General features: G+C 53.3%; 1 protein-coding gene across 2 annotated transcripts; it reads right to left on the bottom strand.

Annotated features, from left to right (window-relative positions):
• Window positions 1-24,807: 24,807 nt before the first annotated feature.
• Window positions 24,808-58,566, bottom strand: si:rp71-17i16.5 (phosphatidylinositol 4,5-bisphosphate 3-kinase catalytic subunit gamma isoform). 2 transcript variants are annotated; one of them, XM_060835310.1, is made up of 11 exons: window positions 58,390-58,566; window positions 55,156-57,117; window positions 50,474-50,539; window positions 48,903-49,128; window positions 45,838-45,932; window positions 44,379-44,525; window positions 37,377-37,467; window positions 36,549-36,679; window positions 29,047-29,158; window positions 27,823-27,980; window positions 24,808-24,971 (listed from the first exon to the last, which is right to left on the bottom strand). In XM_060835310.1, exons 2-11 carry the CDS (start codon window positions 57,094-57,096, stop codon window positions 24,912-24,914), a joined length of 3,027 nt encoding a protein of 1,008 aa, XP_060691293.1. In that variant the 5' UTR covers window positions 57,097-57,117; window positions 58,390-58,566; the 3' UTR covers window positions 24,808-24,911. The 2 variants fall into 2 exon arrangements, with proteins under 2 accessions (XP_060691293.1, XP_060691292.1); XM_060835309.1 differs by lacking the exon at window positions 24,808-24,971 and adding an exon at window positions 25,936-26,448.
• Window positions 58,567-72,089: the final 13,523 nt, after the last annotated feature.

Below are 72,089 nucleotides of genomic sequence, written 5' to 3'. Positions count from 1 at the left end.
TCTACACTGTTCCCCATCAATCACTCCCAGGACAGGGGCTTAGATACAGAGTAAAACTCCCTCTACACCATCCCCATCAATCACTCCCAGGACAGGGGCTTAGAGCCAGAGTAAAACTCCCTCTACACCATCCCCATCAATCATTCCCAGGACAGGGGCTTAGCTACAGAGTAAAACTCCCTCTACGCTGTCTCCCATCAATCACTCCCAGGACAGGGGCTTAGCTACAGAGTAAAACTCCCTCTACACCATCCCCATCAATCACTCCCAGGACAGGGGCTTAGATCCAGAGTAAAACTCCCTCTACACCATCCCCATCAATCACTCCCAGGACAGGGGCTTAGATCCAGAGTAAAACTCCCTCTACACCATCCCCATCAATCACTCCCAGGACAGGGGCTTAGATACAGAGTAAAACACACTCTACACTGTTCCCCATCAATCACTCCCAGGACAGGGGCTTAGGTACAGAGTAAAACTCCCTCTACATTATTCCCTGTCAATCACTCTCAAGATAGGGACAGCAGGAGGTTAGAGGCAGAGTAAAGCTCTCTTTATACTGTCCCCCAATCAAATCCTGTCAGCGTTCGGGGTTAGATACAGAGTAAAGCTCCTTCCATACTGTCTCCCATCAATCACTCCATGGATAGGAGGTTAGATACAGAGTAAAGCTCCCTCTACACTGTTCCCCCATCAAACTCTCCCAGGGCAGGGACAGCAGGGGATTAGATACAGAGTAAAGCTCCCTCTACTCTACCCCCCATCACACATTCCCAGGGCAGGGACAGCATGGGGTTAGAGACAGAGTAAAGCTTCCTCTACACTCCCAAATCAAACACTCCCAGGACAGGCGTTTAGTAACAGAGTAAAGCTCCCTCTACACTGCCTCCGTCAAACACCCCCAAGACAGGGCCAGCTTTAATTTTGAAGTGTAAGTTGACGAACTGATTTTGATGTTATCCGAGTTTTTTGGGTTGGGAAAGTTTGTGAATCTGACCCCGAGGATCCTCTCCCAGTTTCTTACCGACATGGTTTCCCGTCCCATGTCATTCTGTGTGGAGCTGGTGTCGGCTGTTGCCGTGGTCCCTTTTCACATTCCTGTTCTCTGGTGAGTTCCTGTGGATGTGGGATAATGAGCTGAGAAATAAGGTCATAGGAACAGAAAGAGGCCATTCAGCCCCTCGAGCATGTCCCACCATTCGGTGAGATCATGCCCCTAACACAATACAACTGCCTTTGACCCATACCCGAATTTTAACAAAAAAACTGTATCTCAGATTTAAAATTTAACAACGGATGCAACATCCCCTGCTGTTTGAGAGAGAGAGATCCAAACCTCTCCCACCCTGTGTGTGTGAAACTGCCTCAAAGAGAAACATTAATAAATTCCCTCCTGGACAATGTCCCTTCAACACAAGGACATTTTCAGAAGCTCTTGAAATATATTCTGTCAAGCAAAAAAATGCGATTTCCCCGTTCACTCCCACAACATTTCAACATTACAATGGTCTTTCAGGTTCAGCAGACAAATGAAACAGCCATTGAGCCCTCCCTCAGCACCGACCCTCCGACAGTGCGGCACTCCCTCAGCACCGACCCTCCGACAGTGCGGCGCTCCCTCAGCACTGACCCTCCGACAGTGCGGCGCTCCCTCAGCACTGACCCTCCGACAGTGCGGCGCTCCCTCAGCACCGACCCTCCGACAGTGCGGCACTCCCTCAGCACCGACCCTCCGACAGTGCGGCGCTCCCTCAGCACCGACCCTCCGACAGTGCGGCACTCCCTCAGCACCGACCCTCCGACAGTGCGGCACTCCCTCAGCACCGACCCTCCGACAGTGCGGCGCTCCCTCAGCACCGACCCTCCGACAGTGCGGCACTCCCTCAGCACCGACCCTCCGACAGTGCGGCACTCCCTCAGCACCGACCCTCCGACAGTGCGGCGCTCCCTCAGCACCGACCCTCCGACAGTGCGGCTCCCCCTCAGCACTGACCTTCCGACAGTGAGGCACTCCCTCAGCACTGACCCTCCGACAGTGTGGCACTCCCTCAGCACTGACCCTCCGACAGTGTGGCGCTCCCTCAGCACTGACCCTCCGACAGTGTAGCATTCCCTCAGCACTGACCCTCCGACAGTGTGGCACTCCCTCAGCACCGACCCTCTGACAGTGTGGCGCTCCCTCAGCACTGACCCTCCGACAGTGTAGCACTCCCTCAGCACTGACCCCCCGACAGTGCGGCACTACCTCAGTACTGACCCTCTGACACTGCAGCAGTCTCTCAGCACTGACCTTTCGACAGTGCGGCACTCCCTCAGCACTGACCCTCTGGATGGTGTCTCCCCTAGTGGTTGACCCCTCCCAGTGACCTCCCCAGTCGATAGCGTACCTTGGTTGCCATGGTGTGGGCCTCGGTCAGAGTGGGCATGAAACCTGATGGTAGGAACCTCCTGGGCCCCTCTCGGCCTGTCCTGTCATTCAAGTCGTCCAGTGGGTTGGCACTGAGCATGGCATTGGCTTGGCCTTGGTGCATCTCCACCACGGTGCGCAGTCTGCCCAGCCCCGACCATGCCCGCTGCCCAGCCTCAGCTGTTGCCTGTTTGGCCAAATCCTGAGATGTGAGCAAGGGGAGAGCGAGTCACCATTTTGTGCCTTTTGCTAGGCCTTCACTCCCATTGGCTCCTGGTGAAGGGCGGTGGGCGGCGTTCCTGATCGTAATCAAACGCTGCCTTCCCGTCCCTCCATCGTGGAGGTACCCGGTGTTGGACTGAGGTGGACAATGTCCAAAGTCACGTGACACTAGGTTATAGTCCAACAGGTTCATTTGGAGCACGAGCTTTGGGAGCACTGTCCCTCCGTCAGATGGAGTTCACTTTGGAAGGTTGTGGTTTCAGATAAACCTGTTGGACAATAGCCCAGTGTCACGTCACCTCTGCCTTTCCTGTCTCAGTGGTGGTAACTTGGTGTTGGCTGCTTTGTCACCAAACCACCCTCAGCGATCCTCACGGCAGCCTCAGACAAAGCAGCCATGTTGGTTTGGTCATGGAGTCACGTGTCTGCCCAGACCAGGTGACTGACAATCCATCCGGAGCTAAACCAATCAACAGCTTGTCTTTTTTGACAATCCAAGAAGTGGGTGCTGCCTCCTCAGTGGTGGAAGAGGGTTGGGGTGTGAGTGGGGAGGGGTCTGTATGGGGGAGGGTCACAGAGCTGACTCCCAACAATTGCCCATGTCTCCAGGAGGAGGCAGGATTGGTCCGAGTTGGGGAGGTTCCCTGACGATGTGGATCGCGACGGGTTAGGAGTAGGATGAACAGCGGTAGAATGAATGGCCTCACCCCATATTCACTCTTGCAGTTCTTTTACCTGCAGGTGCTGTGAGCAGGCCAGGGACCACTGCCTTCTGGAACCTTCCCTGATGGTTTGCCACAGATTGTCAGCAGTCACGTGACCTGGGAGGGACAAATGAGGCGACAGGTGAAGCTGACCCGTTGAGGATCTCGGAGTAACCAACCAATAACAATCTGTGCCAGCAGCAATAAGTCTCCAATCAACACACCCCCTCTGCTCACCCAACCTCTGTTACCATGGAAACAAAAGGCCATTCTGACCATCGTACCCACGATGGCTCCTTGAAAGAGCATTTCCAAGATTCCTAACATTCCCATAATGGCCTCCACCACCTGCCCTCACTCTTGAGACACTCCATTTATCGATCCAATTCCCTTTGGAATGTTAGGATTGAGTCTGCTTCCCAGGCAGTGTGTCCCAGGTCACGATGACTCACTGTATACACTCTCCTGAGTGACCAGGTCCCACTGTTGCCTCCACCCTCACACTCCGTGTTCAGAGATGTGACCTTCCGGGGAAGCTTCTCCCTGGAAGATTGGGTTTGAACAGACTGGGTCAAGGCCCCTCACCTCATCCAGGACAATAAACCCCAGAGAACACGATCATTGAAAACTCACATCAACAGATGATACCATTGACCGGAAGATCAACTGGACTCACCGCAGAATCATAGCGGCTCCAAGAGCAGGTCAGAGGCTGGGAATCCTGCGGGGAGTAACTCCCCTCCTGACTCCCCAAAGCCTGTCCACCATCTACAAGGCACCAGTCAGGAGTGTGAGGGAATCCTCCCCACTTGCCCTGGATGGGGGCAGCTCCAACAACACTCAAGAAGCTCAACACCATCCAGGACAAAACAACCACTCGATTGGCACCACATCCACAAACACCCCCTCCCTCCCCCACCGACGCTCAGTAACAGCAGTGTGTACCATCTACAAGATGCACTGCAGAAACTCACCAAAGATCCTCAGACAGTACGTTCCAAACCCACAACCACTTCCATCTAGAAGAACAAGGGCAGCAGATCCATGGGAACACCACCCCCTGCAAGTTCCCCTCCAAGCCCCTCACCATCCTGATTTGGAAATATATCGCCGTTCCTTCAGTGTCACTGGGTCAGAGTCCTGGAATTCCCTCCCTCAGGGCATCGTGGGTGTACCCACAGCACATGGACTGCAACGGGTCAGGAAGGCAGCTCACCCCCACCTTCTCAAGGGGCAACTAGGGATGGGCAACAAATACTGGGCCCAGCCAGCAATGACCATACACTGAGAATCTATTTTCTTTTAACATGACCCATGTTGATAGGGGGGGTCAGTCCCTCAGGGGTGCAGTCACTCACCTCTCACACTTTCCTGGAGCAGTTGAATATTGGGGTTCGTCGTTGGCTTTGTGTGTAATGGCTGAAGGAAGGACTCAATCAGGCTGGGGCTGAAGAGGCTACGGAGACACAAGGAAAATGTCAGGCAGGCTCCATCCTGTGGAACTGGGATTGGGTTTATCAGGGAATACTGGCCTCTCCACTTGTACATTCGGGAGGCTGGGTGGAGAACTTTTCACACAACAGGAGACTTGGATTCATCTAGTCAGCTGGGATTGGAAAGAGTCTAGATCAGAGTGGTGCTGGAAAAGCACAGCAGGTCAGGCAGCATCCGAGGAGCAGGAAAATCAATGTTTCATCAGGAATGTCTTCTTCATGAAAGGCTTTTGCCTGAAATGTCGATTTTTCTGCTCCTCGGATGCTGCCTGACCTGCTGTGCTTTTCCAGCACCACTCTGATCTAGACTCTGATTTCCAGCATCTGCTGTACCCACTTCCGCCTAGGGATTGGAAAGAGAGAGGCTTACCTTTTGTGAATGGATTGAGCTCTCTGAACCTTACAAGATGGTCTGGTATTCTGTTTGAATCCTAGACCATGAAGTTTTGATGGGGGTAGACCTTGACAAGCTGTTACCACTCGCCTTCCCTACCCAGGGCTGGGGAGTGTAAAACAATGGGGCACTGACTCAGGGTAAGGAGCTAATCATTACGGACTGGGATGAGTCAAAATCTCTCCCCTCAGAGGGCTCTGAATACTTGGAATTGTTTCGTCCAGAAAGCTCAGAATCGCAGAATCCCTACAGCGTGAAAGCAGGCCATTCTGCCCATCGAATCCACACCGACCCTCCAGAGAACATCCCACCCAGACCTACCCCTGTCACCCTGCATTTCCCATGGCCTACCCGCCCTAACCTGCACATCTTTGGTAGGAAGTGGGAGCACACCCAGGCAGACACGGGGAGAATGTGCAAACCCCACACAGACCGTCACCTGAGGCTGGAATTGAACCTGGGTCCCTGGCGCCGTGAGGCTACAGTGGTAACCACTGAGCCACCATGCCACCCTAAAACTGTTGCTGCACCGTCCCTGAATTTATTTAAGCCTGGCACATCTGCTTGGAATTAGGAGATAGGGAAAGCAGGCAGGAGACCAGTGGTGATGCCAAACAAAGATGTGCGGGTCAGGTGAATTGGCCAAGCTAAATTGCCCGTAGTGTTAGGTAAGGGGTAAATGTAGGGGTATGGGTGGGTTGCGCTTCGGCGGGTCGGTGTGGACTTGTTGGGCCGAAGGGCCTGTTTCCACACTGTAAATCTAATCTAATCTAATCTAATCATATTGAATGGTGCAGCACACTCAATGGGCCAAATGGCCCTCTCCTGCTGTTAATCTTTCTTCTCTCAGAGGTAAGTCCAGGATAAACTCTCCTGAAAGCATACAGGATGGCATTGTAAACACTCGCTTTGTTTCAGGAGAGAGATGAGCATTATGTACAGACTTTGGGTTGGATTCTCCACTCGTTTGGTGGCTTCAGAACAGCTTTGTCACAATAGGTTATCAACGTTCAACCCTCACCACGAAACCAGAGACCCCTCCTGATTCCCCACTGCCCCGCGGGCTCCATGCTGGTTGTCTGGGAGGAAGATCAATCCAGCAGTGACCCAGCCTTTAAAGTGGTCATTGCAATCTTCAACAGGCCTGCAGAAGGAGCATTGGTGATGGGTGGTCAGCAAGGGGGGATTTGGTGAGGGGAGGGAGACAGTGGTGGGACTGGGGGAGATATCATCTTCCATTTCAAGCAGGTTGCTCAGAGAGGGAACAATGATTCAATTTGTATAGCGCCTTTCTCAACACCAGGACGTGTCAAAGGCCAGTGAGAGGCACACTGTGAAGAGAGTCACTGTTGACACACAGACAACGGCACAAACCAATATGGGCACAGCAAGATCCCAAACAAAAACACAGTGCGCGTGTTTTAACGACAAGCCAAGTCTGTTTTGGTGACCAGGAGAACTGTGGATGTTGTAAATCGAGACGCAAACAGGAATTACTGGAAAAGCCCGAGCTGAAACGTGAACTCTGATTTCTCTCCCACAGATGCTGCTAGACCTGCTGAGCTTTTCCAGCAATTTCTGTTCAGGGTCAGGCAGCATCTGTGGACAGAAATCAGAGTTCGCCTTTCAGCTCGGGCTTTTCCAGTAACTCCTGTCTGTGTCTCTGTTTTAGTGACACTGGTTAAGGGAATAAGTATTGACCCAGGGTTCCAGGGAGAAATCCTCATTGAAATATCTGGGCACAGGATTCTTTCCAACCCCCTGAGGAGGTAGATGGGACATCTCCAACCAATGGGGCAGTGGGTTGAGGAGTGGCAGATTGGTTTTAATTTGGATAAAGACCTCTTGAAGAGAGTAGAACCAAGGGTTATGGAGATAAGGCAGGAACAGGATACTGATTGAGGATGATCAGCCATGATCATAAAGAATGGTGGTGCTGGCTCGAAGGGCAGAATGGCCTACTCCTGTACCTATTGTCTATTGGTAAAGGCAAGGTGTTACATTTTGATAGAAGAAACGAGGGCTGGGCTGATACAATTAATGATAGGGCTCTGAGCAGTGTTGTACAACAGACACTGTTGTACAGGGTTCAGGTACAGCGTTTGTGTCACATGGCGAGAGGGTGGTTAAGAAAGCATTTCGCATACTTTTGCTTTCACCGCTCAGAGCTTTGAGTGTCTGAGTTGGGGTCTGTCTCCATTCTGTAAGACTCTATGACTCTCGTCTTACAGGACTAGAGGGGTGTTCTTTCGATAGGGAGAGATGGAAGTCCGTTTAGCTCAGTTGGCTGGATGGCTGATCTGTGATGCAGAGTGACACTAACAGCGTGGGTTCAATCCCTGCACTGGCTGAGGTTACCCTGAAGGACTGTCCTCTTGCCTGAGGTATGCTGCCCCGCAGATTAAACCACCTTCATTCACACTCTCTCTCTCTCTCTCTCTAATAACGGGTGGCTCGGTGGTTAGCACTGCTGCCTCACAGCACCAGGGATCCGGGTTCAATTCCAGTCCTTGACTGACTGTGTGGAGTTTGCACATTCTCCCCGTGTCTGCGTGGGTTTCCTCCGGGTGCTCCGGTTTCCTCCCACAGTCACAAAGATAGGCAGGTCAGGGTGGATTAGCCATGCTAAATTGTCCGTAGTGTATAGGCGCAACAGAGCAGCCCTATGATGTGGGAACACTTTGGTGAATTAAGCTTCATAACCAAACCAGATGGGGATGTTCGTCCCGCTGCCCCACCCCATGCCCCCACTTGCCTGTACAGCTGTTTCTTGTACTCAGGCTCATCGTCACTCTCAGAGTCCTCCGCCAAGGTCCAACCCTGGAGTTCAGGTTCCAATCTATCTGCCGGACTCTCTCTATCCCTCTGCGACATCTCCCTGCTCCTGAGGCAGGTTCTCAGTGTATCTGCCGAACAACAACAACACTTTATATTCATGTGGATAAAAACTTCACAAAACAAAAATACTTCACAGAAACTCTAACAATTAAAGTCTGTCACTGAGTTGAAAGAAGCTATGGGGCCATACAGCACGGAAACAGACCCTTCAGCCCAACCAGCCCATGTTCCCAAACTAAACCTGTCCCACCTGCCTGCTCCTGGCCTATATCCCTCTGAACGTTTCCCATTCATGTATTTATCCAAATGTCTTTTAAACATGATAAATGTATCTCTATTGACCACTTCCTCTGGGTGTTTGTTCCACACTGTGTGACACTGTGTGTCCCTCATGTCTTTTTAAGATCTGCTGTGGTTCTGTTCACCGAGCTGGGAGTGTTTGTTGCAAACGTTTCGTCCCCTGTCTAGGTGACATACTCAGTGCTTGGGAGCCTCCTGTGAAACGCTTCTGTCATGTTTCCTCCTGTCATGTTTTATAGTGGCTTGTCTCTGCCGCTTCCGGTTGTCAGTTGCTGTCCGCTGCAGTGGCCGATATATTGAGTCCAGGTCGATGTGTTTGTTGATAGAATCAGTGGATGAGTGCCATGCCTCTAGGAATTCCCTGGCTGTTCTCTGTTTGGCTTGTCCTATAATAGTGGTGCTGTCCCAATTGAATTCATGTTGTTTGTCGTCTGTGTATGTGGCTACTAGGGATAGCTGGTCTTGTCGTTTCGTGGCTAGTTGGTGTTCATGGATGCGGGTTGTTAGCTGTCTTCCGGTTTGTCCTATGTAGTGTTTTGTGCAGTCCTTGCATGGGATTTTGTACACTACGTTGGTTTTGCTCATGCTGGGTATCGGGTCCTTTGTCCTGGTGAGTTGTTGTCTGAGAGTGGCTGTTGGTTTGTGTGCTGTAATGTGTCCTAGTGGTCGCAGCAGTCTGGCTGTCAGTTCGGAAATGCTCCTGATGTATGGGAGTGTGGCCAGTCCTTTGGGTTGCGGCATGTCCTCGTTCCGTTGTCTTTCCCTTAGGCTCCCAAGCACTGAAGATGTCACCTAGAAAGGGGACGAAACGTTTGCAACAAAAACTCCCAGCTCGGCGAACAGAACCACAACAATGAGCACCCGAGCTACAAATCTTCTCACAAACGTTTTAAGATCTACAAGGTAAAAACAATGACTGCAGATGCTGGAAACCAGATTCTGGATCAGTGGTGCTGGAAGAGCACAGCAGTTCAGGCAGCATCCAATGAGCAGCAAAATCGACGTTTTGGGCAAAAGCCCTTCATCAGGAATGATCCATCTCCTCTCACCTTGAAAATGTGCCAACAAGTGTTCAAATCCCCCACCCTAGGGAAAAGACAACTCCCATTGACCCTCCTGATTTTATAAATCTCTATTAAAGACACCCCTGAATCTCCTACGTTCCAGTGAAAAACATTCTGGCCTCTCCCTATAACTCAAACCTTCCATTTCCAGCAACATCCTGGTAAATCTTTTCAATCCCTCTCCCACTTAATAATATCCTTCCCGTGACAGGATGGCCAGCACTGTACACAGTACTCCAGAGGAGGCTGCACTAATGCCTGAAGTTACTTCACCAAGGTTCGGTCCAAAGGCAGGTGAATGAAGCAGGAACAGGCAGCCATGTCTAGATAGCAATCTGCCAGCGTGACCATCAATAGAGGCTGAGTTAAAACTGTGTGAGAGAGGGCAGACCTAGCAGAGAGTACACGGGGTGGAGGGCTGAAGGAGGTTAAAGAGATGGGGAGTGGGTAGGACAAGGAGGGAGCTATCTCAGGGGAAACGAATGGACACCCTTCACTGTGCCAAAGAAATACTACATCAGGCAGAGCTGTGTTCCTACTAAACGGAGGCTGAGACTCTGTGAAAAACTCTCTGATAAAGTCATTGCTGTCTCCTTGGTGATTGATAGACATGCTTTACCCATGAGGATCCAACGTCAGAATAGCCATGCCTTCAACCACGGTACAGGGGGCCACTCAGCCCCTCAAACTGCTTGCACTGAATCCAGTGCAGGCCATTCTGCCCCTTTTGATCTCCTTACACATGAACAGGAGCAGCCCATTTAGCCTAAACACCCTCCGCTGTGAGCTGCTATATAGGGGCCGGAGGAGGTCATCCAGCCCCAGGGCTGGTCCATGGTCTCAGCCTTGCTCGATATCTCTTTAATTTCCTCACCCTACAGAGACCGACCCAGCTCAGATTTGAAATTTTCAGTTGAGCCTCCCCTTCTTCCACTGGAGTCATGGAAACTTCCGGATTTCCGCTGACCATTCAGATGCTCTGTGACATCAGCTCAGAACGGGCTCCCTCCAGGCTCAAGGAGTCAGCTCCCCCACCCTCACCCTCACCCCCACACGCCCCACCCCTCCTCTCCACCCCCACCCTCACCCCCACACTCCCCACCCCTCCTCTCCACCCCCACCCTCACCCCCACACTCCCCACCCCTCCTCTCCACCCCCACCCTCACCCCCACACTCCCCACCCCTCCTCTCCATCCCCACCCTCACTCCCACACTCCCCTCCCCTCCTCTCCACCCCCACCCTCACCCCCACACTCCCCACCCCTCCTCTCCACCCCCACCCTCACCCCTACACTCCCCACCCCTCCTCTCCACTCCTCCTCTCCACCCCCACCCTCACCCCCACACTCCCCACCCCTCCTCTCCACCCCCACCCTCACCCCCACACTCCCCTCCCCTCCTCTCCACCCCACCCTCACCCCTACACTCCCCACCCCTCCTCTCCACCCCCACCCTCACCCCCACACTCCCCACCCCTCCTCTCCACCCCCACCCTCACCCCTACACTCCCCAACCCTCCTCTCCACTCCTCCTCTCCACCCCCACCCTCACCCCCACACTCCCCACCCCTCCTCTCCACCCCCACCCTCACCCCCACACTCCCCACCCCTCCTCTCCACCCCCACCCTCACCCCCACACTCCCCACACTCCCCACCCCTCCTCTCCATTCCCACCCTCACCCCCACACTCCCCACCCCTCCTCTCCACCCCCACCCTCACCCCCACACTCCCCACCCCTCCTCTCCACCCCCACCCTCACCCCCACACTCCCCACCCCTCCTCTCCACCCCCACCCTCACCCCCACACTCCCCTCCCCCCCTACACCCCCACCCTCACCCCCACACTCCCCTCCCCTCCTCTCCACCCTCACACTCACCCCAACACTCACCCCCACACTCCCCACCCCTCCTCTCCACCCCCACCCTCACCCCACACTCCCCACCCCTCCTCTCCACCCCCACCCTCACCCCACACTCCCCACCCCTCCTCTCCACCCCCACCCTCATCCCCACACTCCCCTAGCCTTCATCCCCACCCTCACTCCCACACTCCCACACTCCCCTCCCCTCCATTCCCACCCTCACCCCTACACCCCCCTAACCTCCATCCCCACCCTCACTCCCACACTCCTCTCCCCTCCACCCCACCCTCATCCCCACACTCCCCTCCCCTCCACCCCACCCTCACCCCCACACTCCCACACTCCCCTCTCCTCCATCCCCACCCTCACTCCCACACTCCCCTCCCCTCCCCTCCATCTCCACCCTCACCCCCACACTCCCCTCCATCCCCACCCTCACTCCCACACTCCCACACTCCCCTCTCCTCCATCCCCACCCTCACTCCCCCATCACCCCCCTCCTCCCCACAACCTTCCCTACCCTACCCTTCCTCGCCTACCCCCCACCACTCGCTGTCTCCGTCACTCCCCATCCTTTGCTCCCCCATCCCTACCATTTGCACACCCAACCCCCTCCTCACCTCTGCCCCCTCTCCCCCCCCAACCCAGAAGGAAACTTCATCCTGGTCGGCCAAAGGAGAACATTCCCAACACCCACTGGTGAGGGAGTGACACAGAGGAAATTCCCAAGTTTGGGATACAGGAAGCAGAGAATATCCTGTCAATAACGGTGTGATTAAACTGGGAATGTTCCAACCTTCTTTCCAAACCACCCAGCGTCCTGATCTTGAATGACATTATCATTTTCCACTGTCATCAACACTACCCTTTCATTTCCCCTGCTGCTGTACAAACCCTAACCCTGACCCTGACCCTGTCCTTGTCCCTGACCCTGACACTGACCTTGTCCTTGTCCCTGACCCTGACTCTGACCCTGTCCCTAAACTTGACTTTGACCTTGTCCCTATACCTGACCCTGACCCTGTCCCTAACCCTGACCATGACGCTGATCTGATCCTAAACCTGACCATGACCCCGACCCTAAACCTGACCCTGTCCCTAACCCTGACTCTGACTTTGACCCTGAACCTGTCCCTAATCCTGACCCTAATCCTGACTCTGACCCTGTCCCTGAATCTGACCCTGACCCTAACCCTGACCCTCACCCTGTCTCTGACCCTAACCCTGACTTTGACCCTGACCCTGTCCCTAACACTGACCATAACCCTGACTCTGACCCTGTCCCTGACTCTGATCCTGACTGTGACCTTGTCCCTGACCCTGACTCTGACTCTGACCCTGACTGTGACCCTGTCCCTGACTCTGACCCCGTCTCTGTCCCTGACTCTGACCCTGTCCCTGACTCTGATCCTGACCGTGACCCTGACTCTGACCCTGTCCCTGACTCTGACCCTGACTCTGACCCTGACCCTGTCCCTGACCCTGTCCCTGTCCCTGACTCTGTCCCTGACCATGACCCTGACCATGACCCTGACTCTGACCCTGTCTGTCCCTGACCCTGACTGTGACCCTGTCTGTGACCCTGACCCTGTCCCTGACTCCAACCCTGACTCTGACTCTGACCCTGTACCTGTCCCTGAATCTGACCATGACTGTGACCCTGACCCTGATTCCGATCCTGACTCTGACCTGTCCCTGACTGTGACCCTGTCCCTGACTCTGACTCTGACCCTGTCCCTGACTCTGACCGTGACCCTGTCCCTGACTCCGATCATGACTCTGACCCTGACCCTGACCCTGTCCCTGACTCTGACCGTGACCCTGTTCCTGACCCTGACTCTGGACATGATCTATATGACATGATCTCTTTTTATCTCTCCACGCTGCAGGCACTCTGCCTCTATTCCTGATGAAGGGCTTTTGCCTGAAACGTCGATTCTCCTGCTCCTCGGATGTTGCCCGATCTGCTGTGCTGTCCCAGCACCACTCTGATCTAAACTCTGGTTTCTAGCATCTGCAGTCCTTGTTTTTACCGAGATGATCTATACGAACTTCATTAAGGCATGCCCCATGGGAGACTGGTTAGCAAGGTTAGATCTCAGGGAATACAGGGAGAACTAGCCATTTGGATACAGAACTGGCTCAAAGGTAGAAGGTAAGGTTTATAAAATTATGAAGGGCATGGATAGGGTAAATAGGCAAAGTCTTTTCCCTGGGGTTGGGGAGTCCAGAACTAGAGGGGCATAGGTTTAGGGTGAGAGGGGAAACATATAAAGGAGACCTAAGGGACAACTTTTTCACACAGAGGGTGGTACATGTATGGAATGAGCTGCCAGAGGAAGTGGTGGAGGCTGGTACAATTACAACATTTAAGAGGCATTTGGATGGGCATATGAATAGGAAGGGTTTGGAGGGATATGGGCCGGGTGCTGGCGGGTGGGACTAGATTGGGTTGGGATATCTGGTCTGTTTCCATGCTGTACAACTCTGTGACTCTGTGACTGGTGGAAGGAGCTCTCAGGAGCCACCACCCGCTGACAACAGATGAGAATGAATTGGGATAAATGCTGAAAACAGTCAATGCTGGAGATCACAGAGGGTCAGACAGCATCCATGGAGGGAGAGCAAGCTTTTTGATGACTGATTGTCAGAGTTGACATGCTCCCGATGTGTGGAATAACTGGAGCCCTCCAGCTGGTCTCTCACAATGATTCCAATCACCTGTAAACCATGACCCCAGTCACTGTTCAGGCTGCTCTCCTGGGCTGTATCAGATTGCTCTCAGCACCATGAAGACCTTTGATGTGGTTAATCTCATTTTGTTTCTTCATTAGGCTGTTGTCGTGTCTTGGTTAGGTTACTGAAGTAACAGCTGATGTGGTATTCAGGGGTGACCTGGATCAAGGTTTGGAGCTTTTGGCTGTAGATTGTAAGTCAGTGTTTGTTCATGAATGGGCTCTGTACGCAGTAACAACACCGACTATACCCACCTGCTACGACAGCACGGCCCCAAGTGAATGTTCAGTCTTCCCAGGTCAGCTTGGAACCACATTAATCAAAGGTCAGAATTTTACAACTATCCAACAGCTTACATTGTCCCATGGATGAGGAGAGAGTGAGGTCAGGCAGCATCCGAGGAGCAGGAGAATCGACGGTTCGGGCAAAAGCCCTTCATCAGGAATGAGGGGTTGACCGAAAGGGGGCAGAGAGATAAACGGGAGGGGGGTTGGGAGAGGGGTGGATGGGGGGGAACGGTAGCAGAGAGTGCAATAGGTGGATGGAGGTGGAGGGGGGAAGGTGATAGGTAGGAGAGGGGGGCTGGGGCGGATAGATGGGGGTGGCAGATAGGTAGGAGAGGGGGTCGGGTGGATAGGTGGGGGGGTGGGAAGGATAGGTAGGAGAGGGGGTGGGGCAGATAGGAAGGGGGTGGGGCAGATAAGTGGGGGGTGGATAGATAGGAGGGGGGTGGGGCGGATAGGTAGGAGAGGGGGTGGGGTGGGTAGGTAAGAGGGGTGGGGCGGATAGGTGGGAGAGGGGGTGGGGTGGATATGTGGAAAGGACGATCGGCAGGTAGGGCCAGTCATGAGTGCGGTGCCCCGTTGAGGCCTTTGATGGAGGTGAGGTGGGGGAGGTGTGAAGACACAGCTTTCACAATGCTGTGCTGGCAGTGGAGGCTGCTGGGACGGGAGGGTGAGTTGTTGGGGGGGGGGGGGGCGTGGACCTGACCAGGTAGTCACGGAGGGCACGGTGTTTACAGAACACTGGTAGGGTTGGGGAGGGAACTATATCCCTGCTGGTGGGTCCATTTGGAGGTGGTGGAAATGGCTGAGGATGTTGCCATGTATCCGGAGATTGGTGAGGTGGAAGGTGAGGACCGATGGGGTTCTGTCCTTGTTGCGATTGGAGGGGAAGGTTTCGAGGGAAGAGGTGTGGGAAATACAGAGGATTCACTGGAAGGTATCATCAACCATGTGGGAGGGGAAACTGTGGCCCCTGAAGAAGGAGGCCATCTGGGATGTCCTGGAGTGAGACTGGTCCTCCTGAGAGCAGATGTGGTGGAGGCAGAGGAATTGGGAGATTGCTACTGTGTTTCCTACATTGAGTCAGCAACAACTTTTCAATCAGAAACATTACACATAGAGTCATGGAGAGGTACAGCATAGAAACAGGCCCTTCGGTCCAACCCATCCATGCCGACCAGATATCCCAACCCAATCTAATCCCACCTGCCAGCACCCGGCCCATATCCCTCCAAACCCTTCCTATTCATATACCCAGCCAAATGCCTCTTAAATGTTGTAATTGTACCAGCCTCCACCACTTCCTCTGGCAGCTCATTCCATACACGTACCACCCTCTGTGTGAAAAAGTTGCCTCTTAGGTCTCTTTTATATAAAACACTGGTGCGGCCACACTCGGAATATTGTGTACAGTTCTGGTCGTCATGTTTCGGGAAGGATGTGGAAACATTGGAAAAGGTGCAGAGGAGATTTACCAGGATGTTGCCTGGTCTGGAGGGAAGGTCTTATGAGGAAAGGCTGAGAGACTTGCGTCTGTTCTCATTGGAGAGAAGAAGGTTAAGGAGGGATTTGATAGAGACGTACAAGATGATCAGAGGATTAGATAGGGGAGACAGTGAGAGTGTTTTTCCTAGGATGATGATGTCAGCATGTACGAGGGGGCATAGCTATAATTTGAGGGGTGATAGATTTAAGACAGATGTCAGAGGCAGGTTCTTTACTCAGACAGTGGTAAGGGCGTGGAATGTTAACTCCGCCTCATTAGGGAGATTTAAACAATCCTTGGATAAGCACATGGATGATGATGGGATAGTGTAGGGGGAACGAGCTGAGAATAGTTCACAGGTCAGCGCAACATCGAGGGCTGAAGGGCCTGTTCTGCACTGTATTGTTCTATGTTCTATATCTTTCCCCTCTCACCCTAAACCTATGCCCCTCTAGTTCTGGACTCCCCAATCCCAGGGAAAAGACTTTGTCTATTTACCCTATCCATGCCCCTCATAATTTTGTAAACCTCTATAAGGTCACCCCTCAGCCTCTGACGCTCCAGGGAAAACAACCCCAGCCTGTTCAGCCTCTCCCTGTAGCTCAAACCCTCCAACCCTGGCAACATCCTTGTAAATCTTTTCTGAACTCTTTCAAGTTTCACAACATCTTTCCGATAGGAAGGAGACCAGAATTGCACGCAATATTCCAACAGCAGCCTAGAGCAGGGACCTTCCTCTATGAACTCACCGAAACCTGAGGCACTTGAGAAGATGCAGATCCCTGCCCCCACCATCCCCGACCCCCACCCCCCGGTTCACTATCCAACCCACTGGGGAGGGCGGGCTGCTGGTTGTCTGGAGAATAGACTTCTATAATCACAGAGGCCGAACGCCGACTCACCGACACCACCACCTAACTTCCTCTTACCCAAAACCCCACTGTGACCCATCAGGCTAAGATCACCCACACTATCTGTGCCCTCATTGCCTCTGGTGATCTTCCCCCCCACCTCACTCACTACATCCAACCTCATAATCCCCCAGCCCCGCACTGCCCGGTTCTACCTGCTCCACAAGATCCACAACTACCCCACCCAACCCATCGCCTCGGCAAGCTCCTGCCTCACTGAACTCATCCTTTCCAACCTCGACTCCACCCTCTCCCTGTTGGTTCAGACACTTCCCACCTACATCTGCGACACCACCCACACCCTCCATCTCTTCAGCAACTTCCAGTTCCCCGGCCCCCAGCGCTTTATCTTCATTATGGCCGTGCGGTCCTTCTACACGTCCATTACCACGAGGATGACCCTCAGGCTCTCAGATTCTTTCTCTCCAACAGCCCCATCCAGCCCCCTCCATCAATACCCTCCTCTGCCTCACCCTCAACAACATTTCCTTTAACTCCTCCCATTTCCTCCAAATACAAGGGGTGGCCATGGGCCCCTGGATGGGCCCCAGCTACACCTGCCTGATTGTTGGTTATATCGAACAGTCCCTCTTCAGGACCTACCCAGGCATTGTGCCCCAACTCTGCCACTGTTACATCGATGACTGTATCGGTGCAGCGTCCTGCACCCAGGCTGAACTGGGGCAGTTCATTGACTCCGCCCACAACTTCTACCCCACCCTCAAATTCACTTCATCCATCTCGGACACCTCCCTCCCCTTTCTTGACCTCACCATTTCCATCTCCAGCAACAGTCTCCAGACAGACATTTAGTACATCCCCACAGATTCCCATAACTACCTGCTCTACACCTCCTCCCACTCAGTATCCTGCAAGAACTCCATCCCATTCTCCCAATTCCACATCTGCTCGGACGAGGAGACATTCCACTCCCAAGCGTCCCAGATGGCCACCTATTTCGAACAACGTGCTTTTCCTCCCTCTGTCACCCACACACCCCTCTCCACACCCCCTCCATTCCCCACTCCACTGCTCTAACCAGACCCCCGCCACCAAACGCAATAAAGACAGAGCCCCCCTTGTCCTCACCTACCACCCCACCATCTCCACATCCAACACATCATCCTTAAACACTTCCGCCAACTCCAACTAGACCCCACCACCAAGAACACCTTCCCCTCCCCCACCCTCTCTGCCTTCCACAAGGACCGTTCCCTTCGACAGACCTTGGTTCACGCAACCCCTCCCCCTGATCCCCCGGTACCTTCCCCTGCAACCGGAAAGATGCCAAACCTGCCAGTACCCCTCCCCCTCCCCTCCATCCAGGGCCCCAAACACTCCTTCCGGGGGAGACAGAGGTTCCCCGGCCTCTCCTCCAACCGACTTTACTGCATCAGGTGCTCCCGATGTGGTCTCCTCTCCATCGGGGAGACCGAACGTAAACTTAGGGAACGGTTCCCCGAGCATCTCAGCCAGGCCCACAGGGGCCGCCCGGACCTCCCAGTCACTGCCCATTTCAATTCCCCTTCCCACTCCCTCTCCGACAGCACCATCCTCGGCCTCCTCCATCGCCACAACGAACCAAGCTGCAAATTGGAGGAACAACACCTCACCTTCCACCTGGGCAGCCAACAGCCCAGAGGACTCAACATTGAGTTCTCCAATTTCAATAACCTCCCTTCCCAATCCCTGACCCCCTTCCCAGCCCCTCCCTCTCCCTTCCACCAATCAGATTCATTCCTCTCATTGACCAACCAGGTCGCAGACACTACCTGTCTTCACCCAGCTCCACCTCACCATCCTGCCCCCCCACCCCCTTTATCTGCAACTCCCCACTCCACATCCATCCCCAGTCCTGAAGAAGGGTTACACCCGAATAGGTAAACAACAGCAAAAGCAAAATCACAGGTACAGGTGAATTTTAAGAGTTTGTGAGTCCCTCATAATTTTGTAAACCCCTATAAGGTCACCCCTCAGCCTCTGAAGCTCCAGGGAAAACAGCCCCAGCCTGTTCAGCCTCTCCCTATAGCTCAGATCCTCCAACCCTGGCAACATCCTTGTAAATCTTTAATCTTTTCAACATCCTTCCTAAGGAGAAAGTGAGGTCTGCAGATGCTGGCGATCAGAGCTGAAAATGTATTGCTGGAAAAGCGCAGCAGGTCAGGCAGCATCCAAGGAACAGGAAATTCGACGTTTCGGGCATAAGCTGAAGAAGGGCTTATGCCCGAAACGTCGATTCTCCAGCTCCTTGGATGCTGTCTGACCTGCTGCGCTTTTCCAGCAACACATTTTCAGCAACATCCTTCCTAAAGCAGGATTTGCAGCGTTTTGTTTGGCTGTGCTTGCTCTGTCATCCCAGGTCCCCTCCCCCCAACCCTTTGCAGATCACAGCCACAGAATGTACCTTCCCTGTCCGGCCTGAGGGACGTTAGTGAACAGGAACAATCCCACTTTCTGCTTCCATTCAGGGAATTGAACATTACCTGGCAGAGTGTTGTTCTCTCTCTCTCTCGCCCCCCTGGGTCTCTGACCAGCCCTTAGCTTTGTATTTGGAATACAATTCCCCCCCGTTCCCCGTCTCCCAGCCCTTCCTGCTCCTCCCCCACAGTTGTCATGACAACTGTATTATTCACCTATTTAATTCTGAGTAATGATTAATGAAATGGGCAAAATGCACACCAACTTTAATACTTGATAAACATGGACAGAGATTCAGCACAATTTTGCGATGACTTGCATTTACATAGCACCGTTAAGGCAGTCAAACATCTCAAGCTGAGCCCCAACCTTCCACATTTGTTCCTGATTTGAAGGAGCTGGTGTTGGACTGGGGTGGACAAGGTTAAAAATCACACAACACCAGGTTAGAGTTTACCAACACGTTTACTTGGAGGTACAGCCTTTCCGAGCGCCTCCCCTTCATCAGGTAAAGTGAAGGACTTGGGGCAAAGGGGCTGTGCTCCGAACGTTTGTGAGGGTGGTGGCGGAGGGTTGTCTTTCAGACTGGAGGCCTGTGACCAGTGGAGTGCCACAAGGTTTGGTGCTGGGTCCACTACTTTTTGTCATTTATATAAATGATTTGGATGTGAGCATAAGAGGTACAGTTAGTAGGTTTGTAGATGACACCAAAATTGGAGGTGTAGTGGACAACGAAGAGGGTTACCTCAGATTACAACAGGATCTGGACCAGATGGGCTGGGGGTCAAAGAGCAGGAGAATCGACGTTTCGACCAAAAGTCCTTCATCAGGAATAGAGTCTGGGAGCCTCCGGGGTGGAGAGACAAGTGGGACGGGGGGCTGGGGAGAAGGTAGCAAAGAGTACAATAGGTGGATGGGGGTGGGGATGGAGGAGATAGGTCAGAGAGGAGGGTGGAACAGATAGTTGGGAAGGAGGATTGACAGGTAGGACAGGTCATGGGGATGGTGCGGAGCTGGAAGGTTGGAACTGGGGTGAGATGGAAATGAGGAAACTGTTGAAGTCTACATTGATGCCCTGGGGTTGAAGTGTTCCGAGGTGGAAGATGAGGCGTTCTTCCTCCAGGTGTTGGGTGGTGAGGGAGCAGCGGTGAAGGAGGCCCAGGACCTCCATGTCCTCAGCAGAGTGGGAGGGGGAGTTGAAATGTTAGGTTATGGGGCGGTGTGGTTGATTGGTGCGGGTGTCCCGGAGATGTTCCCTGAAGCACTCTGCGAGAAGGAGAGCATTCCGCTCTCCTCGGGACCCTCCAACCCCAGGGCATCAATGTGGACTTCACCAGTTTCCTCATTTCCCCTCCCCCCACCTTACCCCAGTTCCAACCTTCCAGCTCAGCACCATCCCCATGACCTGTCCTACCTGCCTACCTTCCTTCCCATCAATCCACTCCACCCTCCCCTCCGAATTATCACCTTCATCCCCACCCTCACCCACCTATTGCACTCTCAGCTACCTTCTCCCCAGCCCCCACCCCCTCCCCCTCCCATTTAACTCTCCACCCCAGAGGCTCCCTGCCTCATTCCTGATGAAGGGCTTTTGTCTGAAACGTCGATTTTCCTGCTCCTCGGATGCTGCCTGACCTGCTGCACTTTCCCAGCACCACTCTAATGTAGACTCTTGACCAGATGGGCCAATGGGCTGAGAACTGGCAGATGGAGTTTAATTCAGATAAATGCGAGGTGCTTCATTTTGGGAAAGCAAATCTTATCAGGACTTATACACTTAATGGTAAGGTCCGAGGAGTGTTGCTGAACAGAGACCTTGGAGTGCAGGTTCATAGCTCCTTGAAAGTGGAGTCGCAGGTAGATAGGATAGTGAAGGAGGTGTTTGGGATGCTTTCCTTTATTGGTCAGAGTATTGAGTACAGGAGTTGAGAGGTCATGTTGCGGCTGTACAGGACATTGGTTAGGCCACTGTTGGAATATTGCGTACAATTCTGGTCTCCTTTCTATCAGAAAGATGTTGTGAACTTTGAAAGGGTTCAGAAAAGATTTACAAGGATGTTGCCAGGGTTGGAGGATTTGAGCTACAGGGAGAGGCTGAACAGGCTGGGGCTGTTTTCCCTGGAGCGTCAGAGGCTGAGGGGTGACCTTATAGAGGTTTATCAAATCATGAGGGGCATAGGATAGAGTAAATAGGCAAAGTCTTTTTCCTGGGGTGGGTGAGTCCAGAACTAGAGGGCATAGGTTTAGAGTGAGAGGGGAAAGATATAAAAGAAATCTGAGGGGCAACTTTTTCACGCAGAGGGTGGTACGTGTATGGAATGAGCTGCCAGAGGAAGTGGTGGAGGCTGGTACAATTGCAACATTTAAGAGGTATCTGGTAGAGTATATGAACAGGAAGGGTTTGGAGGGATATGGGCCGGGTGCTGACAGGTGGGACTAGATGGGGATATCTGTTTGGCATGGACGGGTTGGACTGAAGGGTCTGTTTCTGTGCTGTACGTCTCTATGACTCGAAATGAACCTGTTGGAGTATAACCTGGTGTTGTGTGATTTCTGACCTTTATTCCCGCTGTTGTACTGTTTCGTGTGCTCACTGAGTGACGTAGTGTGTGAAATATGAAAGAAACCATCACAGCTTCAGTGTCCCACTGATCCACTCTGACCTTTAAGGTCAGCCAACACTAAATCCATCAGAGTGAGGAGCAGCAGGCCATTCAGCCCATTGTGTCTGCTCCCCCATTCAGTGAGACCACAGCTGATCTAATCATCTTCAACTCTACCTTCCTACCTATTCCCTAGGACCCTCATTCCCCTTCCTGATTAAAAACCGGGAGATAGGGAGAACTGCAAATGCTGGGGAGTCGGAGTCGATAAATTATGGCACTAGAAAAAACATCGCAGTTCAGGCAGTGCCTGAGGAGCAGGAGAGTCAACGTCCGTCTGCCTCAGCCTTGACCCAGCCCCCGACAGCCCTCTGTGGGAAAGAATCCCACAGACTCACTCCCCTCTGAGGGAAGGAATTCCTCCCCATTTCTGTCTTCAATGGGTGACCCCTTACTCTGAGATGATGCCCCTCTGGTTCTAGACCCATCCACACAGGGAAACAATCTCCCCAAATGGGGGCAGCACAGTGGCTCAGTGGTTAGCACTGCTGCCTCACGGCGCCAGGGACTCAAGTTCAATTCCCACCTCAGGTGACTGTTTGTGTGGAATTTGCACATTCTCCCCGTGTCTGTGTGGGTTTCCTCCCACAGTCCAAAGATGTGCAGGTCAGGGTGAATTGGCCGTGATAAGTTGCCCATAGTGTTAGGAGCATTAGTCAGAGGCAAATATAGGGTATGGGAATGGGTCTGGGTGGGTTACTCTTCGGAGGGTCAGTGTGGACTTGTTGGGCCGAAGGGCCTGTTTCCATACTGTAGGGAAACTAATCTAATCTGCCCCCGTCAAACCCCCTGAGAATCCTGCATGTTTCAATCAGGTCACCTCTCATCCTTCTAGACCCCAGGGAGCACAGGCCCAACCTACTCACCCTCTCCTCATCGGACAGTCCCTCCATCCCCGGGATCAGGTGAGTGGACGTTCCCTGGACTGCCCCCAGTCTCAGTCTATCTTTCCTTGGGTAAGGGTCCCAGGACTGTCCCTTTCTTTCGATATAATCTGGACTGAAGCAGGTTATGTTTCCGACTAGAGGAAGGCCCACACTTTCAGAAAGATGTGAAGACATTTGCAAAAATGAAAACATCAATTATTCCTGGGACAGGCAGCCAGGGCTACGCTGGGGAAGCTGGGTCTGTTCTCCTGGGAGAAGAAGAGGTTGGAAGGAGTCACAATCGAGGAGTTTAAACGCCCCCAGCAGAGAAAGGAGAGGGTCAAACTGTTCCCATTGGTGAATGGACCAAGAACCAGAGAGTGGACAGTTTTAACTGAAGGAACTGCAGATGCTGTAAATCAGAAACAAACACAGAAATTGCTGGAAAAACTCAGCAGGTCTGGCAGCATCCATGGAGAGAAAACAGAGTTAATATTTTGGGTCCTCAGTTCTGAGGAAGGGTCACTGAACCTGAAACGTTAACTCTGATTCCTCTGCACAGATGCTGCCAGACCTGCTGAGTTTTTCCAGCAACTTCTGTTTTTGTGTGTGCAATGTCTGTTTGTGTATGCATGTGCGCGTGTGTGCCTGTCGGTGCATGTTTGTGTGTGTGTGTGTGTGTGTGTGCGTGTATGTGTCTGCATGTGTGTGTGAGCCTGTGTGTCTGCATATGTGTGTGTGTGTGTATCTGTGTGTATATCTGTGTGTATGTGTGTCTCTGTGTGTGTCTGTGTGTACTTGTGCATGCGTGTGTGTCAGTGTGTGTCTGCGTGTGTCTGTGTGAGCTTGTGTGTGTGTATGTCCCCGTGTGTGTCTGTGTGTGCATGTCTGCGTGTGTGTGTGTCTGTATGTGTTTGCGTGTGTGTGTCTGCATGTGTGTGCATGTGTGTCTGTGTGTGTGTGACTGTGTGTGTGTCTGCGTGTGTGTATGTGTGCGTGTGTGTGTCTGCGTGTGCATGTCTGCATGTGTCTGCGTATGTATGTGTCTACGTGTGTGCGTGTGCGTGTGTGTGTGTGTGAGTGTCTGTGTGTGTGTGTCTGCATGTGCGTGTGTGTGTCTGCATGTGTCTGTGTGTGTGTGTCTGCGTGTGTGTGTCTGCATGTGTGTGTGTCTGCGTGTGTGTGTCTGTGTGTGTCTGTGCGCGTGTGTGTGTCTGCGTGTGTGTTTCTGCGTGTGTGTGTGAGTGCGTGTGTCTGCGTGTGTGTCTGCGTGTGTGTGTGTCTGCGTGCGTGTGTGTGTGTGTCTGCGTGTGTGTCTACATGTGTGTCAGTGTGTGTGCGTGTGTGTGTCTGCGTGTGTGTGTCTGCGTGTGTGTGTGTGTCTGCGCGTGTGTGTGCCTGTGTGTGTGTGTGTGTGTGGTGTGTGTCTGTGAGAGAGTGTGTGTGTGAGTGTGTGTGCGTGTGTATGAGAGAGTGTGTGTGCGTGTATGTGTGTGTGCGTGTATGTGTGTGTGTGTCTGCGTGTGTGTGTGTCTGCGTGTGTCTGCGTGTGTGTCTTCGTGTGTGTCTGCGTGTGTGTCTGCCTGTGTCTGTGTGTGTGTGTCTGCGTGTGTATGTGTGTGTGTGTCTGCGTGTGTGTGCGTGTGTGTGCGTGTGTGAGTGTGTGTTCAATGTTAAGTTTTGTATGCAGCAAGTGTTGAGGATCCAGAAGGCACTACATTCGGGACCTTCAGGGGCTCCCTGTGGGGAGGGATTATACAAATGGAGCAGTTTAAGGGCTGACCAAATGAAAGTCTTTGAGATGTTGTCAGGAAAATACACCTTCAAGGCGTAGTACTGAGTTCAACATTCTCAAATCGTGAACCATCTCCCATTCCTTCCCCGTTTTTCAGCTTTGCTTGTGTATTCGCTGTCACCGTGCCCTCGCTCCCCTCTCCCTCCCCAGTGAGACTGCATTCTCTGGCAGTTGCACACACTATTGTTCTCACACTCCAATCCCTTAATCTGAACTATCAGCAGCCTTTCTCCCCCAGAGCTCTAAGTCCCCCAACCCAATGCTGCCCCCTTCACACGGCACTTCAGCTCTGATGAAGAGTGATCTGGACTCGAAATGTGAGCTCGCTTTCTGTGGAAAGTTAAAAATCACACAACACCAGGTTATAGTCTGACAGGTTTAATTGGAAGCACTAGCTTTCGGAGCGACGCTCCTTCATCAGGTGGTTGTGAAGAATAAGATAGTAAGATACAGCATTTACAGCAAATCAGCTCTCCGGGAGGGGAGGGTAGATACCACCGTTAAACGAGACGGAGAAGGCAGAACACTTGAAATAAACAAAACCACATCAATTACAAAAACAAGGAGGGAGGTCAAGTTCTGTTAAACTTTAATAAACTGCCTTCGAACCAGAGACTTACACCCGGAACATCGCCCTCTCCCCCTCCTGACTCTGCCCGGCTTGCTGTGTTCCTCCAGCCTCCTGCCTCTACACAACGGAATCAAGGAACAGAATACCGACTAGGAGGGGGTGGGGGGAGAGGGTGGGGGAGAGGGGGTGGGGGAGAGAGGGTGGGGGGAGGGTAGGGGGGAGAGACGGTGGTGGAGAGAGGGTGGGGGTGAGGGTGGGGAGAGTGGGTGGGGAGAGTGGGTGAGGAGAGGGTGGGGGAGGGGGGGTGGGGGAGAGGGGGTGGAGGGAGAGAGGGTAGGGGAGAGGGGGTGAGCGAAGAGGATAGGGAGAGGGCGTGGGAGAGATGGTGGGGGGAGAGGGTGGGGGGCAGGTTGGGGAGAAAGGGTGGGGGAAGGGTAGGGGTAGAGGGTGGGGAGAGGGTGGGGGAGTGGGTGAGGAGAGGGTGGATGAGAGGGTGGGGGGAGAGAGGGTGGGGGGAGAGGGTAGGGAGAGGGCGTGGGAGAGGGTGGGGGGAGAGGGTGTGGAGAGGGTGGGGGGAGAGTGGGGGAGAGGTTGGGGGAGAGAGGGTGGGGAAAAGAGTGTGGGGGAGAGGGCGGGGGGAGAAGGTGGGGGAGAGAGGGTTGGAGAGAGAGGATGAGGGGAGAGGGTGAGATAGAGAGGGTGGGATCGAGAAGGTGGGGGAGAGAGGGTGGGGGAGAGAGGGTTGGAGAGAGAGGATGAGGGGAGAGGGTGAGATAGAGAGGGTGGGATCGAGAAGGTGGGGGAGAGAGGGTGGGGGAGAGAGGGTTGGAGAGAGAGGATGAGGGAGAGGGTGAGAGAGAGAGGGTGAGGGAGAGGGTGGGGGAGAGGGTGGGGGAGTAGGGGGAAAGGGTGGGAGGAGAGGGTGTGAGAGAGAGTGTGGGGGGGAGAGGGTGGGGGAGGGGGGAGAGAGGGTGGGTGGAGAGGGTAAGGGAGAGGGTGGGGAGAGGGTGGGGGAGAGGGGGGGGGAGAGGGTGGGGGAGAGATGGTGGGGGGGAGGCTGGGGGAGAGATGGTGGGGGAGAGGGTGGTGGAATCGGGCTGGATGGACTCTTCCAGGGAGCGGGAACATGGAGCTGGAATGTCACAGGCCATTCAGCCCATCTTTCTGCTCAGGTCTGTTTAATCCCCATGAACATGTGGATCCACCAATTTGCTTGGACGGTCCAGCCCAGGCTCTCGCAGGCGTTGATCTGGCTGAGGAAGTGCTCACTTGCTGTTGTCTCATCCTTCCCCTCAGCCAGAGCCTCCCTCAGGTATTGGATATCTTTCAGACAGCTCAACTCCGGGATTCCCGTCAACATCATCAGGGAGAACAGAGTCACCAGGAGGTTGGAGTGCAGGCGCAGGCTCATGTAGGCCTGAATGCAGATATCCTACAGGTACAGAGCACAGGGGTCGGGAGGTCATATTGCGGCTGTATAGGACATTGGTTAGGCCACTGTTGGAATATTGTGTGCAATTCTGGTCTCCTTCCTATCGGAAAGATGTTGTGAAACTTGAAAGGGTTCAGAAAAGATTTACAAGGATGTTGCCAGGGTTGGAGGATTTGAGCTACAGGGAGAGGCTGAACAGGCTGGGGCTGTTTTCCCTGGAGCGTCGGAGGCTGAGGGATGACCTTATAGAGGTTTATAAATTATGAGGGCATGGATAGGATAAATAGGCAAAGGCTTTTCCCTGGGGTCAGGGAGTCCAGAACTAGAGGGCATAGGTTTAGGGTGAGAGGGGAAAGTTATAAAAGAGACCTAAGGGGCAACTTTTTCACACAGAGGGTGGTACGTGTATGGAATGAGCTGCCAGAGGAAGTGGTGGAGGCTGGTACAATTGCAACATTTAAGAGGCATTTGGATGGGTATATGAATAGGAAGGGTTTGGAGGGATATGGGCCGGGAGCTGGCAGGTGGGACTAGATTGGGTTGGGATATCTGGTCGGCATGGACGGGTTGGACTGAAGGGTCTGTTCCTGTGCTGTACATCTCTATGACTATAATCATGTTAGCAGGTCCATTCCACGTTGCACAATCCCATGGGAATCCCGGAGAAACAGCTCGAGGTGTTACACACAAACACTCTCCCTCCCCAAACCAGAAACGTCAAGGGAGACAGGACAGACAGTGCTCCCAGCACACATCGGAATATCAAAGACAGGAATTCCAGAGATGGGTTATACCAAAGATGGGAATAATGGACTCTGGATCCTGGACACTGGAATACTGGAGGCTGGAATACCAGAGAAAGGGAATACCAAAGACTGGAATCCTAAAAACAGGAATATCTGAAACCAGAATACAAGAGACAGGGATTGGATCATCAGAAATCACATTACCAGGCTCTGGAATACCAGAGACCAGTACTAACATTCGTGCTAGTCTGGTGTTTTGAGGCCAGTTATGAGAGATTGGAATTTTGGTGTATGTAATTTTAGAGACCGGAATACCGGAGACCAGGACAGTGAGTTGCTGAGGAGAAAGTGAGGACTGCAGATGCTGGAGATCGGAGCTGAAAATGTGTTGCTGGAAAAGCGCAGCAGGTCAGGCAGCATCCAAGGGACAGGAAATTCGACGTTTCGGGCATAAGCCGAAGAAGGGCTTATGCCCGAAACGTCGATTCTCCTGTTCCTTGGATGCTGCCTGACCTGCTGCGCTTTTCCAGCAACACATTTTCAGCAGCTGCCCTGTATTTACCCACCATTGGATCATCGACATTGTCCCCCATCCTCTGTAACTCCCAGGCTGCTCCCTGCTCCTCACCTTGAACCTGTGGAAGTAGAGACTGGGGCGCCTGTTCACACGGCCCATCACGTACAGGAAATCCGGGGTCAGGACAAAGGGAACCCGCTCCCGGTTCACTCCCAGAATCCTCTTTGTGTTGCCCAGGATGTGACCAAAATCAATATGGAACAAATTACCTGGGAACAGGGAAAACAGGAAAAGTGTGCGATCCACAACTGCTAATCACTCACCACAACCAATCGGAGACATCAGTCTGGAGCGAGAGGATGGGATTGGGGAATAGGGGGACAGGGCAGGATTGGGGAGTTATGAGAAGAGGGTTGAATTGGGGGATCACAGGGAAAAACTGGGATTGGGAAAGACTTGGGCATTAAAGCAGAGGATTGGGTCATGTCTCTGATGGGCCCAAAGTGCAGCAGGGACCTCCCAGACAGAACCCTCCAGCTGAAACCCACTCTCCACCACCCCCTCACCCCACCCTCTAAGGACCTACTCAAAGCTTCAAGCCAGGCCATTCGAGTGGGGGATATCAGGAAGCCCCTGTTCACATAGAGGGGAACATGGAATCCAGAGCCTGTGAACGGGAGGGACTGGTTGAACCTTTCATGACTTGGATGAGGGGGTTTGTCTGGGATGTGAACACCTCTGGAGGAGGAGGAGTGAGTGAGGGTAAACGCAGTTAAGGCAGAGAACAGCCAAGGGGAAATGTAATGGCAGTCCAGGCATTTATTATTCATTCACAGGATGAGGGCATCACTGGCTAGGCCCAGCATTTATTGCCCATCCCTAATTGCCCTGAGTTAAGAGTCAACCCCATTGCTGTGGGTCTGGAGTCACGTGTAGGCCAGACCAGGTAAGGATGGCAGTTTCTTTCCGTGTGGACATTAGTGACCCAGATAGGATTTTCCGACAGTCAGTTTGCGGTCATCATTAGACTCTTAATTCCAGATTTTTATTGAATTCCAGTTCCACCATTAGCTGTAGCGGGATGCGAACCTGGGTCTCTGGATTAATGCTCCAGGGATAATATCCATAGGCCATAGGCTCCATTGTGGGTCAACCCATAGCACATGGACTGCAGCGGTTCAAAGAGGCAGCTCACCCCCACCTTCTCAAGGGGCAACTAGGGATGGGCAAGAAATGCCTATGAGGTGCGAGGGAGCTGATTGGACTCCTCCTGTGCCACTGTGACCCATGCCCCTCTCCTCCCACCCCCCCCCGGTGCCCAGGCTGAGGTTGTACCTTGTTCTGTTATCATTATGTTGTCATTGTGTCGGTCTCCGATCCCCAGCACGTATGTAGCGACACAGTACCCAGCACAGGAAGTTACAAATGTCTCCATCGCCTGGTAATACTGGGGAGAAGGTAATGAGTGACACTCTGAGACACACAGGGTTAATAGCTGAAACATGTGGTGCTGGAAAAGCGCAGCAGGTCAGGCAGCATCTGACATTTTGGGCATGAGCCCTTCTTCAGGAATGAGGAGGGTGTGCCAAGCAGGCTAAGATAAAAGGTAGGGAGGAGGGACTTGGGGGAGGGGCGTTGGGACAATAGACAATAGGTGCAGGAGTAGGCCATTCAGCCCTTCGAGCCTGCACCACCATTCAATATGATCATGGCTGATCATCCTTAATCAGTATCCTGTTCCTGCCTTATCTCCATAACCCTTGATTCCACTATCTTTGAGAGCTCTATCCAACTCTTTCTTAAATGAATCCAGAGACTGGGCCTCCACTGCCCTCTGGGGAAGAGCATTCCACACAGCCACCACTCTCTGGGTGAAGACGTTTCTCCTCATCTCTGTCCTAAATGGTCTACCCGTATTTTTAAGCTGTGTCCTCTGGTTCGGCACTCACCCATCAGCGGAAACATGTTTCCTGCTGCCAGAGTGTCCAATCCTTTCCTAATCTTATATGTCTCAATCAGATCCCCTCTCAGTCTTCTAAACTCAAGGGTATACAAGCCCAGTCGCTCCAGTCTTTCAGTGTAAGGTAATCCCGCCATTCCAGGAATTGACCTCGTGAACCTACGCTGCACTTCCTCAAAGACATTCTGGAATGCGATAGGTGGAAGGAGGTTAAGGTGAGGGTGATAGGCCGGAGAGGGGGTGGGGGCGGAGAGGTTGGTAAGAAGATTGCAGGTCAAGAAGGCGGTGCTGAGTCCGAGGGTTGGCACTGAGACAAGGGGGGGGAGGGGAAATGAGGAAACTGGAGAAATCTGCATTCTTCCCTTGTGGCAGAAGATGAGGCGCTCTTCCTCCAGGAGCCATGTTGCCATGGTCTGGCGATGGAGGATTACAAGGACCTGCATGTCCTTGGTGGAGTGGGAGGGGGAGTTGAAGTGTTGAGCCACGGGGTGGTTGGGTTGGTTGGTCCAGGTGTCCCAGAGGTGTTCTCTGAAATGTTCCGCAAGTAGGCGGCCTGTCTCCCCAATATAGAGGAGGCCACATCGGGTGCAGCGGATGCAGTAAATGACGTGTGTGGAGGTGCAGGTGAGTTTGTGACAGATATGGAAGGATCCCTTGGGGCCTTGGAGGGAAGTAAGGGAGGAGGTGTGGGCGCAAGTTTTGCATTTCCTGCGGTTGCAGGGGAAGGTGCCGGGAGTGGAGGTTGGGTTGGTGGGGGGTGTGGACCTGATGAGGGAGTCACGGAGGGAGTGGTCTTTCCTGAATGCTGATAGGGGAGGGGAGGGAAATATATTCCTGGTGGTGGGGTCTGTTTGGAGGTGGCGGAAATGACGAAGGATGGTACGATGTATATGGAGGTTGGTGGGGTGGTAGGTGAGGACCAGTGGGGTTCTGTCCTGGTGGCGGTTGGAGGAGCGGGGCTCATGGGCAGAGGAGCGGGAAGTGGAGGAGATGCGGTGGAGGGCATCGTTGATCATGTCTGGGGGGAATCTGCGGTCCTTGAAGAAGGAGGCCATCTGGGCTGTACGGTATTGGAACTGGTCCTCCTGGGAGCAGATGCGGCGGAGACGAAGGAATTGGGAATATGGGATGGAGTTTTTACAGGGGGCAGGGTGGGAGGAGGTGTAGTCCAGGTAGCTGTGGGAGTCAGTCGGTTTATAGTAAATGTCTGTGTTGATTCGGTCGCCCGAGATAGAGATGGAAAGGTCTAGGAAGGGGAGGGAGGAGTCTGAGACAGTCCAGGTGAATTTGAGGTCGGGATGGAAGGTGTTGGTAAAGTTGATGAACTGTTCAACCTCCTCGTGGGAGCACGAGGCAGCGGCGATACAGTCATCGATGTAGCGGAGGAAAAGGTGGGGGGTGGTGCCAGTGTAGTTGCAGAAGATGGACTGTTCCACATATCCGATGAAGAGACAGGCATAGCTGGGGCCCATGCGGGTGCCCATGGCAACTCCTTTAGTTTGGAGGAAGTGGGAGGATTGAAAAGAGAAGTTATTCAGGGGGAGGACCAGTTCAGTCAGTCGAAGGAGGGTGTCAGTGGAAGGGTACTGGTTGGTGCGGCGGGAAAGGAAGAAGCGGAGGGCTTTGAGTCCTTCGTGATGGGGGATGGAGGTGTACAGGGACTGGATGTCCATCGTGAAGATAAGGCGTTGGGGACCGGGGAAGCGAAAATCATGGAGGAGGTGGAGGGCGTGGGTGGTGTCCCGAACGTAGGTGGGGAGTTCTTGGACTAAGGGGGACAGGACCGTGTCGAGGTATTGGGAGATGAGTTCGGTGGGGCAGGAGCAGGCTGAGACAATGGGTCGGCCGGGGCAGGCAGGTTTGTGGATTTTGGGCAGGAGGTAGAAACGGGCGGTGCGGGGTTGTGGGACTATGAGGTTGGAGGCGGTGGATGGGAGATCCCCTGAGGTGATGAGGTTATAGATGGTCTGGGAGATGATGGTTTGGTGGTGGGAGGTGGGGTCATGGTCAAGGGGACAGTAGGAGGAGGTGTCCACGAGCTGGCGTTTATGCTCACTGTCCCGACTCCCCACCACCTGCCACCCCCCCGCCCCTGCTGGGGTTCGGGTCAGTGATGGGTGGGGGCTGTGGGGACTGCAGAAAGGTCTGACCACCCCAACACTGGACTGGTGGGGTCCATCACTGCCCCAGGGACTCATCCCCATCATCCAGACTGACAGCTACAGCAGTACTGAGGGAGGGAGGGGGGTTAGACAGACTGGGGTGGCTCAGGGAGGGAGGGAGGGGGTTAGACAGACTGGGGGTGGCTCAGGGAGGGAGGGAGGGGGTTAGACAGACTGGGGGTGGCTCACTCAGGGAGGGAGGGGGTTAGACAGACTGGGGGTGGCTCAGGGAGTGAGGGAGGGTGTTAGACAGGCTGGGGGTGGCTCAGTGAATGGCATATTCAGAATAATTGTGTGTAATTGAGAGCTGGGGGAATGAAGAGCCATGGTATTTATCAAGGAACGTATTGCCCAAGTACCACCAGAACATTACCTGCCCCCCCCACCCCCCACAGGGGCATTAACATGTTAGACCACTGCTACACCCACTGTGAAAGATGCCCCGCCCTCATTCCGGGAGCTCTGACCACAATGCCGTGCTTCTTCCCCCCGGCTTACAGGCTAAAGCTCAGGCAGGAGACCCCCCCCTCACGGGTACAGGCCCAGTGCTGGTGGGAGGAGGCAGAGGATCAGCTCCGGTGATGTCTGGAACCGGCTGATTGGACCGTGTTCAAACAGGCCGCAGCTACCTTGGACACCACCACCGTCACAGACTTGATCAGCAAGTGTCGGGGGGACTGTATACCGAGGAAGTCAATCCGGGTGTTCCCCAACAGGAAACCCCGGATAAATCAGGACATACAGAACCTACTAAAAAAAAGGTGTGAGGCCTTCAGATCAGGAGACCCACTTAAATATAAGGAATCCAAGTGTGACCTTTGCAGAGCCATTAAGACAGGCAAGGACCAATACTGATCGAAACTAGAGACCCAGACAGACACCCGGTGACTATGGCAAGGACTGAGTGATATCACAGGTTCTAAAAAAAGACAGTGCAAGATAGCAGACACATCCCTCCCAGATCGTCTCAGCACCTTCTGTGCTCGCTTTGAGCAGAGTTTCGGCGGAGGGGTAACACCTATCCTGACAAGTCCTGATGAACCTATCCCAACAGTCACTGCATCAGAGGTCAGATCAGGTTTCCTTCATGAGAATCCAAGGAAATTGATGGGACCAGACAGAGTACCAGGCCGTGCACTCAGATCAACTGGCAGAGGGCTTCTCGGACATCTTCACCATCTCCCTGCAGCAGGTCCCTGTCCCTGCCTGTTTCACGAGGCCAACATCATCCCTGTGTCTAAGAAGGCTCATGCAGCATGTCTCAATGACTACCGCCCAGTGGCCCTAACTTCGATGGTCATGAAGTGTTTTGAAAGGCTGGTCATGGCCTTAATCAACTCCAGCCTCCGCACTACTCTTGACTCCCTCCAATTTGTCTATCGGACCAATGGATCCATGTCAGATGCCATATCACTTGCCCTTCACTCCTCCCTGGAACATCTTGACACCAAGAACAGCTATGTAAAAATCCTACTCATTGACTACAGTTCATCCTTCAGCATTATTATCCCCTCGAGACTGATTACTAAACTTAATGATCTCGGACTAAGCCCCACTCTCTGCAACTGGATCCTCAGTTTCCTGACCCATAGGCCACAATCAGTGAAGATTGGGGACAATATTTTATCTTCACTAATACTCAATACTGAAGCCCCCCAGGGGTGTGTACTCTGGCCCCTACTTCACTCACTGTATACCCTCAACTGTGTCGCCAAATACCAGACTAATGCCATCGACAAGTTCGCTGATGACACCACCATGGTTGGTCCAATCTCAGATGGTGATGAAAGAGGCTACAGATGGGAGGTGGGAGACCTGGTGCACTGAGAACAACCGAGCTCCCAATGCCAGCAAAACCAAGGAACTCATTATTGACTTTCAGCGGGATGTTACTCATGCCGCCCACTCCCACACACACACACACACACACACACACACACACACACACACACATTAACAGCACTGGGGTGGAACGAATGGAGAGTGTCAAGCTCCTGGGATTGGTCATCCACAACAAGCATTCTTGGACTCTTCATGTGGACGCACTGGTTACAAAGGCCCAACAACATCTCTTCTTCCTCAGGCAGCTGAGGAAATTTGCCATGACGGTGAATACCCTTGCCAACTTTTATAGGTGCACCATCGAGAGCATTCTGTCTGGATATATACGGCAACTGTACCATTCAAGAACGGAGACGGTTACAGAGAGTGGTGAACTCAGACCAGACAATCACAAAGGCCAACCTCCCATCTACAGAATCCATCTACCAGGCCCACTGTCCAGGAAAGGCCGCCAGCATTCTCAAAGATCCATCCCACCCTGGCAATGTTTTTCTACAACCTCTACCAGAGTTTCAAAGAATGACAGACACCTCATCATAACCTAAAATACTCTAACACATTACCAAGGCAAGCACAGGACAGGAGTTTCTCCTGACTGGTTCCAAATCCAGGAGACAGTCTTGGAGTAAGGAGCAGGTAATTTAGGACCAAGATTGGGAGGGATTTGGTCCACCAGAGGACGATAAATCTGTGGAGCTGCTGAGCAGGAGGGCTGTGGAAGCTGAGGCAGAGAGAATGTTTCGGACAGAGACTGATCGATCCCGACAGTTCACGAGCATCACCAAGACATGGGGGTGGTGCAGGCAAATGGCATTGGGCTCGGTGAGGAGCTATAGGCTAGAATGGTGCGGCAGGCCCAAGGGGCTGAATGGCCTCCTCCAGTTCCTATCCTTTGAGAAACTTGACTGTTGCTATCTTGAATTAATTTTAGGCTTTTTCACAGAAAACCATGACAAGAAAACATTGGAACCTGTGTCATGGCTCAGGGGTCACATGCACTGCACTGCACTGGGGGATTGGTTGCTCACCCCCTCACCCTCTCCCTCACCCCTCACCCTCGACCCCCTCACCCTCTCCCTCACCCCTCACCCTCTCCCTCACCCCTCACCCTCGACCCCCTCACCCTCTCCCTCACCCCTCACCCTCTCCCTCACCCCTCACCCTCGACCCCCTCACCCTCTCCCTCACCCCTCACCCTCTCCCTCACCCCTCACCCTCGACCCCCTCACCCTCTCCCTCACCCCTCACCCTCAACCCCCTCACCCTCTCCCTCACCCCTCACCCTCGACTCACCTCCCTCACCCTCTCCCTCACCCCTCACCCTCGACCCCACTCCCTCACCCTCTCCCTCACCCTCAACCCCCCTCCCTCACCCTCTCCCTCACCCCTCACCCTCGACCCCCTCACCCTCTCCCTCACTCCTCATCCTCGACCCCCTCACCCTCTCCCTCACCCCTCACCCTCTACCCCCTCACCCCTCACCCTCTCCCTCACCTCTCACCCTCGACCCCCTCACCCTCTCCCTCACCCTCGACCCCCTCTCCCTCACCCTCTCCCTCACCCCTCTCCCTCTACCCCCTCTCCCTCTACCCACTCTCCCTCTCCCTCACCCCTCACCCTTGGCCTCCTCACCCTCTCCCTCACCCCTCACCCTCGACCCTCTCACCTTCTCCCTCACCCCTCACCCTCTCCCTCACCCCTCACCCTTGACCCCCTCACCCTCTCCCTCACCCCTCACCCTTGACCCCCTTCCCTCACCCTATTCCTCAGCCACTCTCCCTTGACCCCCTCACCCTCTCCCTCACCCTCGACCCCCTCTCCCTCACCCTCGACCCCCTCTCCCTCACCCTCTCCCTCACCCCTCACCCTCGACTTCCTCTCCCTCAGCCTCTTCCTCAGCCCCTCTCCCTCACCCTCACCCTTGACCCCCTCTCCCTCAGCGTCTCCCTCAGCCCCTCTCCCTCACCCTCACCCTTAACCCCCTCTCTCTCTCACCCTCACCCTCGGCCCACTCTCCCTCACCCTTTCCCTCATCCTCTCACATTCACTCCATTCCCCATCCCCATCCCCATCCCCACCCTCACACCCACCCACACCTCCATCTCCATCCCCAACCCGTTCCCCGCCCCATCCCCTCCCCACCCCCATTCTCACCCCACATCCATTCCTCATCCCCACCGCACCCCACCCTCATTCCCCATCTCCCTCCCCACCCCCATTCCCCATCCCCATCCACACCCCCATTACCCATTCACATCCTAACCCTCATTCCACACCCCCCACCCCACCCTCATTCCCCATCTCCCTCCATACGCCCATTCCCCATTCCCCATCCCCATTCACAATCCTCACCCCCATTCCGCACCGCCATTCCCCATCCCCCACCCCCATTCCCCATCCCCATCCCATTCCCCATTCCCCATCCCCATCCCATTCCCCATTCCCCATCCCCATTCCCCATCCCCATCCCCATTCCCCATCCCCATCCCATTCCCCATTCCCCATTCCCCATCCCCATCCCATTCCCCATTCCCCATCCCCATTCCCCATCCCCCACCCCCATTCCCCATCCCCATCCCATTCCCCATTCCCCATTCCCCATTCCTCACCCCGTCCCCATTCCCCAAACCAATTCCCCACATCATCCCGCATCCCCACCCCCATCCCCACCCCCAATCACCATCCCCATTCTCCATCCCCACCCCATTCCCCACCCCATTCCCCACCCCCATTTCCCATCCCCATCCCCACCCCTATTCCCCATTCCAATCCCCACCCCCATTTTGCATCCCCACCCCCATTCCTCATCCCCATTCCCCACCCCCATTCCCCATCCCCACCCCCAGGTATCCGTCCCCTCGACCACAACTAACCGACTCCTCGACCTGCAGTCTGCATTTCAGCCAATCGTAGAGTGCGTCATTTTTAAAGGCGCCCGTGTTCCCGCCCTTGCTCCTCTGCACGGTTGCTATGGTTACCGCGTCCCTGACGATCTCAATCATCCCTGGGGGGATCGGACAATGAACAGTAATGTTACAGCAAGAAGGTACATTTCTATAGCGCCATCACTGACTCACAGCCAATGCCATACTGTTTTATTTGTTCATTGGACACGGGCGTCACTGGCTGGGCCCAGTGTTTATTGCCTGTCCCTAGCTGCCCCTTGAGAAGGTGGGGGTGAGCTGCCTTCCTGACCCGCTGCAGTCCATGTGCTGTGGGTAGACCCACAATGCCCTTAGGGAGGGAATTCCAGGATTCTGACCCAGGGACAGTGAAGGAACGGCAATATATTTCTAAGTCAGGATGGGGAGGGGGGTTTGGGGTTGGAGGCTGACGGTGGGGATTTAAGGGTTGGGTGGGGGGGTTGGAGGTGGGGCTGGGAGTTGGGGGTTGGGAATGGGTTTGGGGTGTTGGAGTTGGGTGTGAGGGTGGTGGTAGAGTGTTGCAGTTTGGAGGCTGGGGTGGAAGGCTGGGGATTGGGTTTTTTTGGGTGTTAGGGGTTGTGGGATTGGGAGTTGGGGTTTGGGCATGGAGGTTTGGGGTTGGGGTTGGGTTTGGGAGGGTTGGAGTTGGGTGTTAGGGTGGTGGTAGAGTGTTGCAGTTTGGAGGCTGGGGGTTGGGTTTTGGGAGTTAGGGTTGGGGGTGTGGGATTGGGGGTTAGGGGTTGCCGGGGTCAGGTGTCAGAGGTCAGGTGTCGTTACCTATGTTGTATCCAGTGGCGATACATCCGTACGGCATCAGGTTGAGGTCGAGTGCGTTTTGCTGCCAAATCGAATCCATTATCACCAGAGTCTGCAGCAGGAAGTAAACCCCGGGATTAGAGTCAGACTGGGACAGAGAGATGGTCACTACCTGAAGTAACCCCCATCAGAGCAAAGCCCAGAGCACCGGGACCACAGCCACTTCCCTCAGTATTACTGAGTGGTCAGACTCGAATCCCAACGGGTAACCTTGGATACACAGCCCTGAACCCCGAAACATGGCCCTGAACCCCGAACCCCAATACTCAGCCGTGAACTCCAATACACAGCCCCAAACCTGATATACAGCCCCAAACCTGATACACAGCCCCAAACCTGATATACAGCCCCAAACCTGATACACAGCCCCAAACCTGATACACAGCCCCGAAACCAACACACAGCTCCAAATCCTGATACACAGCCCTGAATCCTGATACACAGCTCTGAATCCCAATACATAGTCCTGAACCCCGATACACAGCATCGAACACTGATACACAGCACCGAACGCTAACACACAGCCCTGAACCCCGATACACAGCCTCAACCCCTGATACACAGCCCTGAACCCTGATACACAGCCCTGAACCCTGATACACAGCCCCAAATCGTGATACACAGCCCTGAACCCTGATACACAGCCCTGAACCCTGATACACAGCCCCAAATCGTGATACACAGCCCTGAACCCCGATACACAGCCCTGAACCCCGATACACTGCCTTGAACCCCGACACACAGCCCTGAACCACGACAGACAGCCCTGAACCACGATACACAGCCCTGAACCCCGAATCCCGATATGCAGCCATGAACCCCAATACACAGCCCCAACCCCCAATACACAGCCCTGAACCCCGAACACCGATACGCAGCCCTGAACCCCAATACTCAGCCCCAACCCCTGATACACAGCCCTTAACCCCGATACACAGTCCCAAACCTGATACACAGCCCTGAATCCTGATACACAGCCCTGACCCCCAATACATAGTCCTGTACCCCGATACACAGCCCTGAACCCTGATACATAGTCCTGAACCCCGATACACAGCTCTGAATCCTGATACACAGCTCCGAATCCTGGCACACAGCCCCGAATCCTGATACACAGCCCTGAACCCCGATACACAGCTCTGAATCCTGATACACAGCCTCAAATCCTGGCACACAGCCCCAAATCCTGATACACAGCCCTGAACCCTGATACATAACCCCAAATCCTGGCACACAGCCCCGAATCCTGATACACAGCTCCGAACCCTGATACACAGCCCTGAACCCCGATACACAGCTCCGAACCCTGATACACAGCCCTGAACCCCGATACACAGCTCCGAATCCTGATACACAGCCCCGAATCCTGATACACAGCCCCAAATCCTGATACACAGCCCTGAACCCTGATACATAACCCCAAATCCTGGCACACAGCCCCGAATCCTGATACACGGCTCTGAACCCTGATACACAGCCCTGAACCCCGATACACAGCTCCGAATCCTGATACACAGCCCCAAATTCTGGCACACAGCCCCGAATCCTGATACACAGCCCTGAACCCCAATACACAGCCCTGAAGGAGAAAGTGAGGACTGCACATGCTGGAGATCAGAGCTGAAAATGTGTTGCTGGAAAAGCGCAGCAGGTCAGGCAGCATCCAAGGAGCAGGAGAACCGACGTTTCGGGATTCCTGAAGAAGGGCTCATGCCCGAAACGTCGACTCTCCTGCTCCTTGGATGCTGCCTGACCTGCTGCGCTTTTCCAACAACACATTTTGAGCTACATGGCCCTGAACCTCGATACACAGCTCTGAACCCCAATACACAGCCCCTAATCCCAACACACAGCCCTGAACCCCGATACACAGCCCTAAACCCTGATACAGAGCCCTGAACCCCGATACACAGCCCCTAATCCCAATACACAGCCCTGAACCCTGATACACAGCTCTGAACCCCGATACACAGCCCCTAACCCCAGTATATAGCCCTGAACCCTGATAGACAGCCCTAAACCCAATACTCAGCCCTAAACCCTGATACAGAGCCCTGAACCCCAATACATGGCCCCTAATCCCAATACACAGCCCTGAATCCCGATACACAGCCCCAAACCCTGATACACAGCCCCTAACCCCAGTACACAGCCCTGAACCTCGATACATAGCTCCTAACCCCAGTACACAGCCCTGAACCCCAATACTCAGCCCTGAACCCTGATACACAGCCCCAAATCGTGATACACAGCCCTGAACCCCGATACACAGCCCTGAACCCCAACACACAGCCCTGAATCCCGATACACAGCCCTGAACCCCGACACACAGCCCTGAACCACGATACACAGCCCTGAACCCCAATATATAGTCCTGAACCCCGATACACAGCACTGAGCCCCGACAGACAGCCCTGAACCACGATACACAGCCCTGAACCCCGAATCCCGATATGCAGCCATGAACCCCAATACACAGCCCCAACCCCCGATACGCAGCCCTGAACCCCGAACCCCGATACGCAGCCCAGCCCTGAACCCCAATACTCAGCCCCAACCCCTGATACACAGCCCTTAACCCCGATACACAGTCCCAAACCAGATACACAGCCCTGAATCCTGATACACAGCCCTGACCCCCAATACATAGTCCTGTACCCCGATACACAGCCCTGAACCCTGATACATAGTCCTGAACCCCGATACACAGCTCCGAATCCTGATACACAGCCTCGAATCCTGGCACACAGCCCCAAATCCTGATACACAGCCCTGAACCCCGATACACAGCTCCGAATCCTGATACACAGCTCCGAATCCTGGCACACAGCCCCAAATCCTGATACACAGCCCCGAATCCTGATACACAGCTCCGAACCCTGATACACAGCTCTGAACCCTGATACACAGCCCTGAACCCCGATACACAGCCCCAAATCCTGGCACACAGCCCCAAATCCTGATACACAGCCCCGAATCCTGATACACAGCTCCGAACCCTGATACACAGCTCCGAACCCTGATACACAGCCCTGAACCCCGATACACAGCCCTGAAGGAGAAAGTGAGGACTGCACATGCTGGAGATCAGAGCTCAAAATGTGTTGCTGGAAAAGCGCAGCAGGTCAGGCAGCATCCAAGGAGCAGGAGAACCGACGTTTCGGGATTCCTGAAGAAGGGCTTATGCCCGAAACGTCGACTCTCCTGCTCCTTGGATGCTGCCTGACCTGCTGCACTTTTCCAGCAACACATTTTGAGCTACATGGCCCTGAACCCCGATACACAGCCCCTAATCCCAACACACAGCCCTGAACCCCGATACACAGCCCTAAACCCTGATACAGAGCCCTGAACCCCGATACACAGCCCCTAATCCCAATACACAGCCCTGAACCCCGATACACAGCTCTGAACCCCGATACACAGCCCCTAACCCCAGTACACAGCCCTGAACCCTGATAGACAGCCCTAAACCCAATACTCAGCCCTAAACCCTGATACAGAGCCCTGAACCCCAATACACAGCCCCTAATCCCAATACACAGCCCTGAATCCCGATACACAACCCCAAACCCTGAAACACAGCCCCAACCCCAATACACAGCCCTGAACCTCGATACATAGCCCCTAACCCCAGTACACAGCCCTGAATCCTGAACCCCAATACTCAGCCATGAACCCGATACACAGCTCCAAATCCTGATACACAGCCCAGAATCCTGATACACAGCCCCAAACCTGATACACAGCCCTGAACCCTGATACACAGCCCTGAACCTTGATACACAGCCCTGAACCCCGATACCCAGCTCCAAACCTGATACATAGCTCCGAATCCTGATACACAGCCCCGAATCCTGATACTCAGCTCTGAATCCCAATACATAGTCCTGAACCCCGATACATAGCATCAAACCCTGATACACAGCACCAAACCCCAACACACAGCCCTGAACCCCGATACACAACCCCAACCCCTGATACACAGCCCTGAACCCTGATAAACAGCCCCAAACCTGATACACAGCCCCAAATCGTGATACACAGCCCTGAACCCCAATATATAGTCCTGAACGCCGATACACAGCACTGAACCCCGATACACAGTCCTGAACCCTGATACACAGCCCTGAACCCTGAACCCCGATATGCAGCCCTGAACCCCAATACATAGTTCTGAACCCCGATACACAGCCCTGAACCCTGATACACAGCCCCAAACCTGATACACAGCCCTGAACCCTGATACACAGCCCTGAACCTTGATACACAGCCCTGAACCCCGATACCCAGCTCCAAACCTGATACATAGCTCCGAATCCTGATACACAGCCCCAAATCCTGGCACACAGCCCCGAATCCTGATACACAGATCTGAATCCTAATACACAGGCCTGAACCCTGATACACAGCCCCAAATCCTGATACACAGCCCCAAATCCTGGTACACAGCCCCGAATCCTGATACACAGCCCTGAACCCCAATACACAGCACTGAAGGAGAAAGTGAGGACTGCACATGCTGGAGATCAGAGCTGAAAATGTGTTGCTGGAAAAGTGCAGCAGGTCAGGCAGCATCCAAGGAACAGGAGAATCGACGTTTCGGGATTCCTGAAGAAGGGCTTATGCCCGAAACGTCGACTCTCCTGCTCCTTGGATGCTGCCTGACCTGCTGCACTTTTCCAACAACACATTTTGAGCTACATGGCCCTGAACCCCGATACACAGCCCTAAACCCTGATGCAGAGCCCTGAACCCCGATACACAGCCCCTAATCCCAATACACAGCCCTGAACCCCGATACACAGCTCTGAACCCCGATACACAGCCCCTAACCCCAGTACACAGCCCTGAACCCCGATAGACAGCCCTGAACCCAATACTCAGCCCTAAACCCTGATACAGAGCCCTGAACCCCGATACACAGCCCCTAATCCCAATACACAGCCCTGAACCCCGATACACAGCTCTGAACCCCGATACACAGCCCCTAACCCCGGTACACAGCCCTGAACCCCAATACACAGCCCTAAACCCAATACTCAGCCCTAAACCCTGATACAGAGCCCTGAACCCCGATACACAGCCCCTAATCCCAATACACAGCCCTGAATCCCGATACACAGCTCTGAACTCTGATACACAGCCCCAAACCCCAATACACAGCCCTGAACCACGATACACAGCTCTGAACCCCGATACACAGCCCTAAACCCTGATACAGAGCCCTGAACCCCGATACACAGCCCCAATCCCAATACACAGCTCTGAATCCCGATACACAGCCCCAAACCCCGATACACAGACCCTAACCGCAATACACAGCCCTGAACCTCGATACACAGCCCCGAACCGCAATACTCAGTCCTGAACCCGACACACAGCCCCAAACCTGATATACAGCCCCGAACCTGATACACATCCCCGAACCCCAACACACAGCTCCAAATCCTGATACACAGCCCAGAATCCTGATACACAGCTCCAAATCCTGATACTCAGCTCTGAACCCCAATACATAGTCCTGAACCCTGATACACAGCATCAAACCCTGATACACAGCACCAAACCCCAACACACAGCCCTGAACTCCGATACACAACCCCAACCCCTGATACACAGCCTTGAACCCTGATACACAGCCCAAAACCTGATACACAGCCCCAAATCGTGATACACAGCCCTGAATCCCAATATATAGTCCTGAACACCGATACACAGCACTGAACTCCGACACACAGCCCTGAACCCCGAACCCCGATATGCAGCCCTGAACCCCAATACTCAGCCCCAACCCCTGATACACAGCCCCAAACCTGATACACAGCCCTGAATCTTGATACACAGCCCTGAACCCCGATACATAGTTCTGAACCCCGATACACAGCCCTGAACCCTGATACACAGCACCGAACCCTGATACACAGCCCCAAACCTGATACACAGCCCTGAACCCCGATACACAGCCCTGAACCTTGATACACAGCCCTGAACCCCAATACACAGCCCTGAACCTGATACACAGCTCCAAATCCTGAAAAACAGCCCCAAATCCTGGCACACAGCCCCGAATCCTGATACACAGCTCTGAACCCCGATACACAGATCCGAATTCGGATACACATGCCTGAACCCTGATACACAGCCCTGAACCCCGATACACAGCCCCAAATCCTGGTACACAGCCCCGAATCCTGATACACAGCCCTGAACCCCAATACACAGCCTTGAAGGAGAAAGTGAGGACTGCAGATGCTGGAGATCAGAGCTGAAAATGTGTTGCTGGAAAAGCGCAGCAGGTCAGGCAGCATCCAAGGAGCAGGAGAACCGACGTTTCGGGATTCCTGAAGAAGGGCTCATGCCCGAAACGTCGACTCTCCTGCTCCTTGGATGCTGCCTGACCTGCTGCACTTTTCCAACAACACATTTTGAGCTACATGGCCCTGAACCCCGATACACAGCTCTGAACCCCGATACACAGCCCCTAATCCCAACACACAGCCCTGAACCCAGATACACAGCTCTGAACCCCGATACACAGCCCCTAACCCCAGTACATAGCCCTGAACCCAATACTCAACCCTAATCCCCGATACAGAGCCCTGAACCCCGATACACCGCCCCTAACCCCGATACACAGCCCTGAACCCCGATACAAAGCCCCTAACCCCAGTACATAGCCCTGAACCCCAATACTCAACCCTAAACCCCAATACAGAGCCCTGAACCCCGATACACTGCCCCTAACCCCAGTACACAGCCCTGAATCCCAATACACAGCCTTGAACCCCGATACACAGCCCCGAACCCAATACACAGCCCTAAACCCCGATACACAGCCTCGAACTCTGATGCACAGTCCCGAACCCGGCTGGATATTGCGTTCCCAGCTCGGGGGGTACGCTCTGCTCTGGGTGTTGACTCTGAGATGGTCGGCAGGTTGCCGTGGGGACGGTACCGTACCTGGATAATGAGCATGTCCTGCCGAAGGTCGTCACCATGTTTGAAGATGATGCCAATGGGTTGGCACGGTGTCCCATCAGGGCTCTCACAGGAAAACTCCAGCCACAGCGGCTTCTTCTTGGACGCCATGACCTTACACCGATCGAGCTGTGGCAGGACAACAAGACACTGCATTTACATAGTGCCCTGGGCATCGTAACTCCTCAACCCCATCACCCAGTCCCCACCTCCACCCTCATCGCCCCACAGGAAAGTCTATGGAACAAAACCTGATGCTCAGGCACACAGTGAGACATCAGGAAAGGTGAGGAACACTTCATCAAAGGAGTTGGTTGTAAATGAGAGAGAATGAGAGATAGAAGGTGAAAGAGTGTGAGAGAGACATACACACAGAGAGAGGAGAGAGCGAGAGAGAGAGTGAAAATGAAAGGACACAGAGATGGATGGATGGAGGGAGAGGGAGAGATGGAGGAGGGGAGAGAAAAAGAATAAGAGATAGAGTGGGAAAGAGAGAGAGACGGGAAGAGAAGGATGGAGAGAGAAGGAGAGACAGAAGGGGAAAGAGCAATAGAGAGAGGAGAGAGAGAGAGAGATGGAGGGAGAGAGAAGGAAGGAGTGAGAGAAAGAAAGAAGAGATGGAGAGAATGAGGGAGCCACAGGGAAAGACAGAGAAAGAGTGAGAGAGAGGGGAGAGAGTGAGCGAGAAAACAAAAATGAGAGGAGGAAAGAAATGGAGAGAAGGAGGGAGAGGAAGAGAGGGAGGAGGGAAGAGAGAGGAAGGGAGAGAAAAAGAAAAAGAGTTAAGAGAGGGAAAGAGAGAGAGACAGGAAAAGAGAGACAGGTGAGGGGCGGGGAACGAGAAGGATGGAGAGAGAATGAGACATCGAAGGAGAAAGTGCTAGAGAGAAAGAAGAGAGAGAGAGAGATTGAGGGAGAGAGAAGGAAACAGTCAGAGAAAGGAGTGATGGAGAGGAAGGAGAGACAGGGAGAGAAAGAGGGAGAGATGGAAAGAAGGAAAGAGAAAAACAGAAGGACAGAGAGAGGGGGACGTATAGGGAGTAAATTCCAGAGCTTAGCACCGAGACAGCTGGAGGCACGGACAATGAAACAGCGGGAGAGAGAGAGAGAGAGAGAGAGAGACAGTGGGGAGGCTGGAAAGTGGGGACCCGGAGATTTTGGAGGGTTCAGGATTTGGGGGAGACAGAGGGGGATGACGTTATCGGAGGGGCTTCAATGCAGTGGAGGGGAGGGGGATGTTAATCCCTCGGTGAGAATTCAGGAGGAGGTGGATCAGCCGGGTCTCCCTCAGGGATCAGGCCAGAGTCTGCACAGTGTTCAGGGTGGGATGGAATGCTGAAGGTCATTATTATGGGATCGTGCTGAGCTGCCTGGCTCAGTGTCACCCTGTGACGCTAACCAGACACCAATGCCCGTTTGTACGTTGGCAGTGTGCCCTTACCAGGATGGTGCCAGCCTTGATGCGGGGGTCGTACGGAGTCAGGAAGTCCTGGGGCAGCTCAGCGTTCCTCAACATATCCTGCACCATGCTGCTGGCTGTGGGGGCAAATAACACAGGAACATCCCTGAGACCGGAGCGTCACACCGTCCCCCAGCCCTGCCCTCACACCGGGGAACCAACACACACTCACACACACACACACACACACACACACACTCACACACACACTCACACACTCACACACACACACACTCACACACTCACACACTCACACACACACACACTCACACACTCACACACACACACACACTCACACACTCACACACACTCACACACTCACACACTCACACACACACACACTCACACACTCACACACACTCACACACTCACACACTCACACACACCCACACACACACACTCACACACACACACACTCACACACACTCACACACACACACACACACACACTCACACACTCACTCTCTCACACACACACACACACTCACACACAAACACTCACTCTCTCTCACACACACACATACACACTCACACACACACACACTCACACACACACACACTCACACACACACACTCACTCTCACACACACACACTCACACACACACACACACACACACTCACTCTCACACACACACACTCACACACACACTCACACACACACACTCACACACACACACTCACACACACCCACACACAATCCTTGACTTGCTGACCCACAGACTGCAATCAGAAGGGTGGACGATAACCCCTCCTCCACTGGAATCCTCAACACTGGGGTCCCGCATGGCTCTCCTCAGCCCCTCAGCACACCCCTTATACTCTCAGGCTGTGTGTGGAGTGGGGGGGGGTGGGTGGGGAAGGGGAGGCAAAATCCCCCCCAGCCCCATTCACAGATTGGCTGATGACACCGTGGATCTCAGCCAATGATGAGACAGAGTACAGGAAGGAGATCGGGTGCTTGGTGGTGGGTGTAAAGGCACCAATCTCTCCCTCAGTGTCAGAGAACCCAAGGAGCTGGTCATTGTCTTCAGGAAGCAGAGAGGAGGCCGCGCCCCGCTCTGTATCGATGGGGCTGAGGGGGACAGGGTCAAGAGCGTCCGGTTCCTGGGAGTGACCATCACCAACAATCTGTCCTGGTGCACCCTCGTTAATGTGATGATCAAAAAAGCACAACAATAAGGCTCTACTTCCCAGGAGAATAAGAACATTCAATCAGAGTCTCCAATACCTGTTACAAATATTTACAGATGGACGATAGAAAGCATTTTCTGTGGATGCAGCTTAGCTTGGACCCCACCTCCACCTCCCACTGCCTGGGGAAAGCAGCCAACAGCATTACAGTGAGGAGAGTGTGGTGCTGGAAAAACACCGCAGGTCAGGCAGCGTCCACGGAGCAGGAGAATCAGCATTTCGGGCAAAAGCCCTTCATCAGGAATGAGGCTTGTGGGCTGAGGAGGGAGGTGGGGGTAGAGAGATAAATGGGAGGGGGTGGGTTTGAGGGGGGGGAGAAAGGAAGCTGGTAGCTGGTGATCGTTAGATGAAGGTGAGGAAGAAGGTGATAGGTCAGAGGGGGGAGTGATGGATAAGTCCGGAGGGCGATGCTGAGTTGGACGCTTGGGACTGGGATAATGTGGGGGGAGGGGAAATGAGGAAGCTATTGAAATTCCACATTGATCCCGTGTGATTGCAGAGTCCCAGGGCGGAATCTGAGGCATTCCTTCTCCAGGCATTGGGCGGTAACGGTTTGGCGTAGGAATTGGGAATAAGGGATGACGTTTTTACAGGAGGTAGGGTGGGAGGTGTTGTCTAGGCACCAAACTCTCAACTCTGATCTCCAGCATCTGCGGTCCTCACTTTCTCCCAACATCACCGAAGACCCAACCCACTCAAGTTATAATCTCTCGCAACCTCTTCCATCAGGCAGAAGGTAGAGAAACCTGAACAAACACCTACAGGTTCAGGAACAGCATCTTCCTCGCTGGGATTAGATGGAGGAATGGAGCTCTCTAGTTTCAAATCTAATGTTGATCTCACTCTCTGTACACCTTCTCTTCACCTGTAACATTGCGTGCCCCTCACTCTGTTCTACTACCCTAAGGCACTTTTTTAGATTAGATTAGATTATTTACAGTGTGGAAACAGGCCCTTCTGCTGAACAAGTCCACACTGACCCGCCGAAGCGCAACCCACCCATACCCCCACATTTACCCCTTTCCTAACACTACGGGCAATTTAGCATGGCCAATTCACCTGACCTGCACATTTTTGGACTGTGGGAGGAAACCGGAGCACCCGGAGGAAACCCACGCAGACACGGGGAGAATGTGCAAACTTCACACAGTCAGTCGCCTGAGGCGGGAATTGAACCCAGGTCTCAGGCGCTGTGAGGCAGCAGTGCTAACCACTGTGCCACCGTGCCACCCCACTTTGTGAGGAATGATCTGCCTGTACTGCACATGAAACAAACCTTTCCACTGCACCCACGTACGTGAATACTCAATCAAATCACATCAATGTTGGTTTGTCAATCCCTACCAACTCAGGATGCCTTTCCTCGTTCCCTCTCTCTGAGGGAGGTGATGGGTTCACTGGGCAGCTACAATATGTCTCATATTGACCCACTCACCACTCCCTCCCTCCAGAGCTCAGAATATTGGGGTGGGGAGATCTCTGGGCACCCCCTCGGACGGCATGTGGCCTATCAAAACGATTACTCTGAGGCCTGTTCCACTGCAAGTGAATAGGCAAAAAGGGACAATCCTGAGCCTTTCCCACTAGGCCTCACTGGAGTGGGGGTAAACCATTTGCCCCTGTCCTCCCCTCCCCTTCCGCTGTACTCAACTCATCTGACCCACCCACACTCTCCAGCAATGTCCCCCTCAACATGTCACCCTCGCCCACGTCTCAGAGCAACCCCACATGCCTCTCACCTGTGACACCCCTCCCACTGCCCCTCTTTCTCAGGCTAATGGCACGAACACAAGGAAACGAAATACAGCCGTCACGTGGCCACCTGATCTCTGACCTTTCTGAAACAGCGACTCACCATTGGGCGGGAGGTCACTCTTCTCCGGAATGATCTTCTTGATCTCCGTGGCGACCTGGCTGAGGGCCTCAACCAACTGGACCTGTTTTTGGAACCCCTCGATGACCGACCGCCCGCAGCCCATCAGGTAGGCCTCAAGAACCAGTGCAAACCGGTCACAGAAATATGGGGAAGACGTGACCTCACTGCGGAGGTACCAGAAGAAGAAATGGCCAATTCTCTTACTCTGGGGAAAAGAAGGGGATTGAAAGGTCACGGGACACCCGACTCACAGTCACACAATCCCAACAATTCAGAACGTCACGGCACAGAGTAACAAGGTGATGCGGTCAAACCATTGACCGCGTCAGTGCTGAGGGAGCACCGCACTATCGGAGGGTCAGTGCTGAGGGAGTGGCGCACTGTTAGGGGGTCAGTACTGAGGGAGTGCCGCACTGTCGAAGGGTCAGTGCTGAGGGAGCACCGCACTGTCGAAGGGTCAGTGCTGAGGGAATGCCGCACTGTCAGAGGGTCAATGCTGAGGGAGCATCGCACTGTCAGGGGGTCAGTGCTGAGGGAGTGCCGCACTGTTGGAGGGTCAGTGCAGAGGGAGTGCCGCACTGTTGGAGGGTCAGTGCAGAGGGAGTGCCGCACTGTCGGATGGTCAGTGCTGGAGGAGCGCCGCACTGTCTGAGGGTCAGTGCTGAGGGAGTGCCACACTGTCAGAGGGTCAGTGCTGAGGGAGTGTCGCACTGTCGGAGGGTCAGTGCTGAGGGAGTGCCGCACTGTTGGAGGGTCGGTGCTGAGGGAGCGCCGACTGTCGGAGGGCCAGTACTGAGGGAGTGTCGCACTGTCGGAGGGTCAGTGCTGAGGAAGTGCTGCACTGTCGGAGGGTCAGTACTGAGGGAGTGTCGCACCGTCGGAGGGTCAGTACTGAGGGAGTGTCGCACTGTCTGAGGGTCAGTGATGAGGAAGTGCTGCACTGTCAGAGGGTCAGTGCTGAGGAAGTGCTGCACTGTCGGAGGGTCAGTGCTGAGGGAGCACCGACTGTCGGAGGGTCAGTACTGAGGGAGTGTCGCACTGTCGGAGGGTCAGTACTGAGGGAGTGCCACACTGTCGGAGGGTCAGTACTGAGGGAGTGTCGCACTGTCGGAGGGTCAGTGCAGAGGGAGTGCTACACTGTTGGAGGGTCAGTGCAGAGGGAGTGCCGCACTGTCGGATGGTCAGTGCTGGAGGAGCGCCGCACTGTCTGAGGGTCAGTGCTGAGGGAGCGCCACACTGTCAGAGGGTCAGTGCTGAGGGAGCGCCGCACTGTCGGAGGGTCAGTGCTGAGGGAGCGCGGCACTGTCGGAGGGTCAGTACTGAGGGAGTGTCGCACTGTTGGAGGGTCAGGGCTGAGGGAGCGCCGACTGTCAGAGGGTCAGTACTGAGGGAGTGTCGCACTGTCAGAGGGTCAGTGCTGAGGGAGTGCCGCACTGTTGGATATCGAAGTGTGTGTATTTTTGATCTGATTGTGAGGTTGGAGGGGGGCACGGTGCTGGGGCCTGGTGAGGGGTGGTTCCCTGCCATAGGGTGTGATATTTGCCACTCACCCTGAGCGCGCGCCGGATGAGGAACCGTGCGAGGGCACTGTCATGGTATGGCTCAAACTTCAACGCCTGAGGGAGGACAGAACAAAACAACAATCCAAGTGATTGGCCAACTGGCTTACCCCGAATCCCACTCACCTCCTCACACCCACCCCCGAAACCCCACCCCCAACCCCCAACTCCACCCCCCAACCGAATCCCCAACCCCCAATCCCCAGCTCCACTGCCAGCCCCAAACCTCAACCCACCCAACCCCCAAACCCGCCCTCGGCCCACAACTTCACCCCCAGTGCCAAAACCCACTCACAACCCCCAACAGGGTGCAGGGGTCATGGGGGAAGGGGGGCAGGGGTACAGGGGCAGGGGGTGGCAGGGGGTGGGGCGGAATGGCCCTATGTAGAATCCTGATGGAGCCCAGTACGGCACTTCCAGTGAGGAGCTGACATAAAGGGGGACAGGATTGTGGGGGAATGTTGGAACTGGGGGAGGTAGGAGCTGTGTGTGTCTGTATGCATGTGAGAGGGTGTGTGTGTGTGACTGTGTGTCTGTGTGTCTGTGTGAGGGTGTGTGGGTGTGTGTGTGTGAGGGTGTGTGTGTGTCTGTGTGAGGGTGTGTGTGTGTGTGTGGGTTTGTGAATGTGTGTGGGTGTGGGTGTGTGTGTGAGGGTGTGTGTGTGAGTGTCTGTGTGAGGGTATGTGTGTGGGTGTGTGAGGGTAGGTATGTGAGGGTGTGTGTGTGTGAGGGTGTGTGTGTCTGTGTGAGGGTGTGTGAGGGTGTGTGTGTCTGTGTGAGAGTGTGTGTGTGTGAGTGTCTGTGTGTGTGTGTGTGTGTGTGTGTGTGTGTGTGTGTGTGTGTGTGTGTGTGTGTGTGTGTGTAGGTGAGGGAGATGAACAATTGGTGAGAGCGCGGTGTAGGGGGCCGAGGTCAGATGTTGGGGATTAGCTGACCATCAGTGACAGGGATGTAGGGGCAGGAAGTATTCACCCAGACACAGGAGCTCTGAGAGGAAGAATGGCCTCACATCCCAGCCACTGACCCGTAACAGAGACGGGGGTCTGGGTGGCTGTGATCACTGAGCCATGCCCTCACCATCGCTGGGCTATCATTGAGGGGTGGGGGAGAGACACCGAGACTGAACTAATTGACCCAGCCGTTACCCAGATCAAAGCCCAGGGGTTGGGCATTAAACTGGTGATGGGGATGTAAACAGCAGTGTTCCAAATATCTCCGATATGGGGTTGTCCGAGTGGGTCAGAGCGGGATAAACATTTGGTCAAACTGGTGCTAGCTCAGCTGGTTTGGGCTGAAGGTTAAGAGCAGTCTGTTGGATGTTCCTGCAGAGAATGCAGAGACAGCCCGGTTAACCACGTCCGGCCCTCAGGAAGCAACAGGAAACCAAAGGCATCACACCTTAACTCCTCAAGGTTAGAAAATTCTGGAAAAAGGGACAAGGATCTAGGACAGACAGCTCAGGCCAGAGCAAGAGCCGACAGATGGTCAGTGCAAGGTTGGAGACTGTGCGGGACAATCAGACACAGTCCTGTTATCGATTAACGTCCAACATCCACGGGTTAATGTGGGAAACCCTGAGACAGATTCCTGAGGGTGAGGGACCCATGGGGATGATTAATGCCCCCAGTCTAACACATGGGATTAAAATGGACACGGACTCCATTACAGAATCATTTCTTAATTTTCATCATTGTGACAATGTCAGTGCCAATAGCACTGGAGAAAGGGTTGGGGTAATAAGGAGTGAATATTGTGTGGTTAATATTTGCTCAAGATAGAGGGGGTGGGGGTGTTGGGAAGTATGTCTTTAAATGAGTGGAGTGTAGAGGCCTCGTTGGCAGCGTGTCCATATCCGAGACAGATTATCCTCAGGTTCTGGCAATGCTGGAGATCACAACGGGTCAGATAGCGTCCGTGGAGAGACTGAGAGAGAGAGCAAGCTAACGTTTCAATCACCCTTTATCAGAGCCCTCAGGTTCCGTTCTGGAGTCAGTATGTACTCAGTTTGGAAGAGAATGCAGGAGGTTATACAGCAGCCTTCGTAAATACAGGAAACATTCAAATGACAGACCTTTAAAATTACCCCCCTATATGGGACAGCACTGAGTGTTCATATGTCGGGTGTTTGTGAAACAGGGAGCCGCTGGTTATGAGACAGAGGAAGCAAAGTGCAGGTTAAATCAACAGCAGCCACATGGACAGCAGAGGGGACAGCTCTCGTTGTAATTCTGGGCACAGGACGGTAGCAGAGGAATAACCATCAGGGAGCTATTGATCCTGCCCTAATCCCCCCTGGGGGTGTGCCCTGTACCCACACACGCTGGCTGCCATGGTAACAGTTTAGCTGGTGAAAAGCTACTGGAGAGAAACTGTGAACAAGGAAGTGACGGAACACCTGAAGGAACACCTGATACAGTGTCCGAGCGTGGTCTCCTGTCTAATCGCACAGGGATATAGCTCGATGCCCAGTGAGTGGGCCACCTTACACACTGCAGCAACAAACTCGGTATTGGCTTTGCTTTAGAATTCACTCATGAGATACGGGTAACACTGGCTAGGCTGTCCCTAGTTGCCCCTTGAGAAGGTGGGGGTGAGCTGCCTTCCTGACCCGCTGCAGTCCATGTGCTGTGTGTAGACCCACAATGCCCTTAGGGAGGGAATTCCAGGATTCTGACCCAGAGACAGTGAAGGAACGGTGATATATTTCCAAGTCAGGATGGGGAGGGACTTGGAGGGGAGTGGTATAGAACATAGAGAATAGAATAATACAGCACAGAACAGGCCCTTCGGCCCTCGATGTTGTGCCGACCTGTGAACTATTCTCAGCTCATTCCCCTACACTATCCCATCATCATCCATGTGCTTATCCAAGGATTGTTTAAATCTCCCTAATGTGGCTGAGTTAACTACATTGGCAGGAAGGGCATTCCACGCCCTTACCACTCTCTGAGTAAAGAACCTGCCTCTGACATCTGTCTTAAATCTATCACCCCTCAATTTGTAGCTATGCCCCCCTCGTACACGCTGGCATCATCATCCTAGGAAAAAGACTCTCACTGTCTACCTTATCTAATCCTCTGATCATCTTGTATGTCTCTATCAAATCCCCCCTTAGCCTTCTTCTTCCCAATGAGAACAGACCCAAGTCTCTCAGCCTTTCCTCATAAGACCTTCCCTCCAGACCAAGCAACATCCTGGTAAATCTCCTCTGCACCTTTTCCAATGCTTCCACATCCTTCCTGGAATGGGGCGACCAGAACTGTACACAATATTCCAAGTGTGGCCGCACCAGCGTTTTGTATAGTTGCAGCATGATATTACGGCTCCGGAACTCAATCCCTCTCCCAATGAAACTTAACACACCGTATGCCTTCTTAACAGCACTATCCACCTGGGTGGCAACTTTCAGGGATCTATGTACATGGACTCCAAGATCCCTTTGCACATCCACACGACCAAGACTCTTTCCATTGACCCAGTACTCTACCTTCCTGTTATTTTTCCCAAAGTGCATCACCTCACATTTAGTTACATTGAACTCCATTTGCCACCTCTCAGCCCAATCCTGCAGCTTATCCAAGTCCCCCACAACCTGTAACATTCTTCCAAACTGTCCTGCGCCTAAGTCGTTTATAAAAATAACAAACAGCAGTGGTCCCAAAACAGATCCTTGTGGCACACCACTAGTAACCGGACTCCAGGCTGAATATTTTCCATCAACCACCACTCGCTGCCTTCTTCCAGAAAGCCAGTTTCTAATCCAAGCTGCTAAATCACCCTCAATCCCATGCCTCTGCATTTTCTCCAACGGCCTACCATGTGGAACCTTTTCAAAGGCTTTACTGAAGTCCATGCATACCACATTAACTGTCCTATCCTCATCTACATGCTTGGTCACCTTCCCAAAAACCTCACTGAGGTGTGTGAGACACGACCTGCCCCTGATGGAACCCCCCCAACCCCCCCCCCCCCACTCCCCCCCCCCCCCCGTCCATGTTGACTGTCTGTAGTCAGGAAGCTCCAGAAGCCACATTGGTTGGGGGGGTTGGAGGTGGTTGATATGAGAAGGTCACAGAGACAGGGAGGGGGAGGCCGGGGGGATTTAGTGCGGCCCAGATCACAAAGGGGAGGTTGTGGGAAACCACCAAGAATATACTAGGATAGATGGGCCTAGAATAATGAGGACATGGACAGGGCAGGAGGGACAGAACTGTTGCCACGGGTGGGGATGGTGGTTGTGAGGGTGGCGTTGTGTGTTGGTACAGATGTGGGTTTGGGCATTTCTGGTAAGTGCAGACCTAAGGCCAGAAGCTCATTTCAGGATCAAAATGTGACCCAAATCTCAGCCCGTTGCCATGGGGATGGATTGAGTCAGTAGCTCAGGAATGAACCTTGGAGCAGGAATCGAAGACAAAATGGCTTCGGTTGACTCGATATCCACCTGACCCAGAGAGATGGGGCTCTCCGTGATTGGCCACTGATGTCAACACATGGTTTCGGATTCTCTGAGTGTCAAGGGGAATAGATCTGAGGTCAAAGATCAGTCACAATCTTATTGAAGGATGAAGGGCCGAATGGCCTTCCATTGCTCCTGTGTCATTTGGTTTTATCTTCTTCCTGCTCTCCCAAACCCATTCCCGAGAACACCCAGAGCAAAGGGAAGCCAGCATCACCTGGACGAGCTGCAGGAGGTATCTCAACAGATGGTCATTGTCCACCTGCTCCAGTCGCTGGACGGAGAGTGTCCTGACCTTCTCATCCGCAATGTTGATGCTGAGCAGTTCCAGTGCGACAGCAATATCCAACTCCGGAGGGTTCCAGTGATCAAACAGCCAGTGCACTTCCTCCACCGCCTTTAGGTCACCCCATTGGACGGTGCTGAGGAAGGTGGGCAGTGAGAGACTGTACTGGGCGCACTCCTCTGTGAACCGTTTCAGCAAGTCCTTCTGGGAGCCGCTCAGGGAACACCGAGAGACCTCCTGCACCACTTCCTGTCGCACTACCACCTCCTCCTCTTCAGGTTGGTCAACCTTTGAGGACCATGAGCCCATGCCACTTGGCAGCACCACCGGGTAATTGTAACTGTCCAGCAGGATACAGATCGCTGCCGAGTTCTCGATGTCAGGGTTTGTCTTGGAAGAGAGTTTGTCCACTTCGTGGGTGACCAGCCTCTCCTCGCGAGACGAGTAGGTCCACATGTGGAGGACGTGCTGCCCTTGCTGAAGGAGTGAACGATGATCAATCAGGAGGAGGTTGACAAAGTAGAGGAGCTTGCTCTTCCCTCTGTGACCATCCGCGGTGTCCCTAATGCTCTGGGAGCTGGCCCTCCTATCTCTCGAGGGCGAGTTCTCCTGGTCCAGGCCGTACACAGACAGAGCCAACCGCGATCCTTTGGGCAGGTTCTTCACTGCAATGTCAAACTCCAGCCAAGTATTCCACAAAACCTCCTCGGCCAGCGCCATGGGCGGGGACCGGGCCGAAGCAAGGACATTGGTGGCGTGGTGAACAGTTCCCTCCACGAATACATTCGGGAGGCTTTTGCTGGGAAGAATGGGAATGTCCAAACCCACAAGCTTGACTCGGAAACGCTGCCTGCAATCCCAGAGCGACAGCATCCGAATCTGCTCAATGTCTTTGTCCCTCAGGGTCAACTGGTCATGGGTGGTGGTGAGGCCTGTGCACTGATCAACCAAATACCAGTCCTCCATCTTCACCTCATCGTCTGCCGGACAGGGAGCGGGCACCAGTGCCAGTCGCAATTCCTCTTTATTCTTGATGCAGCGCCTCACCCAGGTGAAGTCAATGAGGGACCAGTTTCCCGTGATGTACTCTTCCCTGCACCAGACCTTCAAGACGAAGCGATGGTCAGCCCCCCGCATCAGTGACCCTCTCTCTGCCATCTTCTGTCTGGACAGGCGGGCCACCATATCCGCTGTGTCGTAAATCCCCACCTTCATCTTGTGGCTGATGGTGTTGTAGGAGACGACCACCACCAACTCCTTGCTGATTTGACTCTGGAGGGTTTTGGGGAGAGGGCAGGAAGCCAGCCAAGGTTCCATTGCGTAATCCCGCCGATCCCGATTGTGGATCTCGGATTTCCGAGAAGAGGCGAGTTTCCTTCGGGCACAGGCCACCTCCCCCGGCTGCTCGGCAACAGTGCTCCGCACGTCATAGCCAATCAGGTATGCCAGATCCTTCTGGAATATCTCAGCCTCTCTCGTCACCTTGGGTCGCTGTTTGACGTAAAGGACACACTTCTGAGAACCCAGACACCTCCAGTACTTCACCGCGTCGAGCGTGTGCAGGAACTGCTGGCTGTCATAAATCTCATACCAAATCGCTCCCTTCTTGTAGAGGAGCTGGTGGGACTCTGGGTCGGACAGACGGTAGATGGAGGGTTTCTCACTCTCCTGGCTAGCTCTGAGCCAGATGATCAGCCAGAGGCTCCTCACTGTACTGTTTGGCGACACTTCCACATTGAGCACCTCATTCCCATTACCATCAGCTTTCTGAGTGGGCAGGGCCACCACAAACTTCATCAGCCCCGAGTCAGCACTGGGCTCCTTGTCGTCCAGCTCCTTATCGACCAGGCTTGGAGCTGGCTGTGGGTCCATCGCGCAGGGACTCCCCACACCCTGGAAAACAACCACCAAATCAAAACACACTCTCCCTGCTTCAACTCAACAGAACCTCTCCTTCCACAGTCACAACAGAAAGAAATCAACCATCAAACACTCCCAGTACAGGTACAGCACAGGGTTAGGTACAGAGTAAAGCTCCCTCTACACTGTCCCTCATCAAACACTCCCAGGACAGGGACAGCACAGGGTTAGATACAGAGTAAAGCTCCCTCTACACTGTCCCTCATCAAACACTCCCAGGACAGGGACAGCACAGGGTTAGATACAGAGTAAAGCTCCCTCTACACTGTCCCTCATCAAACACTCCCAGGACAGGGACAGCACGGGGATAGATACAGAGTAAAGCTCCCTCCACACTGTCCCTCATCAAACACTCCCAGGACAGGGACAGCACGGGGATAGATACAGAGTAAAGCTCCCTCTACACTGTCCCCATCAAACACTCCCAGGACAGGGACAGCACAGGGTTAGGTACAGAGTAAAGCTCCCTCTACACTGTCCCCATCAAACACTCCCAGGACAGGGACAGCACAGGGTTAGGTACAGAGTAAAGCTCCCTCTACACTGTCCCCCATCAAACACTCCCAGGGCAGAGACAGCACGGGGTTAGACACAGAGTAAAGCTCCTTCTACACTGTCCCCCATCAAACACTCCCAGGGAAGAGACAGCACGGGGTTAGATACAGAGTAAAGCTCCCTCTACACTGTCCCTCATCAAACACTCCCAGGACAGGGACAGCACAGGGTTAGGGACAGAGTAAAGCTCCCTCTACACTGTCCCCATCAAACACTCCCAGGACAGGGACAGCACGGGGTTAGATACAGAGTAAAACTCCCTCTACACTGTCCCCCATCAAACACTCCCAGGGCAGGGACAGCATGGGGTTAGACACAGAGTAAAGCTCCCTCTACACTGTCCCCCATCAAACACTCCCAGGGTAGAGACAGCACGGGGTTAGATACAGAGTAAAACTCCCTCTACACTGTCCCCCATCAAACACTCCCAGGGCAGAGACAGCATGGGGTTAGATACAGAGTAAAGCTCCCTCTACACCGTCCCCCATCACACACTCCCAGGACAGGGACAGCACGGGGTTAGGTACAGAGTAAAGCTCTCTCTACACTGTCCCACATCAAATATTCCTGGCCCGTGTGGTAAACCCCAGGGTAAGCGAACCCCAGTCAGCCCCAGCTGTGCTTGCTCTGTGACTGTCAAAAGGACAGTGAACAGAGTTTGAAACACTCTCCAGTCAGAGTCAGACTCACCTGCTAAGCAGAGTTTTCACAGACGGGTGATGTCTGAGATTCTTGGGCGTTAATCCCTGCTGCTTCCTCATTCCCAGTTAATCCTTTACTCGTTTGACCAGTTCCACAACAATGTCTCGCTCTCTTCAGCTCCGCTCCTGGGGAGTATACTGCTCTGCTCCTCCCAAACACCGACACCCGCTCTCTGCCCGACCTGGAGACCCCGCAGCTACGCCCCAGCACATTTGCTCAGCACCCCCAGGTCCTAGGGCTCTCTGGCACACTATCACATGTGTTCACACCCCTGCGTCAGTACGTCAACCAATATCCAGTGTAGAGGGCTGAGACTGAGGGGGTGCCGCACTGTCAGAGGGTCAGTGCTGAGGGAGTGCCACACTGTCGGAGGGTCAGTGCTGAGGGAGTGCCACACTGTCGGAGGGTCAGTACTGGAAGAATGCCACACTGTCAGAGGGTCAGTGCTGAGGGAGTGCCACACTGTCACAGGGTCAGTGCTGAGGGAGTGCCGCACTGTCGAAGGGTCAGTGCTGAGGGAGTGCCGCACTGTCTGAGGGTCAGTACTGAGGGAGTGACACACTGTCGGAGGGTCAGTGCTGAGGGAATGCCGCACTGTCAGAGGGTCAGTGGTGAGGGAGTGCCTCACTGTCGGAGGGTCAGTGCTGAGGGAGTGCCTCACTGTCGGAGGGTCAGTGCTGAGGGAGTGCTGCACTGTCGGAGGTCAGTGCTGAGGGAGTGCCGCACTGTCGGAGGGTCAGTGCTGAGGGAGTGCCGCACAGTTGTTAGCGAGTTACATTATGAGAAGAGAGCATTCAAATTAGAGCTGTTTTCTCTCGAATTTAGAAGGATAGGGGGGTGATCTGAGCAAAATCTTCAAGACAATTAACAGGAAATGACAGGGTAGGTAATGGTGGATGAAGGTAAACTATTCCTACTGGTTGGGGATTCCAGAGTTAGAGGCATAGAGTGAGAATTAGGGCCAGACCATTCAGGAGAGATGTTTAGAAGCACTTCCAAACACAAAGGGTGGGAGGTAGAGTCATAGAGATGTACAGCTTGGAAACAGACCCTTCAGTCCAACCTGTCCATGCCGACCAGATATCCCAACCCAATCTAGTCCCACCTGCCAGCACCCGGCCCATATCCCTCCAAACCCTTCCTATTCACATACCCATCCAAATACCTCTTAAATGTTGCAATTGTACCAGCCTCCACCACTTCCTCTGGCAGCTCATTCCATACACGTACCACCCTCTGTGTGAGAAAGTTGCCCCTGAGGTCTCCTTTATATCTTTCCCCTCTCACCCTAAACCTATGCCCTCTAGTTCTGGACTCCCCAACCCCAGGGAAAAGACTTTGCCTATTTACCCTATCCATGCCCCTCATAATTTTGTAAACCTCTATAATGTCACCCCTCAGCCTCCAACGCTCCAGGGAAAACAGCCCCAGCCTGTTCAGCCTCTCCCTATAGCTCAGATCCTCCAACCCTGGCAACATCCTCGTAAATCTTTTCTGAACCCTTTCAAGTTTCACAACATCTTTCCGATAGGAAGGAGACCAGAATTGCACATGATATTCCAACAGTGGCCTAACCAATGTCCTGTACAGCCGCAACATGACCTCCCGACTCCTATACTCAATACTCTGACCAATAAAGGAAAACATACAAAACACCTTCTTCACTATCCTATCTACCTGCGACTCCACTTTCAAGGAGCTATGAACCTGCACTCCAAGGTCTCTTTGTTCAGCAACACTCCCTAGGACCTTATCATTAAGTGTATAAGTCCTGTTAAGATTTGCTTTCCCAAAATATAGCACCTCACATTTATCTAAATTAAACTCCATCTGCCACTTCTCAGCCCATTGGCCCATCTGGTCCAGATCCTGTTGTAATCTGAGGTAACCCTCTTCGTACTCCAGGTAAAAACAATGACTGCAGATGCTGGAAACCAGATTCTGGATCAGTGGTGCTGGAAGAGCACAGCAGTTCAGGCAGCATCCAACTAGCAGCGAAATCGACGTTTCGGGCAAAAGAGTCCACTACACTGCCAATTTTGGTGACATCTATAAAAGTACTAAGTATTCCTCCATATCCTCATCCAAATCATTTATATAAAGGTGAACAGTAGTGGACCCAGTAGTGGATCCTTGTCGCACTCCACTGGTCACGGGCCTCCAGTCTGAAAAGTAACCCTCCACCACCATCCCATCTCCTACCTTCAAGCCAATTTTGTACCTAAATGGCTAGCACTCCTTGGATTCCATGTGATCTAACCTTGTTAACCAGTCTATCATGCAGAGAGTTATTGAACAGCTTGCGGAAGTCCATATCGACAACATCCACCGCTCTGCCTTCATCAAGCCTCTTTGGCACTTCTTCATAAAAGTCAGTCAAGGTTGTGAGACACAATTTTCCCTCACACAAAGCCAGGTACACTATCTCTAATCAGTCCTTGCCTTTTCAAATACACGATCTGAAGGTGCTATCTGATGAAGGAGCGTCGCTCCGAAAGCTAGTGCTCCCAAATAAACCTGTTGAATTATAACCTGGAGTTGTGAGATTTTTAACTTTTTCCAAACACCTGTATATCCTCTCCCTCAGGATTCCCTACAACAACTTGCCCACCACTGGTCTATAGTTCCCTGGCCTGTCCTTACCGCCCTTCTTAAACAGTGGCACCACGTTTACCAACCTCCAGTTTTCCAGCACCTCACCTCTGACTATCGATGATACAAATATCTCGGCCAGGATGCCCACAATGTCTTCCCTAACGTCCCGTATTGTCCTGAGATACACTAGATCCAGTCCTGGGGATTTATCTACCTTTATGTGTTTTAAGAACTCCAGCACCTCCTCCTCGGTAATATGAACTCTTTTCAAGACTTCAGTTTGATTTCCCCAAGTTCTCTCACTTCCCACAGTAGATACTGATGAGAAATATTCACTTAAAATCTCATCCATCTCTTGTAGTTCAACATATAGATAGCTGGGTTGATCTTTAAGGGGCCCTATTTGCTCCCTAATTACCCTTTTGCTCTGATAGAATGTCGCCCCAACTCTATTTGCCAAAGTTATCGCATGCCTCCTTTTCGCCCTCCTGATTTCCCTTTTGAGTATACTCCTGTTGGCCTTATTCATCTCTTGGGATTCAGTCAATCCCTGCTGTCTGTACCTGACAAGAGCTTCCTTCTGTTCCCAACCCGTCCATGCCGACCAGATATCCCAATCCAATCTAGTCCCACCTGCTAGCACCCGGACCATATCCCTCCAAACCCATTCTATTCATATACCCATCCAAATGCCTCTTAAATGTTGCAATTGTACCAGCCTCCACCACTTCCTCTGGCAGCTCATTCCATACACGTACCACCCTCTGTGTGAAAACATTGTCCCTGAGGTCTCTTTTATGTCTTTCCCCTCTCACCCTAAACCTATGCCCTCTAGTTTTGGACTCCCCAACCCCAGGGAAAAGGCTTTGACTATTTACCCTATCCATGCCCCTCATGATTTTGTAAACCTCTATAATGTCACCCCTCAGCCTCTGACGCTCCAGGGAAAACAGCCCCACCCTGTTCAGCCTCTCCCTGTAGCTCAGATCCTCCAACCCTGGCAACATCCTCGTAAATCCTTTCTGAACCCTTTCAAGTTTCACAACATCTTTCCGATAGGAAGGAGACCAGAATTGCACACAATATTCCAACAGTGGCCTAACCAATGTCCTGTACAGCCACAACATGACCTCCCAGCTCCTGTACTCAATACTCTGACCAATAAAGGAAAGCATAACAAATGCCTTCTTCACTATCCTATCTACCTGCGACTCCACTTTCAAGGAGCTATGAACCTGCACGCCAACGTCTCTTTGTTCAGCAACACTCCCTAGAACCTTACCATTAAGTGTATACGTTCTGCTAAAATTTGCTTTCTTGAAATGCAGCACCTCGAATTTATCTGAATTAAATTCCATCTGCCACTTCTCAGCCTATTTCTTTAGTCATCCAGCATTTCCTACACTTACCAGCCTTTCCTTTCACCCTGCCAGGAATATACTGGATTCTTGTTATCTAATTTCTGAAGGCTTCCCATTTTCCAGCCGTCCCTTTACCTGCAAATATCTGCCCCCAATCAGCTTTTGAAAGTTCTTGCCTAATACTGTCAAAATTGGCCTTTCTCCAATTTAGAACTTCAACTTTTAGATCTGGTCTATCCTTTTCCATCACTATTTTAAAACAAATAGAATTATGGTCACTGACCCCAAAGTGCTCCCGCACTGACCCCTCAGACACCTGCCCTGCCTTATTTCCCAAGAGTAGGTCAAGTTTTGCACCTTCTCTAGTAGGTACATCCACATACTGAATCAGAAAATTGTCTTGTACACACTTAACAAATTCCTCTCCATCTAAACCTTTAACACTGTGGCAGTCCCAGTCTATGTTTGGAAAGTTAAAATCCCCTACCATAACCACCCTATTATTCTTACAGATAGCTGAGATCTCCTTGCAAGTTTGTTTCTCAATTTCCCCCTGACTATTGGGGGGGTCTATAATACAATCCCAATAAGGTGATCATCCCTTTATTATTTCTCAGTTCCACCCAAGTAACTTCCCTGGATGTATTTCTGGGAATATCCTCCCTCAGCACAGCTGTAATGCTATCCCTTATCAAAAACGCCACTCCCCCTCCTCTCTTGCCTCCCTTTCTGTCCTTCCTGTAGCATTTGTATCCTGGAACATTAAGCTGCCAGTCCTGCCCATCCCTGAGCCATGTTTCTGTAATTGCTATGATATCCCAATCCCATGTCCCTAACCATGCCCTGAGTTCATCTGCCTTCCCTGTTAGGCTCCTTGCATTGAAATAAATGCACTTTAATGTATCAGTCCGGCCCTATTTTCTGCCAAGCTGTTTGTGTTGATTGTTTGACTTGCTTCCCTTATCTATTGTACCAGCCTCAGCCTTCTCGTTTTCCTCCCTGTGACATTGGATCCCACTAATATGCTCCCCCCACCCCCGCACCTTACTAGTTTAAATCTTCCCGAGCAGCTCTAGCAAATTTCCCTGCCAGTATATTAGTCCCCTTCCAATTTAGGTGCAATCCGTCCTTCTTGTACAGGTCACTTCTACCCCAAAAGAGATTTCAATGATCCAAAAATGTGAACCCTTCTCCCATACACCAGCTCCTCAGCCATACATTCATCTGCTCTATCCTCCTATTCCTGCCCTCACTAGCTCATAGCACTGGGAGTAATCCAGATATTACTACCCTCGAGGACCACCTTTGTAACCTCCTGCCTGGTTTCCTGCACTCTCTCTGCAAAACCCTCATCCCTTTCCCTCAACGATGTCGATGGTACCAGTGTACACAATGCCGTCCTGTGCACCCTCTCAGAGACATTCCTGACCCCACATCAGAGAGGCAACACACCATTTCACTGACAGCTGCAGGAACATCTATGGAGAGAAACCAAGGCTGAATGTTTTGGGGTGACCTGCTGAGCTTTTCCAGGAATTTCTATTTTTGATTCTCACTTTTATATCCAATTGGTCTGGTAGGCAGATGTGATTGTGGCAACGATAGGAGGCATTGAAGACGAGAGCAAAGAGATGTTGTGGAAGCTTTATTAGAACACTGAACAGGCTACAACTGGAGCACTGCGAGTGATTTTGGTCACTGCACGTCAGGAAGGAGGTGAGGCCTCTCGAGAGGAGATTTCCCAGAATGGCCCTGGGTTTTGAGGAAGGGTCTCTAGGGGCTTCACCGGCCGTCTGGGGGGAGAGATTGCGGTTATTTTTCTTGGAGCAAAGGGTATTGAGAGAAAGAGCTGTATAAGGATCAGACAAAGAGAAGGTGTTCTCTGTTGGTTGACACCTAAAGATGAGGCAATGACAGATCGAGGGTGAGCAATGAGGAGGAATACATAGAGAAGGATTTATTGATGCTGTAGGTGGGAGGGATCTGCCCATGAGGGGCGGGAACTGGAGACAAGGAATGATGTAGAAAGGACTTTGGACAAGCTTTTGAGGGAGAGAGTCGGGGAATAGGGCTGACTGGATACAGAAAGCTAGCATTAGCTCGATGGACCCAATGGCCTTTCCCTGTGCTCTAATGACCCAGCGAGATTATCACTCTGTGAATGATAATGAGCATCCCAGAGACTCATTGAAAAATTCATTAACAATGCACAAATATTTGAATTGGAGGGGCTGGTGTTGGACTGGGGTGGTCAAAGATATAAATCACACAACACCTGGTTATAGTCCAACAGGTTTATTTGGGAGCACTAGCTTTCGGAGCACTGCTTTTGGACAGCTATCTGATGAAGGAGCGTCGGTCCGAAAGCTAGTGCTTCCAAATAAACCTGTTGGACTATAACCTGGTGTTGTGTGATTTTTAACTTTAAACAAATATTTGAAGTACTTTATAACCTAAGTAACTGTTGTTGACTGAGGGGAATTTCTTCTGAGGTTTGTAAATGATTTACTCAGGAATTTGGTGGAGTTTAATGAGACACTTGCTGTGGTTATAAGTTTAGGTCATGTTTATTCAGATATTAAACATACTTCACTCGAAGCTTTCACAACTTTACTGACTTCCGTTTGCCCGTGAGCAGCTTGTTTATCCCTCAAGACGAGATGTTGAGTTGGCCTTGATTTTACAGCGGTCTATGGATACCAGATGGATAAGGGGTGGACAGTGCACATTAGAGGACAGTTCATTAACCCCATTCAAGCCCCCAAGTAGACCAAAACCATGGGACCACCTGCAACCTCCTGCAGGCAGGTAACAACAATGACTGCAGATGCTGGAAACCAGATTCTGGATCAGTGGGGCTGGAAGAGCACAGCAGTTCAGGCAGAGTCCGAGGAGCAGCGAAATCGACATTTCGGGCAAAAGCCCTTCATCAGGAAGGACTCCACCTCCTGCAGTCAGTCTACTCTCACAACCTGACTCAGACTAATGCACTGTTAATCACAGCCCATTGTCCACTGACTGGGGGGTGGCACAGTGGCTCAGTGGTTAGCATTGCTGCCCTACAGCGCCAGGGACCCGGGTTCGATTCCAGCCTCAGGTAACTGTCTGTGTGGAGTTTGCACATTCTCCCCGTGTCTGTGTGGGTTTCCTCCGGGTGCTCCGGTTTCCTCCCACAGTCCAAAGGTGTGCAGGTCAGGGTGAATTGGTCAGGTTAAATTGCCCCTAGTGTTAGGTGCATCAGTCAGAGGCAAATATAGGGTCGGGGAATGGGTCTGGGTGGGTTACTCTTCGGAGGGTCAGTGTGGACTTGTTGGGCCAAATGATCTGACATACTGTAGGCAATCTAATCTAATCAGACCGTCACAAAATGTACCAATGTATGGAACTGCACCAAGGTGTTTCATTGGCCTGAGGGACTGCTGTCAGGATCAAAACAACTCTAACTCTAATGGTTAGACAGTGAGTGGGGGGTGTGGGGATCTTTCTCAGGTTGGTGACCTGTGACTGGAAGGGTTCCAGACAGAGCAGCATTGGGGCTGCAACTGTTTACAATATACAAGGGAAGGCGATGGCCCAGTGGGTATGATCTCTGGACTGTTAATCCAGAGACCCAAGGAACGTTCTGGGGACCCAGCTTGAATCCTGCCATGGCAGAGGGTGGAATTCAATAAATATGTGGAATTAAGAATCTAATGATGACCATGAATCCATCGTCAATTATCAGAAAAACCCTCCTGGGTCACTAATGTCCTTTAGGGAAGGAAACCGCCATCCTTACCTGGTCTGGCCTACATGTGACCCCAGACCCACAGCAATGGGGTTGACCCTTAACTGCCCTCTGGGCAATTAGGGATGGGGCAATAAATACAGGTCTAGCCAGAGACGCCCTCATCCTGTGAATGAGTAAGGAGACTTAATGAGTTGGAGGACAGAGGTGACTGTACGTTAGCCAGATTTGCAGATGACACAATAACAGCTGGAAAGGCAGGTTACAGAGAGAGAGCGACAGGTCACAGAGAGAGAGAGTGACAGGTTACAGAGAGAGAGAGAGTGACAGGTCACAGAGAGAGAGAGTGACAGGTTACTGAGAGACAGTGACAGATTACAGAGAGAGAGTGACAGGTTACAGAGAGGGAGTGACAGGTTACAGAGAGGGAGTGACAGGTTACACAGAGAGAGTAAAAAATGAGGTCTGCAGATGCTGGAGATCACAGCTGCAAATGTGTTGCTGGTCAAAGCACAGCAGGCCAGGCAGCATCTCAGGAATAGAGAATTCGACGTTTCGAGTATAAGCCCTTCATCAGGAATAAGAGAGAGAGAGAGCCAAGCAGGCTAAGATAAAAGGTAGGGAAGAGGGACTAGGGGGAGGTGCGATGGAGGTGGGATAGGTGGAAGGAGGTCAAGGTGAGGGTGATAGGCCGGACTGGGGTGGGGGCGGAGAGGTCAGGAAGGAGATTGCAGGTTAGGAGGGCGGTGCTGAGTTGAGGGAACCGACTGAGACAAGGTGGGGGGAGGGGAAATGAGGAAACTGGAGAAATCTGAATTCATACCTTGTGGCTGGAGGGTTCCCAGGCGGAAGATGAGGCGCTCCTCCTCCAGCCGTCGTGTTGTTGTGTTCTGCCGGTGGAGGAGTCCAAGGACCTGCATGTCCTCGGTGGAGTGGGAGGGAGAGTTAAAGTGTTGAGCCACGGGGTGATTGGGTTGGTTGGTTCGGGCGGCCCGGAGGTGTTCTCTGAAGCGTTCCGCAAGTAAGCGGCCTGTCTCCCCAATATAGAGGAGGCCACATCGGGTGCAGCGGATGCAATAGATGATATGTGTGGAGGTACAGGTGAACGTGTGGCGGATATGGAAGGATCCCTTGGGGCCTTGGAGGGAAGTGAGTGTGGAGGTGTGGGCGCAAGTTTTACATTTCCTGCGGTTGCAGGGGAAGGTGCCGGGGGTGGAGGTTGGGTTGGTGGGGGGTGTGGATCTGACGAGGGAGTCACGAAGGGAGTGGTCCTTGCGGAACACTGATAGGGGAGGGGAGGGAAATATATCCTTGGTGGTGGGGTCCGTTTGGAGGTGGCGGAAATGGCGGCGGATGATACGTTGTATGCGGAGGTTGGTGGGGTGGTAGGTGAGAACCAGTGGGGTTCTGTCTTGGTGGCGGTTGGAGGAGCGGGGCTCAAGGGCGGAGGAGCGGGAAGTGGAGGAGATGCGGTGGAGGGCATCGTCGATCACGTCTTGGGGGAATCTGCGGTCCTTGAAGAAGGAGGCCATCTGGGCTGTGCGGTGTTGGAACTGGTCCTCCTGGGAGCAGATGCGGCGGAGACGAAGGAATTGGGAATATGGGATGGCATTTTTACAGGGGGCAGGGTGGGAGGAGGTGTAGTCCAGGTAGCTGTGGGAGTCAGTCGGTTTATAATAGATGTCTGTGTTGAGTCGGTCGCCCGAGATAGAAATGGAGAGGTCTAGGAAGGGGAGGGAGGAGTCTGAGACAGTCCAGGTGAATTTCAGGTCGGGATGGAAGGTGTTAGTAAAGTTGATGAACTGTTCAACCTCCTCGTGGGAGCACGAGGCAGCGCCGATACAGTCATCGATGTAGGGGAGGAAAAGGTGGGGGGTGGTGCCAGTGTAGTTGCGGAAGATGGACTGTTCCACATATCCTACGAAGAGGCAGGCATAGCTGGGGCCCATGCGGGTGCCCATGGCAACTCCTTTAGTTTGGAGGAAGTGGGAGGATTGAAAAGAGAAGTTATTCAGGGTGAGGACCAGTTCAGTCAGTCGAAGGAGGGTGTCAGTGGAAGGGTACTGGTTGGTACGGCAGGAAAGGAAGAAGCGGAAGGCTTTGAGTCCTTTGTGATGGGGGATGGAGGTGTACAGGGACTGGATGTCCATAGTGAAAATAAGGCATTGGGGACCGGGGAAGCGAAAATCCTGGAGGAGGTGGAGGGCGTGGGTGGTGTCCCGAACGTAGGTGGGGAGTTCTTGGACTAAAGGGGACAGGACCGTGTCGAGGTATTGGGAGATGAGTTCGGTGGGGCAGGAGCAGGCTGAGACAATGGGTCGGCCGGGGCAGGCAGGTTTGTGGATTTTGGGCAGGAGGTAGAAACGGGCGGTGCGGGGTTGTGGGACTATGAGGTTGGAGGCGGTGGATGGGAGATCCCCTGAGGTGATGAGGTCATGGATGGTCTGGGAGATGATGGTTTGGTGGTGGGAGGTGGGATCATGGTCAAGGGGGCGATAAGAGGAGGCGTCCGCGAGCTGGCGTTTGGCTTCAGCCGTATAAAGGTCAGTGCGCCAAACTACCACCGCGCCTCCCTTGTCTGCGGGTTTGATGGTGAGGTTGGGATTGGAGCGGAGGGAGTGGAGGGCTGCACGTTCTGAGGGTGAGAGGTTGGAGTGGGTGAGAGGGGTGGACAGGTTGAGTCGGTTAATGTCACGGCGGCAGTTGGCTATAAAGAGGTCGAGGGCGGGTAGGAGGCCAGCACGGGGTGTCCAGGTGGATGGGGTGTGTTGGAGGCGGGAGAAGGGGTCGTCAGAGGGTGGGCGGGAGTCTTGGTTGTGAAAGTAGGCACGGAGGCGAAGGCGGCGGAAGAATTGTTCAATATCTCGGCGCGTGTTGAACTCATTAATCCGAGGGCGTAGGGGAATGAAGGTGAGGCCCCTGCTGAGGACTGATCTTTCATCCTCAGAGAGGGAGAGATCTGGAGGGATGGTGAAAATCTGGCAAGGCTGGGAGCTAGGACCTGGTGTGGGACTGGGGCTGGGGGCGGGGTTAGGGGCGGGGACAGAGATCGAAGTAGGGGCGGAGTTAGACGTGGTGACGTTGCTCGACGTGGGGGCGGGGTCATGCGTCGTGACGGAAATAAGCGTGGGGGCGGGGTTACGTGAAGTGACGAAAGACGTTGTGGGGGCGGGGTTATGTGTAAGACGCCTCCTCTTATCGTCCCCTTGACCACGACCCCACCTCCCACCACCAAACCATCATCTCCCAGACCATCTATAACCTCATCACCTCAGGGGATCTCCCATCCACCGCCTCCAACCTCATAGTCCCACAACCCCGCACCGCCCGTTTCTACCTCCTGCCCAAAATCCACAAACCTGCCTGCCCCGGCCGACCCATTGTCTCAGCCTGCTCCTGCCCCACCAAACTCATCTCCCAATACCTCGACACGGTCCTGTCCCCTTTAGTGCAAGAACTCCCCACCTACGTTCGGGACACCACCCACGCCCTCCACCTCCTCCAGGATTTTCGCTTCCCCGGTCCCCAACGCCTTATTTTCACTATGGACATCCAGTCCCTGTACACCTCCATCCCCCATCACAAAGGACTCAAAGCCCTCCGCTTCTTCCTTTCCCGCCGCACCAACCAGTACCCTTCCACTGACACCCTCCTTCGACTGACTGAACTGGTCCTCACCCTGAATAACTTCTCTTTCCAATCCTCCCACTTCCTCCAAACTAAAGGAGTTGCCATGGGCACCCGCATGGGCCCCAGCTATGCCTGCCTCTTCGTAGGATATGTGGAACAGTCCATCTTCCGCAACTACACTGGCACCACTCCCCACCTTTTCCTCCGCTACATCGATGACTGTATCGGCGCTGCCTCGTGCTCCCACGAGGAGGTTGAACAGTTCATCAACTTTACTAACACCTTCCATCCCGACCTGAAATTCACCTGGACCATCTCAGACTCCTCCCTCCCCTTCCTAGACCTCTCCATTTCTATCTCGGGCGACCGACTCAACACAGACATCTATTATAAACCGACTGACTCCCACAGCTACCTGGACTACACCTCCTCCCACCCTGCCCCCTGTAAAAATGCCATCCCATATTCCCAATTCCTTCGTCTCCGCCGCATCTGCTCCCAGGAGGACCAGTTCCAATACCGCACAGCCCAGATGGCCTCCTTCTTCAAGGACCGCAGATTCCCCCAAGACGTGATCGACGATGCCCTCCACCGCATCTCCTCCACTTCCCGCTCCTCCGCCCTTGAGCCCCGCTCCTCCAACCGCCACCAAGACAGAACCCCACTGGTTCTCACCTACCACCCCACCAACCTCCGCATACAACGTATCATCCGCCGCCATTTCCGCCACCTCCAAACGGACCCCACCACCAAGGATATATTTCCCTCCCCTCCCCTATCAGCGTTCCGCAAGGACCACTCCCTTCGTGACTCCCTCGTCAGATCCACACCCCCCACCAACCCAACCTCCACCCCCGGCACCTTCCCCTGCAACCGCAGGAAATGTAAAACTTGCGCCCACACCTCCACACTCACTTCCCTCCAAGGCCCCAAGGGATCCTTCCATATCCGCCACAAGTTCACCTGTACCTCCACACACATCATCTATTGCATCCGCTGCACCCGATGTGGCCTCCTCTATATTGGGGAGACAGGCCGCTTACTTGCGGAACGCTTCAGAGAACACCTCCAGGCCGCCCGGACCAACCAACCCAACCACCCCGTGGTTCAACACTTTAACTCTCCCTCCCACTCCACCGAGGACATGCAGGTCCTTGGACTCCTCCACCGGCAGAACATAACAACACGACGGCTGGAGGAGGAGCGCCTCATCTTCCGCCTGGGAACCCTCCAACCACAAGGTATGAATTCAGATTTCTCCAGCTTCCTCATTTCCCCTCCCCCCACCTTGTCTCAGTCGGTTCCCTCAACTCAGCACCGCCCTCCTAACCTGCAATCCTCTTCCTGACCTCCCCGCCCCCACCCCACTCCGGCCTATCACCCTCACCTTGACCTCCTTCCACCTATCCCACCTCCATCGCCCCTCCCCCAGGTCCCTCCTCCCTACCCTTTATCTCAGCCGGCTTGGCTCTCTCTCTCTTATTCCTGATGAAGGGCTTATGCTCGAAACGTCGAATTCTGTATTCCTGAGATGCTGCCTGGCCTGCTGTGCTTTGACCAGCAACACATTTACACAGAGAGAGTGACAGGTTACTGAGAGACAGTGACAGGTTACAGTGAGACAGTGACAGGTTACAGAGAGACAGTGACAGGTTACAGAGAGAGAGTGACAGGTTACAGAGAGAGAGAGTGGCAGGTTACAGAGAGAGAGTGACAGGTTACAGAGAGGGAGTTACAGGTTACAGAGAGAGAGAGTGGCAGGTTACAGAGAGAGAGTGACAGGTTACAGAGAGGGAGTGACAGGTTACTGAGAGAGAGTGACAGGTTACAGAGAGGGAGTGACAGGTTACACAGAGAGAGTGACAGGTTACAGAAAGAGAGTGACAGGTTACTGAGAGAGAGTGACAGGTTACAGAGAGATAGTGACAGGTTACACAGAGAGAGTGACAGGTTACAGAGAGACAGTGGCAGGTTACAGAGAGAGAGTGACAGGTTACAGAGAGGGAGTGACAGGTTACAGAGAGACAGTGACAGGTTACAGAGAGAGTGACAGGTTACAGAGAGAGAGTGTCAGGTTACTGAGAGAGAGTGACAGGTTACAGAGAGAGAGTGACAGGTTACAGAGAGGGAGTGACAGGTTACAGAGAGAGAGTGTCAGGTTACTGAGAGAGAGTGACAGGTTACAGAGAGAGAGAGTGACAGGTTACAGAGAGACAGTGACAGGTTACAGAGAGAGAGTGACAGGTTACAGAGAGAGAGTGACAGGTTAGAGAGAGAGAGTGACAGGTTACAGAGAGACAGTGTCAGGTTACTGAGAGAGAGTGACAGGTTACAGAGAGACAGTGACAGGTTACAGAGAGAGACAGTGACAGGTT

Source organism: Hemiscyllium ocellatum, chromosome 14, assembly GCF_020745735.1.
Source record: "Hemiscyllium ocellatum isolate sHemOce1 chromosome 14, sHemOce1.pat.X.cur, whole genome shotgun sequence".
NCBI classification, from domain to species: domain Eukaryota; kingdom Metazoa; phylum Chordata; class Chondrichthyes; order Orectolobiformes; family Hemiscylliidae; genus Hemiscyllium; species Hemiscyllium ocellatum.
Note: the sequence above shows the minus strand (reverse complement) of the source record. Positions and strands in the feature narration are given on the sequence as shown.

Coding starts and splice junctions, on each gene's coding strand:
- si:rp71-17i16.5 (XM_060835309.1), bottom strand. CDS start 57,096: ATGGACCCACAGCCAGCTCCAAGCCTGGTCGATAAGGAGCTGGACGAC. Junction 29,159..36,548: donor GACTGCAGGTCGAGGAGTCG/GTTAGTTGTGGT, acceptor CCTTCTCCCCAG/TATTACCAGGCGATGGAGAC. Junction 26,449..27,822: donor TCTACTTCCACAGGTTCAAG/GTGAGGAGCAGG, acceptor CTGTACCTGTAG/GATATCTGCATTCAGGCCTA.